The 69,938-nt window shown below is 51.0% G+C and overlaps 2 protein-coding genes across 3 annotated transcripts in view; one reads left to right on the top strand and one right to left on the bottom strand.

Moving 5' to 3' along the window:
• Positions 1-13,195: 13,195 nt before the first annotated feature.
• Positions 13,196-44,336, bottom strand: FHOD1 (formin homology 2 domain containing 1). Of its 2 annotated transcripts, XM_081962877.1 has the most exons (24): positions 43,695-44,336; positions 40,097-40,203; positions 39,090-39,154; positions 33,233-33,300; positions 33,020-33,125; positions 32,103-32,197; positions 31,433-31,544; positions 31,050-31,144; positions 30,816-30,959; positions 30,494-30,720; positions 30,208-30,318; positions 29,523-29,546; positions 28,935-28,988; positions 22,482-22,597; positions 21,477-22,369; positions 20,203-20,355; positions 19,885-20,067; positions 19,387-19,506; positions 18,434-18,595; positions 18,136-18,326; positions 16,436-16,628; positions 16,087-16,249; positions 15,050-15,226; positions 13,196-14,834 (listed from the first exon to the last, which is right to left on the bottom strand). In XM_081962877.1, the coding sequence occupies exons 1-24, from the start codon at positions 43,866-43,868 to the stop codon at positions 14,752-14,754; spliced, it is 3,816 nt and encodes a 1,271-aa protein (XP_081819003.1). In that variant the 5' UTR covers positions 43,869-44,336; the 3' UTR covers positions 13,196-14,751. The 2 variants fall into 2 exon arrangements, with proteins under 2 accessions (XP_081819003.1, XP_081819004.1); XM_081962878.1 differs by lacking the exons at positions 28,935-28,988; positions 29,523-29,546 and having other exon boundaries at positions 43,695-44,335.
• A 21,337-nt stretch (positions 44,337-65,673) lies between these two features.
• Positions 65,674-69,938, top strand: part of PLEKHG4 (pleckstrin homology and RhoGEF domain containing G4) — a 43,612-nt gene continuing 39,347 nt past the window's right edge. The window contains exons 1-2 of the mRNA XM_081962876.1: positions 65,674-65,736; positions 67,574-69,513. Coding sequence (XP_081819002.1) covers positions 67,959-69,513 — 1,555 coding nt within the window. The 5' untranslated portion in view covers positions 65,674-65,736; positions 67,574-67,958. The remainder of the gene's footprint in view (positions 65,737-67,573; positions 69,514-69,938) is intronic.

Below are 69,938 nucleotides of genomic sequence, written 5' to 3'. Positions count from 1 at the left end.
TCTGTATTAAGTAATGAAATAGCTCTATAGTTTTTTGGCTGAGTGTGGTCCTGATCTTCTTTTGGAATCAGGGAAATAAAGGCTGTTCTCCAAGATGGCGGTACCCTTCCTTCCATTTGAATTTTATTAAATAATTCCTTAAGAGGATCTATCATTTCTAATTGTAACTTTTTGTAATAAACCGCTGTCAATCCATCTGTACCTGGGGCCTTCCCAATTTTTAATTGCTTAATTGCCAGGAGAATTTGCTCTGTGGTTACAAGTTGATTCAGTCTTTCCCTTTGTTCATCTGTAACTATAGGTATTTTCTCTTTCTCCAGATATCTATCTATATTGTATTGTATTTTATCACCAGCGTAGAATCTAGTATAATATTCTGAGAAAGCCTTTTTAATCATATCCTGTTGATAAACTTCTTTGCCTTTGTATTCTACTTTCTCTATAGTATGAGATTTTGTTTTTTCCTTAACATGTATGCTAGCCATCTACCTGGTTTATTTGCATTACAAAAAGTATTATGTTTAGCATATATCAGATTAGTGGCTGCTTGATCTGACATCAACATATTGAACTGCCCTCGCAGTAAAGTAATTGCTTCTCTTGTCTTCTTATCATCTGGGTTAGATATTAACGCCTGCTCTTTCTTTTTTATCTCTTCTTCTAATTCCCTTTGTTTTCCCCCCCTGTCTACGCCTATATAGATTGTTCAAATTTATTAAGACACCTCTCATGTAAACTTTGCTTGCATCCCAAACCATTTCCATCGATGTCCCCTTATGCATGTTAAAAGCAAAATATTCTTTCAATAGTTTTTTACATTCTATAACATTTCTCTCATATCTAAATAAATTTTCATTTAACCTCCAGGACCTCCTAGATCCCTCTCTATATTCCAATTCCATCCAAACCGGATTATGATCTGTTAGAGTTCTCGGGCATATCTTCGTCTTCTTCACCCTAGAAAGTAAATCATTTGTAATTAGTATGAAGTCAATTCTGGAAAAGGATTGATACCTATCGGAAAAAAATGTAAAGTCCCGTTCTTTAATATTCCGTTCTCTCCAAATGTCTCTCAGTTCCATATCATCCATCAACTCAAAAAAGGATTTAGGGAGTTTTGTTCGTGTTTGACTATTTTGCAGTAGTCTCTTGTCTTTGATGGTGTTCAGTACTCCATTCCAGTCACCCAATAGTATACACGATCTATAATCCCATTTTGTTAATTTAGTATGAAGCAACTTGTAAAAATTTTCTTGTTGTTGATTGGGAGCATATCCTCCTGTTAAGAGTGTTTTCTTTCCTTCTATTAGTAGTTTGATTGCAATATATCTTCCTTGAGGATCTGCTTCGATTAATTCAGCCTTTAAATCTTTTCTTAAGTATATAACTATACCATTTTTCTTCTCTGGAGCAGATGCCACAAAGTATGGTTCCAATCTTGCGTTCGTCAAGTATTTCTGATCCTGTGTTCTAATATGTGTTTCTTGCAAACAAATTACATCATTTTTAAATTGTTTCAGATAGTGAAATATTTTTTTCCTTTTTTGTGGTGAATTTTAACCATTAACGTTCCAGGTTAGAAATTTAATTGTCATCTTCAGCTCCCTGAAGCTTTCTAAGAGCTGCCTGGAAATCTTGCTGGGATTTCACCTTCGGTCTTGCTCCCCCCACAGCTTCTGTGTTCGTATTTGTAATTTCTTGGATTATTGTCTGGGCTTGCTGCATCTTTAATTCTTGCTCTTTGCGTTTAGTGGCTGCTCGAGTTTGTCTTTGTTCCATAATTTCTTCTGTCTCCTCAGGTAAGTACAGAGCTTGAGCAGCTCCCGCTTGTACCTGAATATCTTGCTGTCTGGTCTCACCTGTTTCTTTTCTTCCTCTAGATCCTGGGGATGGAGGGTATGCAGCCTTTAATACATTGCTATAGAAATCTCTTGCTTTCCAAACTGAGTTAAAATGATATCTTTCACCTTGGTAATTCACCACCAATCCGGCGGGGGCCTCCCATCTATATTGTATCTGGCGATTTCTAAATTCGTCCACTAAAAATACGTAATCCTTTCTGGATCTCAACACTTTTGGAGGGATTTCCTTCAATACTACCATGTCTTGTCCTGCCACTTGTAACTTATTTTTGTAAATTGCTTGCAGTATTTCATTCCTAGCTTTCCTGGTGACAAAATAAATTACAATATCTCTTGGTAGTTGTCTCTGTCTGGCAATCCATGAATTGACACGGTAAATTTTATCAATCTGCCAGGCACACTCTACCTTTGGTTCACCAGTTAATTGAGTGAAAGCTTCAGCAAAAATATATCTCAGATCTTCTTGGTTATGTTCTTTCAGACTTCTTATTCTTAAGGCAAATTCCATTGTTCTGTATTGTATCATTGTAATTCTGCCTCTGATTTATCGATTTTGCTTTGTGCCTCCTCAACTTTATTCTCCAACTTGATATTAGACTGATTAATTTCTTCCACCTTCTCATCCAGAGACGTTACATAACCAAGTAAACCCTTAAATGCATCTACAATATCTTCCCTAATCTGTTGATTACGGGTTTGGATTAAATCCTTAATTCCAGACATTTCCTCAGACATGTCTTTAAAAGCATTTGAAATCTTTTCCTCCAAAACAACGGCTTGGTCCTTTAATGCATTTTGGAGAAATGGAGAGCCTCAAGTGTCAGAGTTTGTGTTTCTACTGGGGGTAATAAAGATTGTAATTTCTGTGTCTGGGCTGGGGAACTTCCAGCACTCTTGGAAACGCTTAGTTTTGTTTGTTTTGAAGCCATTTCCAGATATTCAAACAAACTTTTCAACAGCCAGTTTATTGAGTCCAAAAAGTCCACCTATTCCCCCAGATTTGTTAACTAATACTGTTTTCTTTGATCTTAAACTCTTGAGTCTTTTAACATCGTTAGCAGGCAGTTAACAAGTGCTGTTCCTTTTAAGTTTTACTTTCGACACACCCTTTGTTATTCAATTGCCATCTTCCTTTTAAGTCCCTTTGTCTTCACAGAGGGAAGTACATTACAAGTACAACTAAGAGTTGTACTTACAATTATATTCACTCCTGTTTTGCTCTGCCTGCGTATCATTCAAATATAGATTTAAACATTGACAGCAGGGGTGGTTATGACGTTTCGTTTCTGCAAAAGCAGAAGCGTCCCGGAAGAGGAGCTATGTCGGGCTTCTGGGGAGCTCTCACCCTTCGTGCCCCAGAATTTCTCCTGGGGATCCCGGGGAGCTCTACCCTTGCCCGTCTGCTCGTCCCCCCCTCTTTTCCCGAGGGGAGCGTTTTCAAGCTGCTAGACAGCTGATTTACGCTGTTCTAGCAGCTTAACTCAGTCACGGGGCTGGTGTTCCCTAGGGAGCGTCTTCCAACGCCGACAGTGCCACCGGAAGTCCCTAAGCAGTTGCCATTCTCCATGGTCCATTGTCGCTCGGCTGAGCCAGTCAGCTTGCAGGTTGTCCACTCCCGAGATGTGCTCCGCCCTCAGCGACAGGATATGACATTCCGCCCGATTCCCCAACTTCGCAGCCTCGCTCCGAAGGGCCTTCAAGTGGGTGCCCCCCTACTTGTTGATGTGTGCTTTCATGGTGATGTTGTCTGTCGGCACCAGCAGGTGCTTCCCCTCGACCTTCTCCTTGAAATGACGGAGGGCTAGGGGGATTGCCCTGAGCTCCAGCCAGGTAATGTTTTGACGCAAGTCGGAGGCCGACCAATGTCCCTGGGCCAGCTGGGAGTAAAGATGCGCCCCCCCCCAACCAATGAGATTCACGTTGGTCATCAACACTAACCTGTCTGGCTCTCTGAATAGAGCCCCTTTGTCCATGGCGGGAAACGTCCACCAGTGCAGAGATAGCCGGACTTGGGGCGGAATGGGAATCTGGAACATCGCGTCGCTGGCACCGTCCCTCTGGTACGGAAGCAGCAGCCATTGCAGCTCTCTGGAGTGAAGTCGAGCCCACGGGACAATCGCTATGCAGGAGATGCACTTCCCCAGCAGACACGAGAGCAACACTATGGGGACAGAGTGTGCCCTACGGATCTGCTGGACCAGCTGGCAGATACTGTCTCTACAATCTTGTGAAAGGTACACCCTACTCTCCACCTTGTCAATGACCGCCCCCAGGTGTTGCAAGCGTGTAGAGGGCTCTAAATGGCTCTTCTCGAAATTTACGGAGAAGCCCAAGGACTGCAAGGTCCTAATGGTGAACTGAAGGTCCTTCTTCGCAGTCCCAGGACTGCGCCCCTGAACTAGGACATCATATAAATAAATTCAAATTCGAATCGGGACAGATCTGAGGTAACCCGCGACCACCGCCAACACCTTAGTGAAGGTACTGGGGGCCGAAGCCAGACCAAAGGGAATGGCCCTGTACTGATAATGGACCTCCCCATATGAAAATCTAAGGAACCTCCTATGGTCTGGTGCAATCAGGATATAGAGATAGGCCTCCGTAAGATCGATGGAGACCAGGAAATCCCCAACCCTGATCCCTTCGAGGATAGACTTCAAGGAAGCCATTTTAAACTTCCGGTAAACCAGCCTGGAGTTATTTATTCCTGCAGTAGGAACCCCCACTCCCCCCTCGAAAGGGCTGCTTGTTGGGCTTGTTGGGCTGCTGGTATCAATTCCTATCTCTATAATATGCCTATCCCCTTGGGGAGGGTACCTAGGGGGAGGGTACCTCTGTTGCTGCTGGTAGTCCTGCTCTGCAGGCCTCCTCTGGTAGGTCATCGACCTTTGCTCTGCCCGCTTGGAAGAAGAAGGAAGGATCTTACGTTTGTTCTTGTCCTTGCCCAGCAGTGGGTCCAGGGATGCTCCAAATAGCTTGTCACTGGAATACTCTGCTGCCGCTAAGGTCCACTTGGATCGGACGTCCCTCTACCAACTACAAAGCCAAAACAGTCTCCTGGATGCCACCGACGTGGCGAGCGCTTTGGACGCGTACTTGACTGCATCACGTGTGGCATCCGCTGAGAACTGGGCAGCCGCAGTGAGCTTTGCAATGTCCTGCAAGAGACGTACCTCCGTAGCCTCAATCCTCTCCTGCATCTGGGTCAGCCAGAGAAGGGTAGACCTATTGAAAAAGAAGGCTGCAGCCGCTGCCTTGATTGCCCACGTGGCCGCCTGGAAGTTCTTGCGCAGAGTCAGTTCAGCTCTCCTATCTTTCGCCTTAAGGTTGTTGCCGATGTCGCCAGCCACCAGAGAGGAGGACGCCAAAGCCACCACAGGTGGGTCCACTGTTGGAATCTGTAAAGCCTGAGAGAAACTAGGATCAAGGTTATAAAACCGACGATCGTTGCCGCCTGGGGTAGGAAAGGCCGAGGGCTTCGCCCACTGGGATTTGAGAACCTCCATGAACATAGGGCGGGATGTAAGTAGGGATCTTCTCCATTTCTACTGGGGGCTTGTGGAATGGTCCCATTTTTGTGCCTGGAGCCGGAGTAGCCGGAGTGCCCCCAGCAGCGGGAACCACCTCCAAATCCACAATAGCCTTAGCCTTTCGCAGAAGGGAACCAAATTGGGAGGGGGGAAATAAACCAGTGAACACGGAAGCCTCTGGAACAGGTTCTTCATCATCAGAGAAACCAACCTCCTTCTGACCCCCTTCATCTAACAGAGAATCCTCACTAGCTACAGAGGGGGAGCTCTGCCTATGCTCACAAGCAGAAGAAGTTGCGGGTTCGTTTGGATGACCTCCTGGTGTCCCACGAGAAGAACTCCTCCTAGAGGATCTAGATTTTTTTCTGCATGCCTGTGGCAATACTTTCAGAAATTGCCTGGGCATTAATCTGCTGAAACCTCTCTGGAAGCTCAGAAAATGCTGGGGAAAGAGTGGGAGGCCCCAAAACCGGCTCTGCCTCAGCAGATTGAGGAGCCAGCCTAGGTCTGCCCAGCCCAGCAACAGGCCTGCCGAAAGGATCCCCTCTCTGGGCCCCAGGGTGCTCAGGGGTGATGGGGGGGACATGGAAACACCCTCCTGGAAGATCCCCAGGATCTAGGGGGTGATTCAGCCACAGGTGTGAGCCTAAGGGGAGAATGGGACTTAGAGGAGGAAGGGCTAATGCAACCCTGGCTCTTCGAGAGGAAGCCCTGGTGGCAACTCCCTCATGCCCCCTGAGAGAGCCCCCTGCTGTGGCAGACTAAGTTGTGGGCCTCTTGCCCGTGGCCCTCTCTCTGGATGTGGAGGGCCTCTGGAGGTTTCCTTCCCAGAAGCCGTCAGGGATCCAAGATGGCGGCCGCCGACCTGATTCCTCCTGGAGCTCTGCCTCAACAGTGCCACCCATAGGCCTGGAGGAGCTCCAGCAGCCCCCGATGGGGTGGAAATGCAGTTCTCCTTCTGACCTCCTGGAGGCCGGCTTCGGAGGCTCCCCAGAGACTGCAAGCAATCTTGGAGTCTGAGGCGCTCCGGCAAAGTCCAGCTATTGCCCAGCGCAGCCACAATCACTCAGAGAAGACAAGAGAGGAGGTGGGGAAGCAAGGATGGAAAATTCTCACACCAAATTGAATAAAGTCAGGAGGCAAGAAAAAAGTCTCCTATTTGGCTGAAAGACTGAGATTAACTGGGAGCCAGGAAGTGAGGCAGAGGGGAGTGGCCTCAATTTAACCTCAGTCTCAAGGCAAATGGGGTCTGAGAATATCCCACCAATGACTCCTCCCACAGGATCACTTAGGAGAGAGACAGCAGGAGTAGAGCTGGAGAGAAAGGCTTCGCAAGCAGCGTCCCTCCACCCAAGAGTTACTGGCTGGAACAAGCAAGCCAATGAAGGCAGGTGAGGAAGTGAAAATCTCTTTGATCAACCAGAAATGGCGTTAAATGCACCGATGAATTCTCCTTTTACAGTGAAAATAGATTTGGCAATTTGTTCCTAAAGAATGGCTCCCTTGAGGTTTTTCATTTTTCATACTGCATTGTCCAGGGTGGAGGAGGGCGGACCTTCCTTCAGGCTGCAGTAGCTTTGGGGATGCCCCACCTAGAGAGCAGGTCTCTGTGCCAAGAGGGCAGCCGGAATGGAAGCCTTGCCTGGCACAGGACCGCCACGGGTCCTGCAAATTCCTGCGGCCTGGATCACGGCTGAACAGGGTTGGCTTTTTTCCTGAGCTCCGAGTGAAACGGAGACTCATTGTTTTGTGTCCTGCCTTCCCAAAGCAGTGTAAACAATTCTGCCCTGCCTGGCACAGGATTTGCCCTTCAGAGGCCTGGGAACATCAAACAGCTCCCTCCGAGTAAACAGGCCCAGAACTTCCCTCTCTTCCTCTTAGCTTTTTCCCTCCCAGACTCTTTCTCATCTTGGTTGCTCTCCTTTGGGCACATTCCAGGTGATCCATGGGGTGCCCAAAACAGGGCATGGCAACCTAGGGGCGGCCTGATCAAAGTGCAGTTTTGTTTGAACACTTTACTTGTGTTGATGCAGACCCAAATTGCATTTGCTTTTTTTTTTCTTTTCCTTTCTTGCAGCTGCATCAGACGTTTGGCCCGAGTTTCTCTTACAATCCATCAATCGCCACGGATACCTTCACAGGTAGAGCTGCTCTGCACTTGTTCCCCCACATCCATTTGAACTTATCCCCACTGAAGTTTGCGTTGCTGGTTCTAATATCGATTCAACTTATCAAGGTGAACATTGAAACTCTCATCTAAGGAGTGCACGATCACCCCCCTCTATGAAAGGTTGATAATTGTATTTTCCAATCCCTCGTTCAAGTCATGTATAACAACATGAAACGGCGCAAGGCCTATAGTGGAGCTCTGCATTGACGCTTGCCTCTAACTTCAAGTGGGATTAACAACCATTCAACCAGCTCCATATCAATCTAATGGTGGTCCAATCTAGTTCATGTATTGCCATCTTTGCCTTGAATTTCAAGGGCGACTCTGCTGAATGAAGAATCAACCTGATCTTCTTCACTCAACAGAGCCAACCTTGAAATTCAAGGTAAAGATGCCAATACATGCATTAGATCAGACTATCATTCGATTTGATATCTTGAGAAACCCTGCTGGTTCATTCTTTTTTAATGGTTTGCAAACTGATTGCTTAACCGTTTGCTCCAGGAGTTTGCCTAGCTGATCCCTCAAACTGACCTAGCCCCTCCTGTTTTGGAGGGTGGGTGCTCTCCAGTTTTATGGCATGATGCCTAATTTCTGAAACAACCATGAAAGGGGCTTCAGTATAACATTTGCAGGCTCCTGGAAAACCCTTAGATGTGGGTTGGGCTTCTCCTGGCAACAACATCAACTTCTCCTCCTCCTCCTCCTCCTCCTCCTCCTCCTCCTCCTGTCCCAACTGGGGTTCAGTCTTCAGCCCAAGGGAGAAAGCGTCATGAAGAATCCCCAGGGGGCTGAAGCATGTATGAGAGAAAGAGAGGCAGGGAACAGCTCTTTCCTCGGAATGTGCTCAAATCTCCAGAGCAAAATCACATGCAAACGGAAAAGAACAAAGAAGTTGATAGTCCCGGTCAAAGTATTTCATTGGAAAATCCTGGGAAATGGGAGAAGCAGAGATTGAGTGCCTGAAGATTTGGAAAGTGGGGAAAGGAGGATGCTAAGCTGAGCTCCATCAAGCAACCTAAGAAGAGTCTAGAGCAGATTGTCAACAGATCGGCCTGTGAGCACAAGAAGCCAGAAGAAGGTTTGTCAAGAACAAGTCTTGCCAGGTTAATTGCTGGACTGGATTACTTCCTAGAGGGATTGTGGAGAAGCCGCAGTCATAAAATCTCCTGATTTAGCAAAGCATTTGACAAAAGTTCCTCATCATTTGCTGATTAGCTAGCAGGATGAATGAGAATTAAGTGGACATTTTGTTGGCTCTCATAGCAACTTATCACAAATTGCAAATCAGGTTGGAGAAGGCTAGTGAGGAGGTATCACCAGTCCAGTCCTTTAGCCTAAGGTCATTGCTAACGAAATGAAGGGAACACTTCACCCTAGAGAAAAGGGTGGCCGCAGTCTCAGGAAGAGGAGGCTGCAGGTGTGCCCAGAGGAGGGTGCCCACTTGTGCCCCGGAGGGGAGAAAAGCCGTGATGCTGCCTATCTCCAGGAAAGGCCCCAGCAAGGTCAGCCAGAAGCCCATCAAGGGCCGGGGGGGGGGGGAGGAAACCAGACTTCAGATATCTGAAAAAAAAAATCCCAAAGGGTTGCAGTAGAGACGACTACTTCCTAGGTCCCACATGACATGCAGGTGGGCAGAAACGGAAGGAAAGAGATGGTCCCTCAGAAATTTATTTATTCGAGAAAATTTATATAGCCGCTCAACTCAACTCTCGGTGACTCTGGGATAAAGGATAAAATCCCATTACAAAAAACATCCCTCTGGTGACAACAATCAAGCAAGTCACTCGTTCTGGGGTCCCCAGGCCTGTTGGAAGAACCAGATCTTCGGGGCCTTGCAAGAGAGTCAAAGTGTGGGTCAATCTATCTCCATGGGGATGATGTTCCAGAGAAGCCTCTTCTTCTTGGTCCCGCCTTCGATGTCCTTAGGAGAGGAAAGCCACAGCATTCCCTGCCTCTTCTAAGAGGGTCCCTCAAATTACCTGGTCCCTAGCCAAATTGACTTGGACCCCAAAGCCAATGCAGAGTGCATAGCAGCAGTAACCCCAGGCCACAACACGGAGCACCATTACTATCCACAGGGCTGCAGGGATGGTGTGAGCATTAACAGACACAAATACTAGGCAACGTTATGAGAAAGATGATTAAACAGTTGGTTGTGGACCTTGACAGGGCCCAGTAGGGGATTATCAAGAGTGGGTCATGTCAAATCAACCTGATCTATTGTCTTGATATAGAGACAAGTTTGGTTGACCACAGAAATGCCTTGGACATAAAGTACTTTGCCTTCACCATTTAATAGAGCCTCCCCTGAGATCCCAGACCAGAACATGCGCTGGACTCTGTACCATTAGATAAACACAGGGCTGGTTGAATCCCTGTACCCACCACCAAGCGTACATTAATGGCTCTGCTGTTGAATGAAGTCCAGGTCCTCTCAGTTTGAGTTCCTGTGCAGTTCCAGGGTGATCATTCGTCTCCATTATGCATTGGCAAGACCACACATAAAATATTGCGTTCAACTCTGAGCACCACATTTCAAGGAGGACAATTGGCAGAATGGGGTTTGTCCAGAGGAGAGCAACCAAATTGACCAGGGGCCTAGATGGAAGTTCACAGGAAGAACAGCTGGAGATATTTCATATACTTCGCTATAGTTTAGATGACGGTGGGGAAATGTGACTTTCTGTGTGTCTGAAGGGCTCTCAGAAGATAGGGAAGGAATGTTTAAAGTTGGTTCAACAATCGGGGCAAGGAAGGGTAGCCCCAGATGACAAGGGATTCATTCCTGTCGGACACCAGGAAGTTTTCCCTAACAATCCCGTCTCTTCGGCAATAGAACCGCCTGCCTCAGGAGAGGGCGGCCACCTGCTGAAGAAGCTACACAGGACAGAGGGTTGACCTGAGTTGCCTTTAAGATCTCCTTTCAGCTTTAGCATTTTATGATTCTGGATCACACGGAAGTTCATTATTTCAAAGGGCCCATCACAGTAACAGCTTTAAATCACAGAAAGGCAAATTTTGACTGAATGTGACGGAAACAGCCAACAATGGCAAAACGATGGTGGACTCTTCCTCCTTGGATAAGGTGAAGCAGAGCCTTGATAGCTTGTTAGAAGGGTGTCGTGTGGAGGGGAGATCTTCATGGCCCCAGAGACTCTTCTAGGATTCTAAGGGTTGGCATACGCACCTGTTTCAGAAAACAATCTGGGGCCAATGAGGGAAGCATCTATGTTGGCAGAACCTGACTCCCTTGCCCACTTAAGCCGAGTGCCTCTCATGCGCCAAGCAAGGCCTCAAAGGCTGCGAGGAGATCCTGGGACATCAGCCAGGCTGGTCACCTTCAGATGCCCTTCTGTTCCAGGTGGCTGCCTTGTTCCAGCCGGCCACCGTGCTCCCTTAAGAAGCTGTTGACAAAACATGGGGGTGGGGTGGGGTGGAGGGAGAGAACAACTCAAAACCAGTTAGTCTTAGTAAAATGCTTAAGGGGAAAATGCCAGTTCAGGCCATTCCTCTTTCAAGGTCAGAGTCTTCCATGTCCTCAGGTGCTGCACATACAACACTCTAAACAACCTGTACTTTCACTTTAGACACACACACCCCCATTACTGCATTTCAATCCAAGTTCACGTAACTGGAGAACAAGCAGGCCTGCTGGACACAGGTCTCTCCCTTGCCCCCCCTCCCACCGCCCCCGTGCGCCTCAGCCTTAGGAGCTTTCCAGGACCCCTCAGCCTCCTTGTCTCCAGACAAAGCTCCAGTGGGCATCCATAGCATGCCGGTTTGGCAATGTGGGCAATGCGCAAAGAAAAGCTGATGCCCTATAGGAGACCTTGTCATAAGGCAGGGACCTTTGGAAACCTCAGAGGGAGAGAGGGGGTCGGCCAGGCAATAGCAGGAGCCTTTAGACTTCTATACCCCTCCACCATGCCTTCCAGCCCTCTCTGAGAGCCAGCCGCTGGCCCCAACAATCTGGGTCCTCCTTTTACCAACCTCGAAAGGCTGGAAGGCTCAGTCAACATTCTGCTGGTCAGGATCGAACTGTTGGCAGGCAGCAGAAATAACTTGTAGTACTGCATTCTAAGGACTATTCACCCCATTTTCCACTTTCTAGTTCAGTAGAAGCTGCATCCAATCCAAAATGGGGGGGGAGCTTCTTCTGCTGCTACCACCGGCCCTCCCTCCCCACCATTGGTTGGGTAAGGAGGAGACTGGAGGAATAAAGAGAGGCCTTGCAGGTGGCTTCTCATCCGGAAGTGGGGGCCTCAATCCCACAAAGGGCTGAGCCTGGCTGAGGGGCTGTCGGGGGCTGCCAGGTTCTCTTTACAGCCGAGTCAGGAAGAGGCTTCAGCCAAAGGGGGAGGGAAGCTTTAGGCAACCGAGGGGAAGCCTTGCTGAGCCGGGGTGGGTGGGTGGGGGGGTCTGGCACTGTGGTTGCACCCTGCTTTCCCCCTTTTGCTCCCTGACTTTATGTCCTCGTGAGGTCAGCCATGCATGCAGACAGCAACGAAGCCAAGCAAGGCAGGGCCAACAGACTTTTACAACCCCGTGACGGATGAAGTTCACTTCCCATTTACCTGCGTGATCCTCCGGCCCTGTCAAGCCAGGTCCCACCCTGGGGAGAAACGGTGGGAACCGAAGGCTTGTGGAAGACACGGAGAGCTCCGTGCATGGAAAGAACCACTCCGACTGCGCCTTGCAACCAGGCAGCAGGAAGACCTCAACCCCCTTGGATGGAAGGCCTCAGCCATCCTTCAGCCTGGGTGCTTCCCGGCCAGCCTTAGATTCCTTAGAGGGGCTCTTTCTGCTCCTTCATCTCTTGGGGGGAGCCCCTCCCATGCCATTGGTGGGACATTTGCCCTTGCAGCCCACCTGACCACATGGTGACTGAGGGGCCCTTCTCCCCCGCTGGCCTCGTGCAAGAAGGCGCCTGTAACCCATCTGGGAGCAAGAGGGGAAATGAAAGGACCTGGGGGAGACTTCTCTGCGGTCCAGCACCAAAGCAATAGTGGGGAATGAAGGCGAAGGCTCTGCAGGAGGAGCATGGAGATCTGGCTACGGAATACTTTGCCAGTCCTGAAGCCAACAGTGCCACAAAGAGTTACTCATTAACAGATCAACTCCAGACCCACACAAACCCTCCCCCCCCCCATCACAGGGTGGGACCAGCCATCCCTGTAATGCTGAAGCTGTACAGAAAAGCTGCAGAAACTCCAGTGCCTCTTGGGACTTTCTGACCCTAACACTATGTTGCACCAGCTCCATCAGATTCCCAGAGCTTCAACTCTTCCCATCTCATAAAAGGAAGATGAATCATGGACTCTTTCTCAGGAAAAGATTTGGAGGCCGGTTGCTGAATGTAGCAATAGTGGTACGTGGTGTAAGTAAAGCATGGGGATATGAATCCAATGGCTGCTGAAGTTCAGATCTGAGCATGGTGACTTTGGGGTTGTTTCTTGCATTTAAAAGTCAGCTGTATCAGGAATACCTGAGGCACTTCAAGTGTGTTGCACTGGGGACATAAGTACGTGTGTACTTTTGCATGCAGACGAACTCTGTGGTCAACTGACAATCCAAATGATATCAGACAAATTATATGGTGTAGCAAGGAATATGGATTTAAAAACTAATGATTAACAACCAAGGTAGCTTTATTTAATAGGCAGAAAGGAAGGAACAATTTCTACACAATTGGTGAAAAACAAGATGAATGTGTATGTCCCTGAAGGGCGTTTAATGAAGGCAGGAAGACGGATGGAGGAGCGGAGACCTGAGATGTTGGTGAAGATGGTGAGCAGCAGGAGGGACCCTGGCCAAAAGGTCCAAAAATGACTTTGTACCCTTTTGTCCTTCTGCTCACTTCATTATACTACAAGGAGGTGGAAGTTAAGAAATAATTAATTTATCATGAAATGTCTTCTCTCGGAAACAAAGGATGGGGTTGAATGGAGTTGGAACGAGTCCTTAAAAGCGTGTGCGTGTGTGTGCCTGCGAGCATGCAGGCACACAATAACAGAAGAGACTAGATTGAAGGTGGGATGAAGGCAGACCCAATACAAAGGAAGCCCCCAGCCCAAGAGGAGCCATGGGAGAATCCAGGTGCAAAACCAACACGGGGAGGGAGAAGAGCCAGCAAAAAGAGGCATTTCTTGGAGGGGTTTCAGAAACAGAACATGGGGACTTTAAAGAACAAAAGGCAGCTGCCCAGGCGGCTGACCAAGAACAAGAGAAGTAAAAAGGGAGGGGGGGAGGGAGAGGGAAGCTTTCCCATCTTATTGCAAGTTATTTACTTTCTTTGACTGCTTTCCACTCCTCCTCTTCCCACCCAAGGAGGCGTCTCTCTCTCCCTCTCTCTCTCTGTAGAATCTCTCTTCCTGAACCTCTCCCAAAGGCCCTGGGTGCCAATGGCTCCGGAGACTAGGGCGAGGGCAGAGCAGGGTTCTGGATCCTCCTGGCCTGAGAGCTGGGACCCTAAAGGCCACCAGAGAAAGGGACCCCAGGAAGCAGGCAAAGCCCCCTTCAGCTCTTGCTACCTCTTCTTCTCTGGAGTCTCCTCAGGGGCTGCTGGGCCCCAAAGCTCAGATGGTGGGGGGGAATGCTGTTGAGGAAGGTGGGGGGGCCTGGGGGGGGTTAGCCAACAGCCGGTTTCTGTTCTAGGGGGGGGAGGATTTCCACACAGCTCAGTTTTCAAACCCCTTCATGAACAAAGACGGAGGACATAACAGACAGGAGGGGAAAAGAGGAAGTCGGCTGCCTGGCGAGATTTGCAAGAGCGACTTTTACTTCTCGTTCCTGAGGCTGAACTCCAGGAAGGGCCAAGGAGGTTCCTCCTGAGGCAGAGGCTGCGGCAGTGGAGGGGATGGGCATGGAGAGCCCTTCCTTTGGAGTGCCCAGCTACCTTCCCTCCAGCCTCTTCTCCATTAAGCCTGCCCATCCCCACTGCAAGACATGGGCGGGGAAGGAGACAGCAGCCACCCTCCCTCTGGAACAGAGGCCTCAGCGCCCCAGCCCTGAGCGGGAGCCTCCACACAGGCACACAGGCCAACACGCTGGCCAAGCGAAGCTTGCTCCTCAAGGCACAAAGGGCCAAGCGGGAAACGCCCCCCTCTCCCCCAGCCTCTCTGGGCGAAGGGAGGCAGCCTCCAAAAGGAAGAGCCTCTCCAGTTCGGGCACGGCCGTGGGGGGCTCCTCACACGCTCATGCTGGCCGACTGAGCCAGGCCCAGGGCCTGCACCAGCTCCTCACTCAGGCCGCTCTTCAGGGTGCGCCTCACTGCAAGGAAGCAAAGAGCAGGAGGGGGAGGGATCAGGGAGACGCAGAGGCCCCTCTGGCAGCAGGACCGGAGCCACCCTAGTGGGGTTGGTGCCTGCTTTGAGGGGGGGGGGATAGACCTCTCCTCCCACTCCTCTCTTCCAGATCAATCGCCCCCTCCAAGGGGGACGTGCACAGAAGCCGTGTATGGTCTCCACCCAAGAGGCAACACTCACAGGACTTCCTGTTCCCACGTGACCGCCGGCGTTCTTTGGCTGGGCCTGAGCGGGCCGGAGACCTCTGGGTCACGGACTTGACCAGGCGGTTCATGATCTCCTCAGAAGCGTCCTCGGGAGAGCCAGCCGCTTCCTCCTGGGGGCTGGGCCCTCCGGCGGGACTCTGCTTCCCAACACCTAAATGGAAAAACTCCTGAGGGGCGGAGGGAATTGCTGACATGCGTGTGTGTGTGGGGGGGGAGTTGAGCTAGCTTACATCGTCTCCATGTAACTGCAGTGCACTTTTCAGCCCCCCCCCTCCCCCAATTAACTTTAAACTTTCCCAGAACCCTAAGTGGGTCTCTTTGGCCTCATCCTTCCTCTGCCCTGGGATGCCTCCTTCCTCTGCCTGCTGATGTGCCAGGGATGTGCCATCATCTAAAGAGAAGCCATGTGCGGCAACCAATTGGGAGAAGGGTTCGAGCAATCCTCCCTGGGCCCAATTCTGTTGTGAGAAAGAGGCTCCCCTTAAATAAGAGCCCAAACATCTGGAAAAAGAGAAAGCAGCCTCGTATGATGGGCAGAAGATCACTGGCCAAAGGAAGGCCACAGAAGCTACAAGCGCATCCTTGGTTGGCTGCTCTGCAGAAAGCTGGAAAAAGAACGTGGGAACGAGCTCCCTGCGGCCTTTGGCCCCAGGAGGCTTCTCTGCCCTCTGAGAAGAGCAGCACAGTCTCCCTTGGGCTTCGTCTCCTTTCACGCCGCTCAATTCGCCTCTTCCTGTCACCCCTCCGGGCTGAGAGCACGGAGCTCTTACTAATTCAGCTCACGGGACTTAAGACTTGCCTGGATCCGACCCCCACAGGGGATGGAGGGTAGCAGGGGAATGCAGAAGGACCTTTAGCAATGCTGTGGAGGGAGGGGGGAACCGGAGGCTTCCAGAAGGACCTGGAAGGAGGACAGGGATTGTTTCCTGCCAGAAAGCTAAGAAAGGGAGCCCTGCTCAGGAGGAGGCCCAGGCCAGATCCCATGCCAGCCACCCCTGGGCTAGGTCCTACCTCTGCTGGCGCGAGGGCGGTGGCCAGGGCCTTCTGCTGGGGAGACCAGCAAACTGGTCATGTCTTTATGGCTGGCTTCGTCCTTTTGCTCCGGGCTGGCTGATAGCACAGCAGGAGAGGCACAGTCGTCTTCGGTCTTGCTGGCTGCAGCAAACTTCTCCATCTGCAAAGGGAGAAGATACCCAAGGATGCAATCCCCTCCCCCCCCCCGTGGGTCTTCCTCTTCCCTCTCTTCTTGGCAACTGCAAGGCCTCCCAGAGGGGGGGGGGGAGGATGCAGACGGGTCCCCTCTTTTTGTGTGGCCTGTTGGACTCAAACAAAACCTTTTGAGCAACCTTGGATGGCTCACCTCAGTAATCATCTTGCCCCGGGTCTTGTTCCTCTCCCGATAGGCTGCCCGCTTCTTCTGCTGCTGCAGGACGCGCTCTCGGCACGTGTGGTACTCCAGGGCAAACTCCCGCAGGAGCCGGCAGAAGCTGGTAACCCGCACGTTCTGCGCCGACGGTGCGTCGTAACCCAGGAACAGGAGAAAGGAGAGGAACCTTGAGAGAGAGAGGGAGAGAGAGGGAGAGAGAGGGAGAATCATGAGCCTCGGTGGTGCAGTGGTTAGAATCCAGTACTGCAGGCTACTTCGGCTGATTGCTGGCAGTTCAAGTCTCACCAGCTCAAGGTTGACTCAGCCTTCTGTCCTTTCGAGGTCGGTAAAATGAGGATTGTTGGGGGCAACAGGCTGACTGTAAACTGCTTAGCGAGGGCAGTAAAGCCCTGTGAAATGGTATATAAGTCTAAGTGCTATTGCTATGCTTGGGTCCAAGGTGGCACTGCCAGAGAGACCGGCCTGTGGCCTTCAAGACAAATTGTAGCTGGCACTGCAGGAATCTGCTCAAGTGTGTCCACCCATCCTCTTCCCTCGGAAGGACCTCCAGGGACCCCGAAAAGTTTGAATGATGTTGATCCCAGACGGGGCCCTAAGGCCTCCAGAAGGGGCTGAAGGGTGCTTGGAGCAGCAGAAAAGCAAAAATGCCGCCTCCCCCTCGGAGAGGAAGACTGCAGCACTTGGGCAGAAAATCCCTCCAGGGACAGCCTGTTTGGCCTCTCATCCTTCCAGACACTAAATTCCCATCTCATTTTTCAGCTTTCAAGCATGGTAAAGGTCTTGTTAAAATCAAATATTCAGCAATTTAACATTAAAGGAGCAATCACGACAAAATAAGGAAATGACCAAATTGAACTAACGCACCAAGGAAAATGGGGGGAGGGGGGAGGGGGCTGACAGCACTTGGGCACCTGAGAAGGGAAAGCAAGCAGTGTGGCTGCCTTTGTAAGGCCACGGCTTCTACTGGCCCCACGCTCTCTCGAGGCAAAGTCCTTGGCTTCCCCTGGGCTTCCTCTGGGGGCGCCCCAGATTCCATCCAGATAGAGCCCTGATCTGACCTTGACCAGCTGTTGCAAGACCCTCCAAGGTGGCGAGATCCGTGCTGTGGCCAGCAGGCAAGGCAAGGACCTCAAGGCTCCCCTTTGTACCCAGACCCTGAAGCGCTTGCTCAAATTCTAGTGGGGGGAGGGGGCTGTTTTCTGGATGGGATAGTTTCACCTCAGGACGTCTATTTATTGATTTATTTTACGGGCATTTATTCTCCCCAGGATGTTCCAGTCTGGGAGTTCCACGGGAGGGTTCCAGCCTTCCCAGAATGAATCTCCCAGGACAGGAAAGGGCCTGCCACACGGTCCGGCCCCACAAGTGGGAGAAGAGCGGAGTGTGTGAGGAGCTTTGCCTCCCCCCTGGCCGATCCTGCCCTTAATGTTAGATGCCTTGGGGTGCCGTCATCTTGCCGTGATGTGGCCAATCCAGGGATCAGTTCTGCTTAAAAGAAGCTCAGCCTTCACCTGGTCGCCTGTGACCATTTCTCTTGCGGGAAACTGCATCTGACGTTAAGCGGAACACTGCTCTGTTTGTGGCCATGCACCCAACAGATGCCCTTCTTGACGGGCAAGAGGGGTCCGGCCATTACTCGGCCGGCAGCAGTCAGACCATCTAGAGCCACTGACCTGTTCATCACCCGCCGGTGGACGATCTTAAGGAGACTCATCTTCTCTGTGCTGGCCTGCAGGAAGTCCAGAAGCTTGCTCTTGAGGGCTGGCTTGCAATCGTGCTTTGCGATGGCCTTCAGGTGCTCCCAGGAGGCTTTGCACCGCCGTTCCAGCTGCAGGAGACTTTCTGCCAGCTCCTCAAAATCCACCTGAGGAGATAATACGACAGCTGTCAATGTGTCGCCCTGTGGGATTTGGGCTGGATACCCAAACTCAGCCTTCCGGGTGCAAAACGAGGGAAGGAAATCCCCCTCACCTTGGCACAGCGAGTGAGGGCAGCGATCTCTGAGTAGAGGTCTGTGGTGGCTGGGAACGCCACTACCACAAATTGGCACAGGTGGTACAGGAGGCTCTGCCGGTGAACGGTGTCTTTTACCTCTGACACTTTGGCCAGGTAGCTGAGCTCAAACCCTCGACTCTGAAATGTAGAACCTTGTAAGTGCAGGAAGAGAGGAGGTTCTTTCCTCCTGTGGTGGAGGAGAAGCCGGTCCAGAGACCGTCAACAAAGAGCGGAGGTTCTGTCCTGGGGGCCCCTCAGATGACCCTATTTAGATCCTGGACGTCTTAAAAGGACCTTTTAAAGGGCTCCAAGGAGCGGGCTACAGAAGAGGCATCCGGGCAAGCTTTGGCCTACGTCCCATCTGAGAAACCAGCCCCCAATCCCAGAAGCTTCCCTAGAGCAGAGCAGGGGAAAAGGCAGGAAAAGCTGTGCCTTGGTCACTTCAGATACATCCTGATCCAATGCACTGGCTTGGGCAGGGCCAGCTGGCGCTCTGCCATCAATCGGAGAAGGGAGGGGGGCACAAATGGGCAATAAAGCTGTATACCTTTATGATGGGAGATTGGGAGAGGGAACTGACGTGCGAGGAAGAGCAGAGCAGTTTGGAATCTGGTTCATGCTAGTGCTGACGTCCTCAAGGCTGAATACCCTGAGAGTGGAATTTCACCAGCACAAATACCTCCGCGTTTCCCAAAACATCTCAGCGGTGCCAAATTGGCTACACATGGGCAGATCGTGTGGGGGAGGGTTAGGGGAAGCTAGGGAGTCAGATTTTAGATTCGGCTTGACTTTACTGCAATCGGTGTCTCTTAGTAAAAGTTCCTTTCACTTCAACTGAATGGAGTCGAGAGCTTTACTTTCCTAGGAGATCAGACTGGGGCAGGTCTGACACCAAGCACCAGACTTTCCTAAGTCATGCCATGCTTCACCTGGGAGCCGTTCAGGAGGTTGCCCATGGCTAGAAGGGTGGACAGAATACACCTGAAGGTCTGGTTCTTGGCTAGTTGCTCCATGCCCAGCTTCAGATCGAACAGAGGCTCTACAATTTCCTGAAGAGAAGAAAATAAAGAAGGTTCCGCTCAGAGTTGTCTGAACCTCAGGGTGGGCAGCAAATAAACTTGATCAATAAAATAAATTCCTCCCGGAATGGGAAACACTGAAAAGGGAAGGAGAGGGAAGGTTCAGAAGAGAACCGTCTGGTCAGACACTCAAGGCCTGGAGTGACATCCCTGTCTCTAAACCTACCAAGTATGGCAGACAGCAATGCTGCACGAGTGCCTCATATTAATAGGGATGCTCGGTTGCCAGATTGACACCTGGACTTGCCCTTCCTTGATAGCCAGCAGATTCTTCACGCAAGCGAGCAGGGAGGGTCACCCTGAAGTCACCCCTTTCCTCCTGGTCAATCCAGGTCTTGCACAAAGTACCTTCTCCAGGGCTTCATAGTCCAGCTTGAAAGCCCACAACTGCAGGCGAGCCGGGAGCTCTGTGATGGAGGAGAGCGTGAGAAGAAATTGCTCGGCTGACCCCAGAGGGAGATTCGGGTTTGCCAGTTGGGCCTCCTGGATCTTCTGCTTCTCCTCCTCTGTGGGAACCATGGTCAATATTTTCTGTTAAATAAGAAAGTCAGAGGGACTAAAAACCTCCTTCAGTTCCATCAGAGGCTCCTGATGTTTTCCTGCCTAAGAAGCTTTCTGAAGCACTGAGGACCCCCACCCAAAGGTACCCCAGGAATCCCTTCTCACCTCAATCCCTTCCTTATTGATTGCAAACTCATCAAAGTTGAGAATAGCCGTCTTGATGACATGGATGGGAGGCAACACCGTCAAACCAATATTGATGGCATTGCTCCTCTTGGGATCCAGGATCACAATCAGCTTCCTTCCATCCACAGCTTTCTAAAAGGGGAACAGCAGGATTGGAAGAGAATAAACACAGGATCCGGGGGCATCTTTGCCCATATTTGCTTTGATAAGTCCCCTGTGGGAAAGAGAACCCAGATACATTTTTGCAAACTCCACCATTATAAGCCAAGAAACGCAGAGGCCCCTGAGGATGCGGAGCTGAAGTCTGAAAGCACCTGCCAGGCTGAGGCACAAGTCACCGTGTGCTTCGGCTGCTCTACTTCTTTATCAACCCCACCATTTATGCCCAAAGGCCTGGAGCAAGAGAAAGAAACCTTTCCACGGCCTGACCTAAACAAGGACCAGCTAGATTGGAAGAGGTTGGTCTACCAGCAGCTCAAAAGCTCAGCGCCCCAAAAGATCTGCAAATATCTCTACACAGAACCCCTGCGGGCAGTGAGCCCATGGACTGGTGGGAAGCTGCTGTGCCAGAGCAGTTTCTTTTGCTCTTGCATTTTGAGCCCATGGAATGGCCATAGGAGAGCTTGAAGATGAGGAGCAGCCCACATCTCCAAGCCGGGAAGTGATGTCAGGACAGCTGCTGTTCCCAAGTTTCTGTCTTAGCCCCAGTGCTCTTCAACGTTTTCATAAACGATCCAGATTAGGGGAGGGGAGGTGAACTCACCCAATTTGCAGACACCACCAACTCTTGGGGAATAGTCAACTCTTTAAAAGATAGCACTGGGCACTATCCCACAAGATAAGCCTAGTCCAACAAAGAGAAAGATTGCGGCCACATGGTCCTAGTCCTCTAATATTTGAGGGACTGTCACTGAGAAGAGGAGGCCAATCTATTATCCAAAGCACCAGAAGGCAAGACAAGCAAAGAATGGAAAATGATCAAGGAGAGATCCAACCTAGAGCTAAGGAGAGATTTCCGGACAGTGAGAGCACTTGATCAGTGAAACGACTTGCCTCCAGAAGTTGTGGGTGCTCCATCACTGGAGGCTTTCACCAAGAGATTGGACAACCATTTGTCCAAAAGGGTATGGGGTCTCCTGCTTGAGCAGGGGGTTGGGCTGGAAGACCTCCAACTGTCATTTTATGTTCTATGTTCTCCTCCAGCCAGAGAAGAGTTTTGATATGCCAAACTGCAGCCTCATGCAGCCACTTACCTTGGAACTTGGAGCCTCCTTTGCCCTGGACTCAAAGAGATGTTCCAGCTTAGTGGAGTCAATCTCAACCTTCTCCAGGGATGCCCACAGAGTGGCCTGCCCAAAGCGACTTTCCCGGGCAGGGCCATCTAGGTCTTTCAGCTCCCTCCAGAAGAGCTTGACAGTCTTCTTTTTCTTGGCAAGGGAGCTGGCTTCTCCCCCAGGAAGGGGGCTGCTGAATGGAGGGGGAGGAGGGGGACCAGGTATGCCAGCTGGGGGGGGAGGAGGAGGAGGCGGAGGTGGTGGAGCACAGCCGGGAATGAGAGGAGGAGCCAGGTCCTCACCTGCTCCCAAAGCCACGTGGGGCAAGGCCGTCTTGGCCACCTTTGCTTCCTGTGCATCAAAATCTTCCTCCTCACACAGGTCTGAGAAGTCCAGATCCTGGATCTTCAGAGGCTGAGAACCAAGCCCCAGTGGGCCTCCCCTTCCCTGGGCCCTGTCCAGCCTCTTCAGACTGGTTTCCGCTTCAATGCTGAACTGGCTTTTCAAGGGAAGGGCCCGAGATTTGTTCTGCTGCCCCATCCTCTCCTGGCTCTCCTCTTCCCGAGGCCCCATCGTCCCCGTCTCTTCCATGCATTGATCTGTGAGCAGCGTTCTCTCCGGGCTCTTATTAGCAAACAGCATGTCGAGCATCTGTTTTCTCTTCGCAGAAGCATTGCTACTCTCGAGAGCCCCATTGATGCCACCCGGGGCACATACTGGGTCCGGGCCCAAGATGCAGGCGGTGTCAATGAGGTGGCTTAGAGAGGCATCTTTGGGGGACACGTTCTCCCTGCCCTCCGCGTGCTCCAAATCAGGCTCTGAGCTGGGCCCTTTCCAGCTGGCGCTTCCGTTTTGTCCTTCGCTCCACCACCCTGTGGCAGAAAGGGGCACTTAAAGGGGGAAAGGCCAAGCAGGAGAGAACGGAACCAAGGAAGGGAAAAGCTGTGCCACAAAGGAGGTTCCCCCTGCACCCCGGCACGCTACCTGGAGCCACTTGCTCAGTGCTCGAAACAGCTTCAGCCAGAACATCTGCTCGTCCACGGGTGATGGCACTGATCTTCTCTTTCTGGGAGGCAGCCAGGTTTTCCAAAAAACGGGCTCTGCAAGAGAAGAGGACACTCCATACCACTGCATTGGGGACACCATCCGTCAGCCTTGTGTCCAGCGGACTGGGCCAAACATGAGCTCTCTTACTAGGCATACGTTCAGTCACCGAGAGAGAGAGAGAGAGAGAGAGACCCAACCCTGCCAGCCCCCCTTGGCTTTCTATGAAAATTTGCAAAGCTTGCATGGACAAAGGAGTACCCTCCAAAGGCAGATGCTGCAGAACAGGAGCTTGCTTTGAGGAGCAAGGCTTCCCTGTTTTTCCAAGGGATGACCATTGCTGGGCGTTTCTGGAACTCAAAGGCCAAGCCAAGGCCAACCTATTCCCCAAGACAAAGGAATCTCTCTCCTGGAGCTGCTTATACTAAGACAGGTGTGACCCCTGGAGTTACGCCACAGCGTCAAAAGAGCCCTCTGCTGGGACGGGATCATCACCCAGCACTTCAGAGACCTCTGGGTATCTTGGAGGAGGGGAATTGGTCAGGAGAAAAAGCAAGAATAGGTTTGAAAATGTTGCAAGACTTCCCAAAAAGAGGGGACTTTGGGCTGCCATATTTGGAATTGTACTGCCAGGCCTCGGTGCTTACATGGGTGAAAGAATGGATCCGTATGAGGCATAAAAGACGGACACAACTTTCAACTAGGTAGGAATGCTTTTTTGATGGTATGGGATGAATAAGATACATAGCTACTTTCAAAGATGTTAGAAATGCACTGTTATCAGTATGGCTTAAAATTAAAGAACAACACTACTTGACAAAACCAGCCTGGCTTTCCACAGTGGAAGCATTGATACATCCAAATGTTATTGGGATGTATTACTAGGCCCTGCCCACCCTAGTGCTGGCCTCAGCTGTCTCAGAGTGCAACGGGGAAGAAACAGAAGCCCCAGCGCTGCCTCCGGAGGTGGGATGATCTGCCATTATGACTAACGGGGAGAATTGAAAGGCTCAAGCTCACGTTCAAATATCAGAGTGAATACGCTGCTACGAATAGCGAAGCTGGCACAATCTGCTGAGATCGAAGACAATCGCATATGCCGAAGTGGAGTAGCAGCGCACCGACCTCCTCAAGCACAGATAAAACCGTTGGTGTACCACCGCAATTCAGGCACGAACTGCAAGGCACCTTCCGGCCGCTTTTTTGGCGCAAAAACAAATGGCTCCCAAAATGGCAACCGCCAGCTAGAACGGCGCGAAATTCAAATCCAGCTCCAAAATGGCCACCGCTCCCGCCAGAGTCCTCCAGCAATCCTGTTATTGTGGCACCAACCTAGCGGCAATGAGAACGTGGCAGCAGCAATGAGAGCGTGGCAGCGGCAAAGCGACGAAACCGCTGTCGGACAGATCACGCTAGAACAAGTGGATTGCGCCCACCCTAACCAGCGCGAGAGTGGCGAACCGACTCTCAACCGCAACACAAATGCAAGTCAAGCCGCGCGGCTGTGACCCTCTGCAGGCGATAAGTCCCCCAGCCGCGAGAGCCACAAGGGGCTTGCTAGAGGTGCCGAGTGGAGTCAAGGTTAAAAGTAAACTGCCGCTCGCCAAATCAGCCAGACAACGCGAACTGTACTTCGCCAATTTTCACAAGTAAACAGTCAAAGTAATGAGGAATCCTGAAGAAATGAGTTAATTTTGTCTATTATCCTAGAGCAAATTATTTTATGTCTCTTTAGGCTGGACTGAATTAAAAAACCGAACTCTTCCAGTCAGAGGAGGCGTGGTCAACAATTACATAACTCAGTCTCTAGGCTAATGGACAAAGTTAACCCATGCTTGAGATTCTCCAAGCAGCGCACAGGAGAACAGCATATAGACATGAAACCAGAAATATATTTATTAGGTATTCTGCTGGAAAAATCTAATAAAAGGACTATATATTTGATTTTACATGTATTCAGCTAGAATTGTATATGCTCAACAATGGAAGCGTGACGAGATCCCGACAGATGAGAGTGTAATTAAGAAAATATTAGAATATGCAGAAATGGATAGACTAATGCTTACTATTAAGGACAAAGAAGAAACTGAATACTTTTTGACATGGGACTTATTTTACCAATGGTTAGACAATAAAAACAGAAGTTAGAAATGCAGGGACATAAAAACGATAAATGTTAAAATGGAAATTTGATAAAATAGACTCGCTAAATATTATTGTTATTATAGTATCAATAATGTTATTGTGATGAATGTTATTGTAAGCATTTTGATTACAATTGCCTAAAAGCAACCGTACCCAGACAACACATGGAATTGTTACATTATTCAAATAAAGTAAATAAACTTTTTTTTTAAAAAGGACTTGAACGAGAGAGTCAAGGAGACCGCAAAGTCTGCCCAGCGTTCAAAGCAGAGTGGGTGGGTAACTCTGCAGGGAGATGGATGTTTAAAGGTTCAAAACAGAGGTCCGGTTTGGCCAATAGGTAGCAACTCTGACGGACATGTAACCGTACCGGTTTGAGGATCAGTGGCACCATCTTGATTTTCTGTTCTCCACATGCGCAGAACAATCTTCATTTTAAAAATGTAATTTTCATTAATTTTTTAATGTTGTGCACATGCACAGAATGTTTAAATGAAAATGTGCACATGCGTGGAGCAATTTTTTTCTACTACCGAACTGTAGGTAATGGCGGCCGGAACCCACCCCCGGTTCCAAAAGATCCGAACAGGCTTGAGTAGGGGTGAAACTGATAGGATGGGATGTAATGGGAACAATATAAAATCCTCCACCTGGGGAGGAGAAACGTCAGGCCCAAGATCAGGAGAGACCTGCCTTGAGAGAAATGCAGCTAAAAGGGCTCTGGGTGTCTCTGGTGAGCCCAAGTCAAGCAGAGGCCAGCAGCACCTTGTAGCTGCGAAAGAGGCAAGCGCCACCTAGGGATCATGATCAGGAGTGCTATGTCCAGTTGTGGGCATAAGGACAACGACTAGCAAAGTGAGTCCAGAAGAGGCCACCATGATGCTTTCACGTCCCAAGAAGACCATAGGAAGGATATTGCTACTTTGAACTGTAGAGAAGACAGCAGGGAGGAGGTACCGTGTTTCCCCCAAGATAAAGAAAGGGTCTTATTTTCTTTTGACCACTGAATTAAGTGCTTGGCCTTATTTTCAGGGAGGTCTTGTTATTTTTGAGGTTCAGGAGCGGCGAGCGTGGTCACCTCGTGGCTGCTGCTGTGTTGCAATATTTTCGAAGAGGGCTTATTTTCAGGGAAAGAGGGCAGTAGGAGAAGAGAGTATGTTTGTGGCACCAAAGGGAGAGTGGATGTATTTTCTCTTGTCCCAGAGGACCGGACCAGAGCCGTGGGGTGAAAGCTGTGAGGAATGAGGTCCATCCTGGACATCAGGAGAACTGCCGGAATTCACAAGTTGTCTAGCAGTGGAACAGACGGCCACATGATATGGTCTGGCTCTCCTGGGACATTCGCTTTCAGACAAAGGCCAGGCGGCCATCTGTCAGAGTTGCTGCAGTATACTTTGCATTCAGCTGGGGGCTGGACTGGATAACCTTTATAGTCCCTTATAAGTTTATGATAATATGAAAACACATAGAAGAACTCAGCTGGCTTCCATATACAATGAACGTTACCTATAAAGGTTAGCAGTAACAATTAAGTTGTAAGCTAAGATACAGAAAAGAGTATCAAGGATCTGACAGATTCTCTGTTTCAGATGCAATTCCTGTCTTAGGGAATCCAGCTGTCCTGCTCGCCTTCATGTAAGGACACCTGAGTGTCCTCCCACAGTGAGGCAGCCAAAGGATGACACAAGGTGCTGCACTCCAAAGCTGGGCTGCTCCAGTGTCCCACCTGAAGACACAGGTGGGCCACGGGAGGTGTGCTGCTTCCATTGGGGCTGTCATCGCCATGGGGGGGGGGCTCCAGCTGATTTTTGGGTTTGTTGTGGGGCTGCCTGTCCTGCCCAGATCTCTTGACCTGCCCTCCATCCTCTCCTGGCTGCAGTGGGGACTGGCAGCCTTGCCTTCCTTTGGAAAGAGGACTACTCCAACCGACTGCCCCCCAGGGTTGAATTCCGCTTCCCCTTCTGGCTTCAGGCCTCCGAGATGCTTGCTGATCTTTCAGGGACAGCCGGAAGTTCCTGCACTGCTGAGAGGCTCAGTGTGACTGGGGCCAAAAGAGCTTGTGGGTCTACTAAGGCCGTGAGTGGGGAGTGCCAGGGAAAGAGAGAGGGGAGCCCCGCCTGGTCCCACCAGGCCCCCTCTGCCTCTGGGCACAAAGAACGGGCGCCCACAGGCCTGCTGAAGGGGGCGCCACTGGTCGAGGCTGCTCAGAAGAGGCTCTTGGCATTTCCCCACAGCCAGAGGTGGGTGGGGGTCCCTTGAAGAGGGGTCTTCCTCAGAGGGCTTCCTCCCCCTTGAGGCGCAGAGGCCGGCAGCTGCCCCGCACTGAACGCCTCAGGGCCGATGGGGAGGCCGAGGGCAGCAAGAGGCCCACCATCTTCTTCACGTCAGCTTTTCTTGCCCTTTCCTTCACAGAGTCTCCCTCCCAAGGGCAGCTTCTTCTCTTCTCCGATTCTGCCTGAAGCAGAGAAAGGGAGCTCCTAACATCCAGCGACCTCCCCTTTGGGCAGGCGCTGCTTCTCCCTCGCCTCAGGCCATTTGCCTTCTGACCTGCATCTGTCTTGCTCACCTCAGACCGGCCCTCCTGGCCCTTCGCATGGCAGCCCTACCCGAAGCCCACCTGCTCATCCCTCAACCCGGCCCATCAGGCGCCATCCCTGGTCTGGGTTCCCGAAGCGAAGAGGACACACAAGGCGCCCCGCGCACAGGCGTTCCCCCAGACGCTCCCCACAGCCTTTTGAGTCAGCTGCCTGGGAGCCTCCCTGAGGGCCCTCCTTTAACGCTCCAGCCCTGAAAGGCGCCTGCTGGGCCAGCCAAACCTCCACATCCTCCTCAGAGCTCTGCCCCAGAATAACCATCACTAAGCCGGAGGGGAGCCAGGATTCCAATCTAGAGCCCCAGATCTCCAAGGGCGGCTGAAGGAGGAGACTCCGAGGGAAGCCAGAACTAGCAGCAGCTGACTCCTTTCTCCAGAAATGCCTGCTTTACTTATTTATTTATCAACTGTACGTGGCCTTGTATAATATACGTAACTCTGCCAGAAGCCCTGTGGGGCCATGCCGGGCCTCCCCCCCTCTGGGGACACTGCCTGGGGAGGCCCCAGCCACACTCATTCCAGAGGCTGATCCCCACGTCCCCAGCTTGTTCTAGGATCAATCCACTTGTGCACAACAAACAAAGCCCGTCGTTTTAATATCTGCACCACTGCATGAACCTGAAAGGGCAACGGGGCAGGGGCAGGGAATGTATTTTGGCCACAGGCTCCCACCTTCCCTGAAATCCAGAAAAAGGACCCTTTCAGATTGAGCCCGTCTTCTGGCTCAGGACTTAGAGGAGGCTACACCCGCTGTGGGTTACCACCTATGCCCTGGCATTAAGGGGGCCTTGCCAAGCTCTTGGCAGCCAAGGGCACCCAAGCAAAATGCTCCCCGATTTCTTTAACTGAGATCCATGAAAAGGCTGCAAGAAAATCAGCCTCTGGACTGCTTGCTTTCACTTTCCAAGTGAATTTCAACCCTGGTTTGTTAAGGCACTATTCTCCAGGTGTTTTTTTAAAATTAAGAATCTCCCTGTGAACAGGCAGGGGGCATTTGCCAGATAGTTGAGGAGTTTATGATGGGCAGGATTTGAGTCGGGGGGGGGGGAGATGATGGGCAAATGGCCCATGCGCAGCCCATGTGCAGGAGGAAAGGAGGAGAGAAGCATTATGCACCAGCCTGGCCCCGAAAACTATGTAACAGCAGTCCAGATCCCAAATAAAATGCAACGGTGGGTCTCAGAATCAGATCAAATGTTTCCATTTTATGCCCACCTATTTCTTATCAGATCATCCTGCCTAAGTAAGCACTGGTAGATCAGTGACCTCTCACCTGGCCGGCCAGTGGCCTGTTTGCACAGCCCTCTGCGCAAGGCCATGGAGAAGGAAAGGCCATCTGGCCCAAACGGTTTTGGCTTCCAGCTCTTGCTGCCAGCTGTACGGAAGCCTCTTTTCTAGGCATGCATCAAGCCAGCCTCAAGACAAGTGGCAGGGAGTGCCCAGGTCTCCCAAGGGCTCTTTCTGCATACAGCGGGAGGGAGGGGACCGGGGGGGGGTGTCAGGCTGGCAGGTGGCAGCATTAACAAAATGTGAGCTGGAAATGGATCCCAGCCAAGCCCCTCCTCCTGGACCCAGAACCAGGCAGGGGAGAGGAGCCTCCGTCTCCATCCAGAGCCTCAGCCTGGCCAGGGGTGCACACGCCACTCCATACTTACTCAAAGTGCCTCAGAATGGGCTTGTCCCCACATACCGGGGGGGCTTCCTCTCCCCTGGGAGAAAAAGGGAGTTAGTGCCAGTGGGCCTCCACATCATGCTGCAAGCTGGGCCAAGCCAGCCCCAAAGGCAAGAGAGTCATGCGGGGGGGGGGGGGGGCAGGGGAGCTTACCACAGTCCCCATGGCCATCGTGCCAAGGAACCCACCGCCTGGACCCTGCCACAAAGGCAGCTCGAAGCAGGGACGGAGGTCTTCCCCGACAAAAGCAGAGGCAGAGCCCCCTTGTGGAACAGAGAGGACACGGGGACCCCCTTTCCATCTCATTCTGAGGGGTGGAAGCCGATGCCCCCGAGACACAAGCCCAGCCAAGCAGCTGCCTCGGGCTCCTGGCAGCCGGAGAGCAGCTGAGCAAAAAGCGTCCCCAAAGCCCAACCAGGGAATTCCTTGCCAAGAAACTGGCACTGCTGGCAGGGAGGGCGGCCCCACACTGCCCACCACACCCCACTCTGCTTCTCGAGCAGAGGCAGCCGTGACACGCAAGCCCTCACTGACGGACACCACCGCACACCACACACAGGCCATCACTTACCACGCGGGGGCTGCTTGGTGAAGTCTGGAAGAGGAAATAGCATTTAAGCCGGGCAGGTGCTGGAGAGAGCGAGAGAGCTGGGAGAAGCCCAGAGCAGCTAGAAAGAGAACAGAAACAGCTCCCCCCACCCAGCCACCTGCTTCTCAACCCACCCTGAAGGTCCTGGGCCCACAGCCCTCCGGCCCACCCAGAGAAGAGGGAAGCAGCCCAATAGAAGCAGAGCGGTGCCTGGGAAAGAGGGGGGCGACTCTGGGGCCGCCTCTGCATCACACGCCATCCTCCTCGACCCTTGGAGCCTTGTCCCCTCTCCTTCCCCAAGGAGCAGAAAGGGCCTGGGGGGCCCCTGGGAGCCTCATCAGATTAGCCACCGGGGGCCATGCTCTGCCAGCTGCCAGAGCGCAGCCTCTTCCTCTCCCACCCGGGGCTCTGCCACCGACCTGCAACTGGAGGCCACGGCTGCCACGGCACCACCTGCTTGAGAAGAGGGAGCCCAGGCAGAGAGGCTCCGTGTGCACCCTAAACCTTCCATCTGCTGGCAAGGACTAATTGCAGAGAGGGCTCCCTGCCCAGGAAAGACCCAGGAAGGAGGCTCTGGGCAAACCTCCCACACCCACAAGCCCCCCCCCCCGTCCCCTCCCCAAGAGGCTTCCTCCACAGGCCTCTTGGCCGCCCAGCCGGGACCTACTTGAAAACGCTCCTCTCGCCCAGGCCAGCCAGCGGCTCCCCCTCCACGGGGGCCTGCAGCGCAGAGAGTTTCACACAGGAGGTGCTGCTGTAGGAGTCCTTGGAGCTGGGCCTGGAAGGGAGAGGGGGCAAGAGCTGCAGCTGATTGGCCCCTGGCTTTGTGGGTCCCCAACAAGAGCCAGATCAGGGGTTCTATTGGCTAGCATGGCAGCCTGAGGAGGACATATGGGATGGGAGTCCGGTGGCCAAGACAGGTGGAGTGGGGCCCCCATTCGTGCCCCACTCACGGCTGCTCACAGCTCTCTCCCTCCAGGCCCGGCGTCTGTGGAGCGCTGGGGAAGGCATCCGCAGCAGCAGCAGCAGCAGCAGCAGGGACTTCTCTGTTCTCCTCCTGGGCCATAACATTGGGGAAGGAGCGCCGGGCCCCCTGCCGGCCCTCGTCCCCTCTCCGCCGCTCCTTGGCTCGGGTGCCCAGCAGAGGCTCTTCTGCCCCGTCCTCCTCCTTTAAGGCATTCTGAGGATCAGAGAGACCATCAGCTAGCAAGCAGGCACAGGCAGGCAGTTGCCAGGCGCAACTCGGGCCGAGGGCTTCCCTCCGTGCGCCCCCACCTCATAGAGGGAAAGTTGTTGCCTCAGGTCTGGGTCGGTGCCCTTGCTGGCCAGGTGTGCCTGGACAAGCCGCTCCATGCCCTGCTGCTCCAGACAATCTGTCACGTCGTAGAAGGAGTCCTGGTCAGGGAGGGCAGCCAACGTCTGCAAGCCCCAACAGGACACAACCATTAGCCGGGCACAAGCATTAGCCCACCCCAGGAGGTGCCCCCTGCCCGCCCTGCCCCCCCTCACCTTGTTGATGAGTGTCATTGCAAACACCTGCAGTTCAGTATCAGCCCCGCTCTTCTGCTCCAGGATGGCCACGAGGCGAGACCACGGAAAGCCACCTGGAAGGCAGCAAGTAAGGAACAGAGGAAGATGCCTCCCCCCCCCCCCCCCGGCCTGGCTGCTCCCATCGCCACCTAAGGCAGAACGTCTTCCGTTCCAAGAGACGTGCCAGGACCCTCTTCTTTCCCCTGCCCAGTCTCAGCCTGCACTTCGCGGTCCTTGGGGGCCACCAAAAATGGTTTGTTTGATGAGACTAGAAGGTGGCCCTTTCCAAGGAGAAACCAAGAAGCTCCGGGCTCAACTCGGCTCAGCCACCCGCCAAGTCAGCCACTGGGCTCTGCGCTCACCTCTGACCTGCTCCACAGTCCCCACCGCCTGGATCAGCCGCTGGGCGTTGGACTCGGTGAACTCCACGAAGACCAGGAGCAGCTTCAGGGCCGTCTTCACCACCAGGCGGTACTAGGGGAAGGCGAGGGAAACCGCATGTGCCAAACGAGCCGGCCTCCTCCGGCAAATAGCCAAGCGGGGGCTGTGGAGATGGGCACCTTCAAGCGCGCCAACCACGCCCATGGCTGGGGTGAGCAGGAGGGCTACACGCCCAGCTCTCCAAGCAGGTGAAGAGACCTTTCCCTGAGGCCTCCTTGGAGCTCACTCCTCTGAGCCTCCGCTCCCAACTGCCCTGGGGGCTGGGATTCTGCCTGGAGGCTCTGAAGGCCTGACTGATCCTGAGGGCCCCCGGGAATGGTCTTGTGGGGGAAACGTCCTTGCCCCCAGGACAACGTCCTCTGAGGGGCCGACCACGGAAGGGCAGGTGCTCTTGGCTCTCCAGCCGCTCAGACAGCAGGCAGGATGGGTTGAGCTGCCCTTATTTCTTTGCCCTCTTCACCTCCCAGAGGTGCTGGCGAGGGGATCGCGCGAGGAGATCCCGAGGGAAGGATCGGAAGCCAGGTGGAAGGAAGGACATTCACGAGACAGCTAAGGACAACCCGAACACCCTCGGCCGGCATCTTCACTCACCAGGCTGCCCGTCAGGGTGTAGAGCCATTGCACCGTCTCCGGGTGCTGGATCACCCCCATCATTCCGTCCACAAACAGCATGATCTGGCTGAGAGCTGCGGGGGGAGGAGAAGAGCGGCCCTGTGGGAGCCCCAGCGGCATTTGGGGGAGGAGGGGCTGGACCCGGCTGCTCAACTGCTGGGGGGGGGGGGAACTTCTGCAGAACACGCAGCCTCCTTATCCCCGCCCCCCCCAAATCGGACAGGTTCATCCAAGTGAAAAAAGGGCTAGTTTCCAAAGCAAAGGTGAAAGCCTCGGGGCCTTTGGTTCTGGGAGGGGGCCCTCACTGGCCATGGAGTGGAGCCCCGTCTTCTGCAAAGGCATAGCTTGGCGGGGTACGACCAAGGAAGCCACCACGGATGCTTGCAGGGAAGCGCAGAGGAGCCCCTGGGGCAAGATGGAGCATCCCACACTTGGGACCACGGGAGGGGGGATTGGACAGCCCCCTCCCCCCACTGCTCAATCAGGCACCTAGAGTCTACTTTGGCTCTTCCTGCTTTGTTACTGCACCCAAAAGAGGGTGTGGGGGGGAGCAGGAGGGGGCACATGCCGAGGAAACACTGAAAGCGGCAAAGAGCCAGCAGCCTTTCTCAGAACGGGAGGCAGAAATAGCAGGGGGTCCTCCCCACTGGATTGAGGCTCTTCCCCCCCACCCCGAACTCTCGAATGGCCTGTTGTTCACTCAGTTCTCCACCAGGGGCAACCAAGAGACATTGCTGGAAGAGAACTGTAGCCCGTATCCATGGGAGGCAGGGAGGTAGAAAGAGGAGCGAAGGATGCCCAGCCCATGTAAGGCAGCACTCCCTCTCCTCCCTGGCCTGCCCCCCACCCACTCACCCACCCACCCTGGACCAGTTCAGCTGCTCAGTCGGACTCACCCCGCAAGATGTAGTTCTGGTAGTTCTGGTCAGCTTCAGCTCCCACTGAGACGAGACACGTCAGCCCTTCGGAGTTGACAAACTCGGGCACCAGGTCCTTGTCATCCTGCAGCCAATATGAGGAGCCTGAGAGATTCCCCTGAGGCCCCCAGAAGCCCTCCCTCCGTCCCTTGGCATCTCCCGCCAAGGCCCCAGCCGGGCAGGGATGCTCACCTGGAAAAGCTGCTTGAGGGAGAAGAGGGAACGCCTCAGCTCCGGACCCTTGGAACAGTAGAGCTTCTCTGGAGAAGAGAAAGGGCTCAGCCTCTGGAATGGGGCTCACCTCACACACACACACACACACACACACAGAGAGAATCCCAGGGATCCCTGGCCAGGGGGGCTGGGGGGGAGGGAGTCTTGGGGAGGCTTTTCAGGCCCTTCCTCTGAAGAGTCAGCATTTCCTCCAGCAGGAGAGCCCGCTGGTCTTCAGCTGCTTCCCCCCTTGGAACTACAAGGAGACCTGGGGCAAAAGCTAGAGCTGACTTTAGGCTAACAGAGACCCAGCCAGCACAATTCCCTTTGGTGCCCTCGGCCGTTCTGGAGACTTGGGAGCCTCGGTTTCTACCCCAAGACAAGCCAGCCAAGACCCAGGTTTCATTCTTTGCGTCTGGAGGTTTTGGAAGCTGCTCCTTCAGGGCTGGTGGAAAAGGGCCCCCACTGTTCTTCCTTGGGGGTAACGTGGCTCAAGGAGGTCATGAAAGAGGGATTTGGCCACTTCCTTGAACAGAAGCCCTTGCAATGATCTGCCCAAAGCCACAATTTTTTCTTTAAAAGGCAGAGGGAGCCTTTGACTTGCGACCACAACTGGGCCCAGAATGTGCACCCCATTTTATGATCCAGCCGCCCTCACTGGCTCCGCCTTGCCGGAAGCCTCCTGGGGAGATTGTAAACGGGGACCCCGTAACCCCAGGACACGACCATGGCCATGGAGTGCAGCTGCATGAGGGGGCATTAGTGCCTGGGGTCTGTTATGCTGAGATCGTGGGTGAAGCATGATGGGCCCGGGATCCCCCACTGCCCCAGAATTAGGGGGCAGCAGAACCACTGGAGGGCTTAGGGCAAGCAGTTACAGTGGGAGGGGACGAAACAGCCCCTCAGGCCCAGCTGCTCTCGCCCCAGGCGGGAAGGACTTCTGGGTGACCTGCCTGGTATTGTTCTGAACCAACCCCTCCCCACCCCCAAACCCCATTACTTGGAGCGGTAGTCAGATCTAGAAGCCATCCTTTACTTTTGGGATTTCAGGCCTGCCACACTTTCTACTGTGGGAAAATGGGAGGGGGGAATATGCAGAGTATGGGTGACGTGTAGCAACATTCTTTCACAGAACGTCATTCTTTCACAGAACGTCAAGGTCGCTTTATCCCTGCACCTGGGCGGATGTGGATGGGAGGAATCTTTCTTTGTGGCAATGAAGAATTGGACCATGTGATGAACATGTGGGTGTTGGGTGGCAGGAAAGTCTTGAACTTTCAACTGGGTGGGAAAACCTGGAAGCTTTCAGATTCGGGTTTTCCCAGATGTGCCAATATGAAATCTCTAATAAAATGGAACTTTGAGGAAACTCAAACCTCGGAGTCTTCGTTCCTTACGGGTGTTACTTGGAGCCCTGAAAGGAGGCACTTAGGCTTGGCATCCCAACCAACGAGATCCATTAAAAAACCAGGATGAAATCCAGCAGGTTCTGAAGAACCGGTAGCGGAAAGTTTGAGTAGTTCGGAGAACCGGCAAATGCCACCTCTGGCTGGCTCCAGAGTGGGGAGGGAATGGGGATTTTGTGATATCCTTCCCCTGCCATGCCCACACAACCGGTAGTATAAAAATTTGAATTTCACCACTGATACAAACCAATTCTTAAGGCTTCCTCAACAAATCACAGAACCTGCCTACCTCATACAAGGCTCTAGACTGCTCACAGTAATACACAAAACGCAAGTTAAAGCCAACCCTTCCCCACTCAGGTGCCAGACCAAACAGCACCCCCTGCAGCTCAAGACCCTCCTGGCCCACTATGGGGGGGAAGAGTTGGGTCTTCGCAGCCCCCTGGAGGGCTGGGGGGGGCTCAATCTGCAGCGACAGGCTGCTCCAAAGGGCTCAGCTGGTCACAGGATGTCAGGGGCCTGGGGGGCAACATTTATGGGAGGGGGCCTGGAGCTCACCCAGCTGGGGTGGGGGGGAAGGTGGGTACCCTGAGGGAGAGGCAACAGTCTGCTGCAGGCCAGGTGGGGCTTCAAATCTTGAGGAGCAGCCTGGAGAGCAACTGGGGATTGGTGGAGCTCAGGCGGCAGGAGGGGTCCTGGGTGAGGGAGGACGGGGTGCTGCCACTGGGCCGGCTGCAGCTTCAGGGTGGCCTCCAAGGGCAACTCCACCTCCGGCATGTTGCAGTAACCCAAACAGGAGATGACTCAGCACAAACAACCCGGATGCTCCTTCTCGGCAGGGGGAGGGGGGGGAGACGCTGTAACTCCCTTTTCCCTGCCGGGCGAGGAGAGGTCCGTCATGGGACCATTTATCTCCCGGAAACTCAAGAGCCAAACTGGGGTGCAAAAGACGAGCAGAAAATAGCTCAAATGCCAGCCCTGCTTTGATCCTCACAATCTTGTGTTGTCACCCACCCAGTGGGATCTGAGGAGATGCGCGGTCCCCTTTGAGCAGGAAAAGCACCTGCCTGTCCCCTGGCCTCAGCAGTCGAGTCCTGGCCTTGCACAAGCACAGCAGCCCAGGTGAAGCCCTTCCAGGTGCAGGAGAGGCCAAGATGTGGGATGGAGGAAGGGCAGCACCCCCTCAAGGTTCGCCTCGCCCCCTAAAAGCTGGTGGGGCAGCTCTGCAGGAGATCCCTCGACAGGCAGACAGCTTCGCTCCGTTCACCTGAGGCAGACCCCAAAGGACATAGGGGGTACAGCACAGCTGAAGGGTCCCAAAAGGGGTCACCGAGTGGATTTCCTCTCCCTGGAGCAGTGCCCGCACTCCATGCGTGAATTGATTGTGGCCCCCAAGGAGCTGCTTTTGAGGGACTCCTGCCCAAAGAAGAATGGCCGGGCCCTTTCCTGCTCATGCAAGGGCCCCCTGGCTTGGCCTCTCCAGAAGGGCCCCCGGCCACTGAAGGGAGGAGGAGCCAGAAGGCCTGTGGGGCTCCCTCTGCCACCCTTTGCCCCTTGGCGCACCCCCTTTCCTGATCCCCCAATAGCCACGGACCCCCCAGCCCCACCTCGAAGCTGAGGAATTAAAAGGCTGGCAAGGAGGAGCTAAGGGCAAAGGTCCCAAGAGAAGCAGCCCAGCTGTTCCCCCCAATGCTCGCACAACACGCAAACCCATCCCTTCCAGAGTGGCTCTCCAGGGGAGTCTGGAAGGGGCAGCATAAACTGTCTTGAAGAAATTGCACACACACACACACACACACACACACACACAATCACACACACACACACACACACACACACAATCACAGACACAGAATTGCAGAAGCTTTTATGAGCTAAGATTCTTTCTATCAAGATGTGAAGGCAAAGAAGTCAGTGTTTTGCTGCCATTAAACCCCAACATTTGCACTGGGCTCCCCACTTTTCTTCTTCTTCCCGCAGCCCCCTTTTCCCAGAGTGACCTGGGTCCCGAATCCACAATTACTCACAGAAAGGGCTTGCCTGTGGGGCAGCTCCCCAGGGAGTGCGGGGCCCAGCCGCTCTGCTCCCTTTGGCCCTCTGGGACCAGCCTGCCCTGAGTGCAGAGTGAGAGTGGGGGCCCACCTGGGGGCCTAGGGCTGAGAATGGCTCCTCTGGGTAGGGGGAAGCAGCCCATTCCGCCTCTCTTCTTCCCTGGAGGTTATTCATTTTCCCCATTTACGTTCTTTATTTAGTTAACTTCTTCAAATGTGGCTCCAGATAACACATTCTGCAACTAATAAGCTAAAAATAGCCCCAGCTGCCCAGCGTTGAGAGATCCGCCAGCGGCCGCTGCCTTGGTGCTTCCTGGCCAGTGGGCACCAAGCCCTCCGGGGCATTGGGGGGGGGCTCCTCCCAGTCCAGACTGCAGACCCCAAGGTCTCCCCCAGCTGCTTCAGCCAGTCCTCCCAACTGTGGGGGTCAGCTCAGGAAGTCCCCCTGTGTGGCTTCCTTTCCTCCCTGTGCAGGGCCATCCGGTCTCCTGCTGGGACCAGCAGGGCTGGGGTCGTTCTCGGAATACGGGGCTGACCCTCAGCATTTCTGCTGCTCTGCGCCTGACCCTCAGCAGTTTCCAATTTCTTAGGAAATTGACTTAAGAGGTTGCCATGTGGGTCCAGGCCCCCAAACAGAATGTGGCCGAAGGCCAGGCCTGCACCGGCTGACTCCTAAGGAAGGCACCTCAGCTGGGCTGGAGGGAGGCACGGAGGAGCTGCCCCATAGGAGCCCTCCGCGGGGCAGGGATGTGGCTCTGCTGACACCGGCACTGCGTCTGAAGACCCCCACCCCTTTTCAAGGACAGAAACCGCAGGGCAAACCCAGAGCAAGAGGAAGAGCTGAACTTGGAAGGGGTCCGAAGCAGCAGGAAGACAGCTTCCCTTTCATCAAGCATTTATGGGTGAAACCATAGAATAACAATACAGACTTAAGAGGAAGAAAAAGCCACCCCAATCATCAACCTGCCCATCCCAGGGGCTCCCTCACATAATCCAGCCCCTAAAGCTGCTAACACAGCAGGACCTCAAGGCCGGCAATGCTAATCCCAGGGATCTTCCAAACAGAAGCCCCTCCCAAAAACAGCTCTCTTCCTGGGACCCCATCCTCCCAGGGCAGCTGCATGTGGAGAAAGGCTCTGTGGTCATGACCAGGCCTGGAACTAACCCAGAGGCCCACCAGGCAGCGGTCCAGCTGTCAGAGGAGACGGGGAGGATGGCTCTGAGCTGCCCAAGGCAAAGCTGCGCATAAACCCTCCTGGCCACGGCTGCCACCCGTTCCTCAAGCGAGAGCCACCATCCCGGGAGGACTCTCAGGTCGCGCTCTGCCTTACCTGTTCAGAGGTAAGGATGGCAGATCCCTGAGCTGGAAACCCAGAGCCCCCCTGCCCCCCCCTGCAGTGACACTGATTCCTCCCAGTCCAGAGCCTACAACCTGCCGAGTGGGCCTCCAGCGCATCTCCAGGGCAGAGATGGGTCTCATCTGCACACTGACTGGTAGATCCTCCAAGCATTTATGCTAGCCTCAATTGTCAGCTACGGCTTCACTTTATAAGGTGCTTCTCTTTTAAAATGTTGCTCGGTTCAGCCGGGAAGAAAGGTGGACAAGAAATTATTCTGTCTCATACTACAGCGGGCAGAAGGAGATCCCACCCCCGGCACTGGCCAGACCAACGGGGCCTCAGCTGCTCCAAGCAACCAGTTTGAGAAGACAACTGGGGCCCCTCCCTCATTCACACCAAGATGAAGCGGGGCCACATTCGGACTTGCAAAAGGCTGCTCTTAGAGCCTCACAATGAGATAACCTTCTTAGCCTGGTCTGCCTCCTGGACCTCCTCCCAAGCCAGGAATCTCTTCCTCCTGCAGCTGATGCTCCAGAAGCCCAAACCCCCCGAGGTTGCCTGGTCTCCTCATCACCCCCAAGGGCAGCAGGCTGCCTGGTGCAGAGAGGCCCTTTTGGGGGGCTCCTGGATCGTCCATGAAGAAATCCGAATCCAAACCCAAGCGAGGGAGGGAGGGAGGGGAGCTTCATTCCGCTGCCTCTCTCACTGCTTCCCACTCTGCCTCTACTTTTCCCTCACCCACCACATCTCCCCACCCCTGTGGTAGAGTCCTGTTGGTCGCTCGCTCGCCCTCCAGGTGGTTTCCTCCTCCCATTCTCCTCCCATGCCACCATTCCTCACCCCAGGTGAGCTCTTCCTGTACCACTTTTTGCCAATTCCTTCCCTGTTAATTTCAAGCCTTTCACACAGCAGCTGTCACGGGGCGCACATTTCCACCGAGGTCACCAGCAGGACTGAAAGGTGGGGCAACGGCCGGCCTTATCAGGGGGGCCTGGGGAGCCCTCCAGAGCAGCCCTTCCACAGCCCAGAGGGGACTCACCGATGATGGCATGCACTCGGACCGAGAGATGCGTGCGCAGGAGCAGGATTGGCCGCCTCCCTTTGCTGCAACAAGAAGAGACCAAGTGAGGAAGCCAGTCAGGACCAAGAACGCCCGGCTGATTCAAGGACACCCCCACCCCCCCACGTTGGGCCTTCCATCTGCTGACACAAAAGGCAGCATCCAGAAAACATGGCATGTGACTCCTCTGCTGGGCGGGTGCCAGTCTGCCAGTCTGCCTCCGGGTCCAATTCAAGGTGTTGGCTGTGGCCTATATGGGCCCAGATGGTATGGGGCCAGGCTACCTATAGAACCAGCTTCATCTCATCACATCAGTCCATCTCACCTGGTCAAGGAGGAAAGTTCAGACCCCACCAGCCAAAGGATTTGGACTGATGAGGGTCCAGGAAGAGGGCCGTCTCGGCCATCTGCCCCCCCCCCCCGAGGCAGCCCCCCCCCCTCCTGAAAGGAGAGAAAAGGTGGCTTTGAGGTCTGCAGCCCAGCGGAGCCCACAGCTGTGGGGCTGGTTAGCCCATTGAAAAGCCCTTGCCTCCTTTTCATTCATTTTTAACATGATTCTTAATTTATTCTTGCCTTAAATTTTTAAACACTGTTTTTACATTTTAATATTTTATTTGTGCATTACCCAGAGTCCCTCTGTGAAGAAGACAAGCAGTTTAAACTTTTAATTAACAAACCACCAAAGTAAAAATCGAAGGCTGCCCGGCAAGGCCTTCCCCTGCAGCCGGCACCTGGGGCCAGGGAGGAGAAAGGAGCGGCAGGCGTGGGCACCACGCATGATGAACTGAGCCTCCTCATAGATCGGTAAGCGCATCGCGTTTGGGTCTGCCTGGTTGCCTCGTACACATCGAGCGCAACTTCTGACACCCCCAAATGGAGATTTCCTTCTCCTTGCAGATTAAAAGCGCCAGATGTGCTGGCATGAGATGCACAAGAGGGAAGTTTGCAAGTGGAAAAGGCGGTAAAATGCCCCAGCAGGGATTCACCTGATGTCTTCGTAAAATGCTTCCAGATCGTCCTTCTGCTCCAGCAGCGAAAGTTCTAGGTCCAAGTAGTATCCAGAAGGCAGCACTTGCAAGGCGCAGTCCTCCAGCTGCAAAAGAGGCACATCTGTATATTAGCCCAGCACAGAGCATCTCCTCTGTGATTCCTCCTGGCCCCTTGCCCAGCACGGGAAAGGAGATGCCTGCGTTGCCACCTAACCCTGGCTCCTTTGGGAGGCAGGGCCAGATCCTGCCCTCAACTCCACCTGTTCAGGCGCTGGACCAACCCCAGGCCATCAGATGTCCTCTAAGGTGGGTGAGAGCCCCCTGCCCATCCAGCTGGAGCTGCTCAGAAGGGAGGATCCAGGATCCAGAGACCCGCACCTCAGCCCCCACCCCCACCCCCCGATCCCCAGGTCCAGTCTGGCTTCCCCCTGCTTTTGTCTCCATTTCAGAAAAACAACCATAGGATTCGAAGGAGAATTTCTTCCCAGCACTGAAGAAAAAAGAATCGGGGCCTGCAAGCAGGGAGGTGGGAGTTTGCAGGCAGCCTTCCAGACTCCAGGAAAAGCCCCCAGCTCAGGCAGGTTCTGAGAGGGTGGATCTGCCCCCAGCTCTTACTGGAGCCCTAAAAGCCTACGTGGCCCCTAAGAACCTCCTGGTCTGGCCACAAAAAGGCCAAAGGGGGCAAAGCGAATCCCATGCCAATCGGGAAAGGGAAGGGCAGCCCACTCAGTCAGGGCCACACCAGGCACCGCCTGGCATCGAGGAGGCAAACAGGGAGGAGGTGAGTCAGCAAGTCGCCCATCTGGAGAAGAAGGCCAGTTAGGAGGGACGAGCAATGAAAGGAGTAGCTTGCACTGCCTGCCTTACGTGAAAGAAAAGCTGAGGAAGTGTGTGTGTGGGGGGGTGTTCTTAAAAGGAGGGGAAACCCCAGACTTCCAAAGAGGAAAAGAGTCTTCAGAATAAATCCTATGGCAGACAAGCGAAGTCACAGGTGGAAAACCCTGGGCACCAAGAAGAAGGGGCAACTCAGCCTGACTTCCACAGGCAAGCGGGACGACGACGGCGACGGACGATGACAAGAAGGGAAATAGAGATCAAATGGAAATTTACAACCAAAGGACGAATCCTGGAGGGTGAACACAGAAGAGCCAAAAAAGACAAAGTTAAAAGTTGGAAAGATTGCTCTGAAATCTGCCCCCTCTGTAGAAAGAGAAGGGAGGGAGGGAGGCAACAGGCACCTGCCAGATAGCAAAGCATGAAGTAGCCCCAGGACCTTCCCACTGAGCGGCTGGACTGTTACCTCTTTTCCTCCTGCTGAGATCCAGCAAGATCCCAGAATCCGGGTCCTGCACAGCAGACGTTTATTAGTTGATCAGTTTAGTAATCCAGCTTTTAAGTACTTCAGAGGCCGTGTAGCATTTTAATATTCCCATTCATTCCGTATTTTTCTTTAACTAGTTCTAGTTCCCTGGGGTAAGATGGGCAGCCAATAAATTTGATAAAATATGTGATTCATTTAGAAATATTTTTTTTCAGTTTTTCCTGGTCTGTATTTCTGATATGAATATATAAAATTTTGATATAATAAGTGATATAATAAAGTAGTTTTGTCGGTGCAGATAAAGTACACACGGAACTGAATGGTGATGATGAGACAGTTAAAGTGCTAACAGATCTACGTCAACAAGCCTGGAGAAGTCTGGCCTCGGGAAACGTTTACGGAGAAGTGCAAGCTGAGGTAGGGCTGACAATTCATCTGTCTCCCAATGACAACACACAAGACTTGGTGTGCAAATCATGGCAGAATGTGAAATACATTGGAATGAGCTGGTATAACCAGACCCCTCGATTGCTCTTCTGGAGACCTTTAAGAGAACAAACCTGCTTAACTGTATCAAATTTAGAGACAGGGTCAGCCGGAAGAGAAGGACAAAGAAGGGACATAAATGGGTGCTCCCCCCCCCCCTCGTCTCATATACCATAAATATATTACTGTATAATAACTCAGAACTGGAGATGTCAGGAAGCTAAAAACTGAAAACTTGAAAGCCACTTAGTTGACAGAAAGGAAATAAGACTTGTGAAAGTAAAAAATGGGAAGTAGAACAAGTCAAGTTAATGTAAAATATTTTTTAAAAATAGAGGTAAATATCAACAGGCATTTAATTATCTCTAAGTTTATGGGAGAGATGGAAACGGCACACAACCTGCATAAAAAGGAATAGAAAATGTGGTAGAAAAATAAAGAAGAGATTAATTTTAGGGAAAAACCTATGCAGAATCATGGATGTTTCATTCATACGTTCAGTTTTGATTATATACAATATTTTGTCCAAGTTTCAATAAAGACTGAAGTATCTGAATGCAACTGAGACTAAAGCAATGATCTTTCCAATATAATACCTGCTTCTGAAAGCCCAACTATGAAAATGGGGCACTAAGAATGACCAAAAGAAAGGCACTAAGATGCTTCCAAATTATTCATTTTTTCCCATGTTTTTTATTATTATTCATTTTGTGGCAGCTACTAAGAACCTGGGATCTGCAAGCAGTTTGTTGGTCTTCCATCAAATGCCCTGGCTGCTCTCGCAGAGGGCCAAGCACGCAAAAGCTCACACATGTTGAGCAGTGGACGATGGGCTAGGAGAAAAACAATTACACTTGGCAAGATTGAGGAAAGTTGGAAGGGATGTCAATGAATAAGTCAGATGGTCAGCATCCAAGATTAATGGAAGGGCTCAAGTTTGAATGAAGAGATGCCATGTAGCCACAAGGAGCTCAGCCCAACTGGGAGCAGCTGACTGGCTAACCAAGCCTGCCTGCTAGGGTCTTCTTATGTGTCGGCTAACCTTTTAGGTTAAACCCAAAACAAGTAAATGCAGCCAACAGGTGTGCAGCACAGCCTTAGGAGATGCCTCGGATTTCCTTGCCTGCATTCTTAGCTCCATCTTGTGCGTTTGGTGAGGCCAGAAAAACGGCCACTCAGCCCGCATCTGGCCGGGACTCCTCTGCCCCGGGGCCTCCCCAAATCTCTCCCCGTCTCACGGAAGCTCCGGGCAGGCTGTTGGGGCTCGGTCCCCCTCTCAAGGGGTCAACATTTCTTCCGCCGGCAGGCGGCCCTTCGAAGCGCTTCGGCCGGCCCTTCCGCGGCTTCCGCGGCCCAAAGCCAGCGGGCAGAGATAAGAGCCGCTCTGGGGCCCCGCGGCAGAAAAGGCCTTTCCTGTTTGTTCCCGGCTGTTTTTAGCAACAGGCGCAAAAGATCGGAGCGCGTCACCCGAGCCGCTCAGAATAGCAGCCGCCCAGCCGCCCAGCCAACCCGGGGCCGTTGCAGGGAAGGCGGCGGGGGCGGCTTCGCGGCTCCTTTGGGGCGAAGGCCCGCCGAGGGCGCCCGGGCATTACCCAAGCCAGGCCGGGGCGCCACGACTGGCCTCCCTCGACCTGCTCCGCTCGGGGTCGCTCAGCTTAGGGACCCCGGGAGGCAGCTGCGCGGGGCCGGCGGAAGCGCCGGGCAGCGTCTGCCAGAGGGCACCCCGGGCCGCCTTCCCACGCAGGGCGGCTCCCCCCCCCAGCCCCCGCCGCTCCCCGAGGCGCTCACCCGCAACGGCGCGCCCAGCAGGCGGAGGAAGGCGGGCACTTGGGCGGCCAGCGGCAGCGCCTCGGCCACGGGCGAGGTGGGCGGGCGGCGCGGCTCGGGGAAGGCGGCGCAGCAGAAGGGGTCCGCGTCCTCCAGGAACTGCAGGCGGCACTGCACGGCGCCCGGCTCGGCCATGGTGCGGCGGCGGCGGATCTGCCGCGTCCTCCCCGGGCGGGCAGGGCTGCGCCGGAGGAGCAAAAGGCGCCGGTCTGGGATTGGCGAGGCGGAGCTTCCAGGGCGGGGACCCGCGGAGACCCCCAGCGGCCGCCCTCCGCCCTCCCCCCTGCCTGGGCCGGTGTCCCTGGCGCGCGGCTGGCGAGAAGCGGCCGCCGATCTGGGAGCGCTTTCGCCGCCCCTCAGCCGCGTTGGAGTGGGCTCTTCCCGGCAGGGCTGGGGAGAAGGGCAGCTCTTCGGCCGGATCTCAGAAGCGCCGGCCGACGCTCCCCCTGGAGGAAAGGCGAAGCTCTGGGCAGCCGCCCCGGGCAGACAGCCGCACTTATTCTGCCGGAGCCGCCGAGGGCTGCGCAGCTCAGGGGTCGGCCGGCGCGTCTCCCTGGGCGGACGGTGCACTTGAGGGATGCGAGCGTGTTGAGCCGGCGGAGAAAGGCTTTCCGCGCCTTGGGCAAGAAACGCTCCCCGCCCCGCTCCTCCGTTGACGCCCTGCGCGCTTCCTTTCTGCAAGGCCCTGGAGGGGCCCCGCTTCGCCCCCTCCGGCCCCGCACACGAAGCCGCCCTCGGGGACCGGGACGGCCAACGCGGCCCCTTGGTAGCGGGTGGCGCTGGCCCAGAATGCGGAGTAATGGGAGGAGGAGGAGGAGGCAGGACTTCCAGATCCGTCCCCAGGCCAAGAACGGAGCTCCCGTTCGGCCAAGGGGTATCAGTCCGTTTACCGGCTTCCGGCTGCTCAGATGGGCCGCTTCAACTGGTGGTTTATTTTTGGAAGCCACATCAGAAAGTGCCCGTTTTAGCAGAAGCAAAAAAGAGTTACAAGGAAAAAACGATCACTTGGCCTTTGATACCTCCTTTAGGCCACGTTTTGTACCTTTTCTCCTACTGCACATTAGCCCCCCCCCCCAATAAATTAGGGGTGGCTATTTTTTATTTTTTTAAATATTTTGAAATTAAAAGTTCTCCAAGACAGTACAAGAATCACTCCAGCTTCAGAGGAAGCAGCCTGGTCTAGTGGTTAAGACCCCGTGGTTCCCAATTTCACTCTCAACCTGATGCCAAAACCAATGATGAACACCAGAGAGGAGGTGCAGCTTTTCTATTGAAGCGCCCCAAGAAAAGGCTCCTGGCCAAAAATGCCAAGGAACCTCGAACAACAGAACCAAGAAAGCTTCATATATTTTCACTAAAGTGGAAGGCAGGCTATATAAAACAAACCAGTGATGATCTAATAATTGACCTAATGGTCTCTAGCCGTCCCTATTCCTAAGCCTTGGCTAATGAATGTTTCCGTTGTCTAAAATACATATTCTATTTGCTCCAAGTCATCTATATTCCTAATTTCCAGCTGAGGTCTGCAAGATGCCTAATCCTTTGTTACTGTTATCAGTCCTCTAAGCACCTACAATTGGCACAATTGGCACACCGTGCATGTTCTCTGTGAATAAACATTCTTTGTTCTTGCCAGATAGACTCCACAATTTCAGGCGGCCCAGTGCTCTTTCAAGGGCACATGCCACAGCCTTGCTTCGTTTTAGCAACCCGTCCGACCAGCTGGGAAACCGAGTTGGTTGGGACAGAGACTGAGGTGGAGTCCAGCCCTGGGCATGAAACTTGGCTGATTGTCTTTGGACCAATCGCTCTCTCAGGCCAGCCCAAATAGGAGGACGAGGGAATGTTAGGTACATTCAGTGCCTTATTTCTAAAAATAATAAAGGATAGGATAAAAATAAAATAATAAAAATAAAAGGTACCAAGTATTTAAAACACGAATTTGTTGCTCACTCAGGCAGGGTGTGAAGTCCTACCAGAAAGATGCAGGACAGGATGGACTCAGTTGCACCAAAGGAAACCAGGTGCTCCTCTGGGGAGTAGAAGTGGGGGGGGGGCATAGAAGATGTGCTCTTCAGAGACACACACCCTCCATGTCACTGCATTAAATTGTTTGCTAGCTTGAACTGAATAATTACTGAAAGAGTTACTGCGCAGGTCAAAAGTTCTTATCTGACAATGATTTACTGCGCATGCTTAACATGTTTATTACTTCACACATTCCAGAGAGTTCTCTTCCCTTTTGATCTTTGTCCCTCTGCCAGGAAACTGGGAGACAAGCTGTTCTTGCCAAAATGTAATAATTAGTTAGATTTGTTTTATTTCCTATTTCTTATTTTTGTATTAAAAGTTTTGTTTTTCATTAGAATATGTTTCTCCAGAATTTTTATTTCCTTTCTTCGCACCTTAAAGATAATGCAGTTTGGAAACGCCGCGGTCTAAGCCTCATCTAGTTCAGGGTGAAAATCTTCCCCTGACACTCCAGTCGCTACCAAGCAGAACGACAAGCCACTTCCCTCCTCACAGGGACGCTGCTCTCGCAGACTCCCACGCTCTCGCATGACTCCAAGGTGTTTCTGGCTTCAAGGCTCCACATCAGTTGGAATCTGATCTGGGGGGTTACAAGAGCCAGACCCTCTGCAGCTTCCCTTTGGTGCCCACAGGATCTGTCAGTCATGGGGCTCATCTTGCTGCCTGGCTGGAAGTGGAGGGACTTCTGAAAGAGGCTGTGTGAGGGCCCCCAGTCCCTGAAGATGCAGCCTGAGGAAGGCTTTCGGGAAGCAGATAGATCCCCCTTGTAGCATGGCAGAATCTGAGCTCCAGGGGGTTCAGGGGCCACCTTTTCCACTTGGACAGGCAGAGAGACGACAGCCAGAGAGCTTCTGTGGACACTTCCATGCCATCTAGTGTACAATGATTGCACCAACTTGACCAGATGTGCTTGTAGCCCCAGGTCTTGCAGGGCTCTCTGTAGCATCTCATGAAACCACACAATTGAAGGCTTTCGTGTAATCAATGAAGCACATGTAAATGATCATTAGATATTCACAAGATTTTTCCATGACCAGCACAATTTGCAATATGGTAACAGGTGCCACGACCCCTTCAGAAGCCAGCCTGGACATCTGGTAATTCCCTTTCCATAGCTGGTGCCAGATATTGTACAATTTTAAGCAGAACCTTGCTGATGTGTGAGGGATGAGAGCAATTGTGCGATATGTGGAGCAATCTTTACCCTTTTTTGGCAGTGGAATAAACACTGGGCATTTCCAATCCTGTGGCCACGTGTTGGTTTCCCAGATTTTCTGGCATAGATCTCTCATTACTGTGAGTGGTGCAGGTCTCAGTAATTCTGCAGCAATGGTGTCAACCCCTGGAGTCTTGTCATTTGGCAGTCAGTTCATCATGATCTCTTCCTCAAGGATGGCCGGTTCCTAGGTCTCTATTTCTACAAGGAGGCAGCAGAAGCGAGGGGAATGGATGCCAGCCTCCTCCCAGCCTCACAGGGCAGAGCAGGGACAGGCCTTCCTCTCTCTGCTAGGAAGAACTTTCTCCCTGCCGGAACTGGGTGTGCCTGTGGAGACACTGACACGTACGTGGACTCCGGACTGCCAGTAACTCTGTTTGGACGCGGGGACTTGTGGGCCGTGAGCTGGCTGCTCCTCTCCCTTCTTTGGGTTCTGGCCTTTGGAGCTACCCAGGGATGGGACTTTGATACTCTCGGAGTGCTTTTGCCCTACCTGCCCCTGATAGGACACATCTCTCTCCCCACACCTCACCAGAGTGTCCAATAAATCCAATAAACAAACAAAGGGGTGGTATTCAGCCAGTTCTGACAGATTCTGGAGAATTTCCGGTAGCCGAAATTTTAAGTTGTTGGGCAAACTGGCAAATAGGCTGGCCCCGCCCCCACCAGTTCCCAGCTGAACAGGAAAACGGAGCTGGAAAGCAGGTTAGTGGGATGAGGAGGGAATGGGGATTTTGCAGTAACCTTCCCCTGCTATGCCAACAAAGCCACGCCCACAAAGCCACGCCCGCAGAACTGGTAGTAATTTTTTTAAATCCCACCACTGCCCCCCCCTCTCTCTCACACACACACACTGATGAAGCAGCCTGGAGAAAGGAGCACCACCAAGCCTCCATGCCTTTTCCTCCAGTCCCCTAAGCTGCTCCAGAAGGTCAGTGGTGTCAAAAGTCACAGAAATGAAAAAGGGCCATGAACAGGAACCCCACCCCCTATCTTGAGCCTGCCATGAGTCACCCAGAAGTCTGGCAGTGGTATAAATGCCACATTATAATGAACTTGTATAAATCAATGATGCAACTATACCTGTGGATGATTGTGTGGAATTTGAGATCACATCTCCAGAAGGATGGAAAATTGCTAGGGAAGATTCAGAGGAAGGCAAGTCAAATGGTCAAGGGGCTGGAAAAGTTTACGGCAGGAGAGTCAAACTCACATTGTCACAGTGTCATCGTGTGATGTATCACGACTTTTCCCCCTTTGCTAAACTGGGCGTGGGCATGGCCGGGCGAGTGATGTATCCGGCCTGCAGGCCTCGAGTTCCACACCCCTGGTTTAGGAAATGAGGTGGCATTGAGGGCTTTTTAGTGTGGAAAGGATGTCAATAAGAAGGGATATGATTTGAGATATACAAAATTATGCACCGAATGGATGAAGCAGACAAGGAGAAATTATTTTCCCTTCCCAAAATACTAGAAACACAAATTAACCAAAGAAACGGAGACACGAAAGAATCTGAATAAAGGGATGGCTTTTAACAGAATGTTAATTCTATTTTGGAATTCACTGCTGTGTGAAACGTGGTGCTGGCTGTGAAAAGGGACTGGAGCAACCGTGGGAGTCCTGGGGAAGAAGGGCGGTTGGCTGGCTGGAAGACTGGGGGGTTTCCTGGGACAGCTGCTTGGCTTCTGGAGTGAATGGGGCAGAAGAGCCCAGCTTTGGTTCCTTTTGGTGCCTTAGGCCCGGTTCCCCAGAGAGGGAGGAGAGTATATGAATAATTACAATAATGTCAACAAAAGTTGCAGCCTAGAATTTGGCCTTCATAGGACTTTCCCCAAAACATGGGATGAAACAATCCTCGCCTGCAGCTGGTGGGGGTTCTGGCAGTTCTTGGTCCTTCTTTCCTCTCTTCTTGCCTATTTTCAAGGGCTTGGAAGCTGATGGGACCCGGCTGCATCTCCATGGGCAGAAGGAGCCTCGTGCTCACCAGGGCTTCTCCTGGCATTCCTCTTTGGGACAATCCGGCATGAGGCTCTGGGCATCTATTTGCAGCCGGACGATGCACGGCAGGTCTTCAGCCTGGTGAATGAGCACCTTTGCTCCCTTTGCTCCTGGGACCTGTGAGTCACCCCCTGAAATGCCAGCTGCATTTGAGTTGATTTTCCTTGGGGAAAAAAAGATTCCAAGCTTATGAGGAAAGCCCCGGGCAGATTTGTGTGGTTTCCATAGGAAGTCACAGGAAGTCATAGGAAGCCAAACTATAATCACAGAATTCCTTGTCAACATTTCCAGCACAACCGAAGGAGGAAACGACACAGTGCTCGTCCGTCCTTCTGGGAAATCTGGGGGAGGGGGAGGGCTATTGGATCATGGCTGGTTTCCCAAGCATGGCACTTCCGGAAGTGCCCTGGGCATTGCAACAATGGCCTGCCAGGAGACTTGCATCCTGGAGCCCAGAGGCTTCTCCATCAGCAGCCTTCCAACCAAACCAATCATTCATTGTGCAGCCGTGAGGGAGGAAAGTGCCACTTGGGTGGGGTTTCTGGGGCTCTGTTACAGATTCCCCGTCTGATGCCCATCCCAGCCTTGGTGAGCCCCAATTTGTTTCTGCATAAAACAGAATGCTTCAAAACCAGAAAGCATCATCCCTGCTTCCTTTGTATTTGATCCGATGTTGCATTTTTTCCGGTTTCTATTACTCCTTCAAGTCCTACAGCAACCTTCCTTCCTTTTTTCCCTTCTTCCTTCCTTCCCTCCCTCCCTCCCTCCCTCCCTCCCTCCCTTCCTAATTCCCTCTCTGCCTGCCTGCCTGCGAAGTGCAGGATCCAGTCAAAGGATTCTGTCCCTATTTCTCTTTAGCCTTTGCTAAATGCACGCACCACATCTCTGGCTGAGTCCCTGGTTGAACTGCTACTTCACAGGTGGGTGACGTTTATCCTGAATTTCCACTGGAATCGGCTCTCAGCCCTTCCTGGGTTTTCTGTACAGCCTGGCAGCCTCTGCAACTGCTCTTGCCCTCTGCAGCTTCTTCCATCATTTTTTCTCTTACCATAAAATATCAACTAAGCAGAAGATGGCAGGTGCCACAAGGCCTCTTGGGGATGCCCCTCCTGCTTTGTCCCAGGAGAGCCCTTTTCGGGAATGCTGGTGGGGCTGGTCACTGGGAGGCTCTCTTCCAACCTCCTCACTGTCCGAATCTGCTGCCAGCTCTGCTGGCTGCTCACAACACTGGCTAGAGAAAACTGCAAAGTTCTGGTGGGAGTTTTTGACGTTGATCGGTTCCTCCCAGGGGATTAGTCCAAGGTCCTATCTGAGCACTAATGGGGCAGCTGAACGAGCCAACGGAATAGTCAAGCAATATTTACATTGCTATGGGAACTATCAGCAAACGAACTGGGCGGAACTTTTGCCATTTGCAGAGGTAGCCTATAACAACTCCGTTCATCGCAGCTGTCAGTGCTGCCAATAGCTGCACTGGGTTTACCCCATTCAAAGTGGCTACAGGGATGGATTTTGTGCCCATGCCTGAATTCCCAAGGGAGCTCCCTTCTCAGTAACATGAACGGAGTGGATGGCTATCCTAAGAAACACTCTGGCAAATGTGTCGAAAGCTCTAATCACAAAAGCTCTAGGGAGTCACAAAAGAAACAAGCAGATTGGAAGACCCCCCCCCCAAGTGAGTTTAAGATCAGGGATAAAGTATATTTATCTGCAAAGTACTTGAAATTAAGACAATCCTGTAAAAAACTGGGCCCCAAGTACATAGGTCCTTTCCCAGCTGTACACATGATAAACCCAGTCATGGTGAAGTTAAAATTGCCGAATATACCAGAGAAAATCCACCCGGACTTCCACTGCAGTTTGTTGAAGTCTGTTCAAGGCTCCAACTTGAGACCAGTTGAAAGGAACCTGCTATCTTCTATCTGGGCACCAGGAGAGGGACACTATGAAATTAGTAGAATTTTAGATTTGAGGTGCCAAAAAGGGAAATCGCCATGCCTGGTACAATGGACTACTAGGTACTCGATGTCAGAAGCAGAATGGGTGAAAGATGTTAACACTGATAGTTAGTGAGAAGATTCCATGCTCAGCACCCAAGATGCTGAATGAAAACTAAAGCAACATGAATAATGATATTGATCTATGCTTGAGATCCAGATCTCCCTTTTTCCCAGGAGGTCGGCATGTCAAAGTTGAACTGCTTTTGAAACATTTGGGTCTTATCACTATTCAACCTGCCAAAGAACTGAGAGGAGGAGAGGGTGAGAAAGAATGCAGACGCTTCAGAGACAGACGTGAGAGCCAAGATCCCACCAAGGCCACTGATGCAGGTGTCCGACAAAAAAGTGAACTATTCTCTAAACAAAAGGACGATTCATAATTGGACAATGTGACCGACCAATCTGAATATTCTCAAAACAAAATGAATACAAGTGATTGTTGGACAATGAACCGTGGGGAGGTCCAGGGGATAAAGGGGATTTTACTTATGCTTTTACCTATGTGAAATTATCAGTAAAGTTATACTCTTAGTAAAATAATGTCCCAGGAGTTTCTTTTGCTACATTTACCAATGGAAGGGTTGACACAAGGAAAATCAAACGTACAGGTACAGATAGGTAAAACGTGACTCAATAGCAATAACAGTGACAGGGATTTTGGAGTCCTAGTGGACAATCACTTAAATACTATATTAACCAGCAGTGTGCGGCAGCAGTAAACAAAGACAACGCAGTCCTAGGTTGCATTAACAGAGGGATAGAATCAAAATCATGTGAAGTATTAGTACTGCATTATAAAGCCTTAATACTGTATTTAGGTTTGGTCACCACAATATAAAAAAGATGCAGAGATTCTGGAAAGAGTGCAGAAAAGAGCAACTAAGATGAACAACAAAGGCTAAAACATATGAAAAATGGCTCCAGGAATTGGATTTGTCTAGTCTAGTAAAAGAAAGTCTAGGGAAGACATGATAGCAGTGTTCCAATATTTATGGGGCTTCCTTATAAGGAAAGAGGGGGTCAAACTATTTCCCAAAGCACCAGAAGGCAAGACAATGGATGGAAAATAATCAAGGAGAGAAACAACCTAGAATTAAGGAGAAATTTCCTAACAGTAAAAACTATCCGTGAAATTCAGAAGTTGTGGGTGCTTCATCACTGGAGGTTTTAAAGAAGAGACTGGAGAGCCACTGGACAGTCTGAAATAGTAGAGGGCCTCCTGCTCAAGCAGGGGGGTTAGACGAGAAGAGCTGTTAGTGTGTTATTTGTTCTGTTAATTCAATCTGAACCCTATAGCAACATAAATGTCTCATCACCTTTATCACAAAAACGTGTCACAAAGACTTTTGGAAACTAAATAGCAGACCCAGATCTTGGGTCCATTCTTTAAAATCAAGATGTCCATCACCACTTGCACCAAAGTAGCTCTCTTAGAGTAATGATAGACCTTGCTTCATTCAGTGCTCGTTCAGTGGCCATTTGAAGTCACAGCATGAAACAAGGGCACACGTGACCATTTCTGGAGGTTGCAGCTGTTGTAACATTGCTGCAGTCAGGTGATCAGGATGCAGGGACTGGGCGGTTGGCTTGCAATCACAAGTTCACAGCGGCCCACAACCCCCCGATTGTCATTTGGGACTTTCACCCCTGGCTTCCAACAAGCTAAGCCAATGGAGAAATTTGGCAAATGGTGATCAAGGTGGTCGTGTGACTTTGCAACTTCTGAGCACGTTGCTTAGTGGCTTAAGAGTTTCTGGGATTTTCAGAACTGAGGGAAAAAACAGGGAGATGATCTAAGGACCAAGACTGATGAGCTCTTAGGATAAACCAAACCTGGGCATTTTATGTCCCGTGGGCCACCTCCAGCCTTTTATCTGTCCCTGAACAGCCAGCTATGGTGACACGGGAAGGGGGGGCTCCACAACAGTCCCAGTTTCTTACGTGGTCCCTTGGGAAAACCAGTGGCCCAACCCTAGGCTAAACAGGGCTGTTTTGTATATACTGATGAGGGACAGGAAGAATTTGAAGTGTTGGAAGAAATGTCCTTCTGGGTTCGGCTCCAAGTGGGGAAAAAGACACTGGAGACATGGAGGCTGCTTGGAAAGATGGTTTTAATGGTGGACAGGACCACATGGCTTGAGTCCTGAACAGAAAAGGTGATCCCATGCTTCAATGTTGGTGGAGAAGAAGGGAAGGGAAGAGAAGGACTGAAGAAGGGCTTGCAGGGATTTTTATAATCTGTTCGGCCCCACCTATCTGTTTCCTGTTCCTGTGTAAGAAATGTATTCTGATTGGTTGCCAGACTCCCATGGGCCCGGGCAAGGGCAACCCTCTAGGCTGAGTTTTGAATCCAGGTTTGGTTGAGTTCTCAGATGCCATCTGGGGAGTTGGGTAAAGGGCCAATATTATTAAAGTGGAGTAAAATATGGATTAAAAATATAAGAATGAAGACGTGGCATAAAAGGGACAGTTGGAAACTTGCTTAAAGGGACAGGGAAATGTCATCAGCCCTCAACCACAACATGTTCCAGTAAAAGTCCCTATGTCAAAAGTCCAAAACCACAAGGTTCAAATAAAGTTCGTTAATGACACGTAGCCCTTACCTGTAACAAAAGGAGAAGTAAGACCCCCATCTCCTTATAGGGCTTTTTCCCCAAGGTAACCAATAAGAAATAAGTTAAGTGTTTCTGTGTTACACTGTCTTTGAGAATGTATAAGAATGCGTGCATCAATAATAAAGATTGTTCAGAATTTCCAATGCTAGCTATGTGCTAGCTTTCTGAACCTGGCTGCCAAATAAACTTTTCCTGTATCCTGAGAAGTCTAAGCCTGTCATTTTCTGCAACAATTCTGGCGACCGCGGCAGGACTTAGAGCGATATTTCGCTGAGGACGGAACGGACCGACCGGTGCCCCATCGAGGCCATCTCACCCTTCTTCAGGCGCCACAGAGATCTTTCTCTGGAAGGGGGCTGATGACCCCTCTTGGGCATCCGGAGGACACCACCGATCCAAGGATCTGACCAGGATCAGGACAAGTTAATAAAATTTACGCCGGCTGAGAAAGAAGACGCCTGCAGGCAAGTATTAAAAGAATTGTGGACCCACTCGGTTAGGAGTGGAAGAGGGGGCCTGATCACCTCCCTGAGCCCAGGATAGCGTCCGTTCCAAACGGAACCGGCGTATCCTAATGAGGCTCGTGGTTTGTGTGGGTGGTTAAGTCATCGCAGTTCCTGAAGGCGACCGTGGTATTCCGGCACCCCAGGTCGGTGACAGTGTCTTAGAAATAGAACATGGGAAGGTGGGGAGCATTCCTCGAACGCCTCTCCAATGCATGTTGAGGAAAAAAAGCCTCAAGGAGGAAAGAAAAAAAAAAGCTTTGAGAGAGTCTCAACGAAACATTTAGTTCCTGCCTTGATGATGTGTTTAAGTGTTTTTTTTGTTTTGTTAAAAAGAAAGAACAAATGGTCCCATTAGGTGGGGCCAGGAGAAAGAAAACCAAAAAAAGGTTATTGAAGGGATAGATCAAGTGGACCACAAACCTGGTCCAAGGGAGCAGTTGAGATAAAAACTCAAATTGCCCTAAGGGAATTTTATTGCCAGAAGCTGAGGGGGAGCTACGTAAGGTCTGGATATATGCTCCATTCTCAATGGCTGATTTATGTAATTGGAAAAATAAAATTCCTGCTTATAGAGAAAATCCAGATGAGATGCATGTCCTTTTTGCATCCATTTTTCTGAACTCACCAGTCTGCTTGGGCTGACATAAAAAGTCTGATGGAAATTTTATTAACCAAAGAGTAAAGAATAAGTCTTTTGAAAAGCCTTTGCAGAAGGATCATGGGGAAAAAAATCCAGACTGGACATGGTTACTGAAGGAACCAGATTAGGAACCTAGTACATTCAGCTGCAAAACTATTGGACCTTAGTTTTGTTAGGATTCAAACAAAAGTTAGGAATTTAGGGAAGGTCTATTAAATTCAACAGAAACAGGATGAAAATCCAGGGGAATTCCTAGAATGCATTTATCAAACCTTCAGGCAATATACCACATTAGATCCTGAGGTTGAAGAAAATAAGAGAATGATCAATATGATCTCCAGAAGATAGGCTAAAGATACAGAAGGATCTTGACAAACTTGAACATTGAGCACTATCTAATAAAATGAAATTCAATGGTGAAAAGAGTAAGATTCTACATTTAGGCAACAAAAATGAAATGCACAAGTACCTTGCTCAACATTAGTAACTATGAAAGAAATCTTGGAGTCCTAGTGGACAACCATTTAAATATGAGCCAGCAGTGTGCAGCAGCTGCCAAAAAAAGCCAACACATTTCTAGGCTGCATAAACAGAGGGATAGAATAAAGATCACTTGGAATACTGCATTCAGTTTTGGTCACCACGATGTAGAAAAGATGTGGAGACTCTAGAAAGAGTGCAGAAAAGAGCAACAAAGAAGAGGGAGTCAAAAACTATTTTCCAAGGCACCTGAGGGTAGAACAAGAAGCAATGGGTGGAAACTAATCAAAGAGAGAAGCAACTTAGAACTGAGGAGAAAACTTCCTGACAGTTAGAATAATTAATCAGTGGAACAACCTGCCTCCAGAAGTTGTGAATGCCCCAACACTGGAAGTCTTTAAGAAGATGTTGGATAGTCATTTGTCTGAAACGGTATAGGCAGGGGGTTGGACTAGAAGACCTCCAAGGTCCCTTCCAACTCTGCTATTGTATTGTATTGTACCTTCATTGGTCACTCTGCAGATGACATTAGGAAAAAAAAGGGGGGGGTCAGGAAAGGCATCTCTGAACTTGTGGAATGAGCATACAAGGGCTCGAAACCTCAGATAAGAAGGAACTTCAAAAGGCAAGAGGAAACACATTTTTTTCTCGCCAAGGCTCTTAGATAGAGTGGGAGGCAAGGGGACCTGCCGGAAGAATTGTCGAGGAGGTTGTTGCGGGGATCGGTAGTTAGAGGCACACATGCTGTTAATCAGATTGCTGCAGCCTGTCTCTGCTGTGACAAAACAACCCAAAGACAGGATGGAAACTTCCTTTGGAAGTCCTTGTACAGGGCTCCCGGGTGCTGTGTGGCAAATAGATGTCCCCACAATTTTCCCAGAAAGTGAGATTTAGAGATCTCTTGGTTTTGTGTGTACTAAAAGACATTGTGCCAAGATTTGGAGTGCCTTTGAATAGGGCCTCAGATTCTGGCCACCATCAGATGAATCAAGAGCCCCACCCAGATGCAAACGATGTGTTAATGAAAGTCTCCATATATCTGGATCTTTAAAAATATGCCAGCGCTGCTGGGAGATCCAACCTAGAACCCTGGCTGAATGCAAACAATGTATGGACAAACATCTCTATACATTGTCTCTATACATCTTGATCTTTAAAAATATGCCAGCGCAGCTGGGAGATCAAGATAGAAAACGGAACACCCCAGGGCAGAGACAGGTATTAACCATCTAGTGCTTAAGGAGATAGAACAAACGGGCATAACTTCGAGCAAAAGTAAGAAATTTAGCAGGTTATAAAAAGGTAAAGCCTATTGAATAGGAAGATCTAGGTAATTGGACTTGATTAATTTGATGTAATTCTTAGGTGTGTATCTATACTAATAACATGTAGAATTGAATGGTGTTCAATTGATTTTGATATGTTTGACCAGCGGGCAAAATAAGTAAGCTTCTCAGCTTGGACTTGGAAGTTATGGGGAACAGTGGGATTTAAAGTTTTAATCTCTAAGTTTTCCCATGCTTGGAGAATAACCCACATGTTTCCCAAGGAAAGAAAAATTGGAGATTAAAAGGGAGAGACTCTTCCCCTGTCTGAAATTGTTGTTTCAGACTATTTGTGCATGTAGGTCTGTGTGGATTGAATAAAATGTAAATTGCATGAAAGGTCTTTGTGAAAAGTAAAAGAGAGAAAGAGAGATGACAGGATGCAAAGTAAAGCTGAATTGCTGACAGTTGCATTGTCAAATAATTCCAAAGCCCAAAGCACAGGTCGATGTAATTGGTGTAAGAAAAAAAAGGGGGGGCACTGGCTACAAGAATGTCCCAAGACATGCTTGAATGCCCAGTTCCTCTTTTGGGTCATGATATCCTATGCAAAATGGGAGCTACACTGTCCTTTGAGGAAGATAAAATGGCTCTAATTATGAGGCACTCCCCCAGATGAGATATGGCAATGGTGGTTCAAGAATCCACCAGGCCATGCATATCATCATGCACCAATAATTATACAAGTAAAGCCTCTAGCCATGCCTGTTTGCCTATGCCTTCTTCACCATCTCAAATACATAGAAACAACTAAAAACTGTTTGCTTTTGAGTAGGAAAAGTAACAGGTCAAAAGAGGCTGTTTGCTCTTGAAGACTAGGTTTCTCCAAGGATTAAAAATTTTACCTACCTTTTTGGTTAAGTCTTTGCCTCAGGCCTAGAAAATTTCCAGCCTTGCGAAGATGGAAATATGTAGATAATATCCCAGTAACCAAACAGACGAAGGAGAATTGTTGAAAAAAATACCAATCAATCAATTGCTTCATCTGTTAATGGACAAGGCAAAAAGCTGGAAGGCAGGGACAAAAAGCCCCAAGTTAAATACTTAAGATGCCAAATTGTGAACCCATGAACAGCAGGATATTGCAGAATGAGGATTTCAAATTTCGTGCTTTTAGCCAAACCTCCTTACGCATCTACGAAGGGGGGTGGAAAAAAGGAAGAACCCTTGCTTGCAGAAACGGGCCTTTGAAACCCTAAAGTCAGAATTATCTCAAGCTCTGATAAGAAAAAGGAAGTTGACAACAACTTATCTATCTAAACAACTGGACTGTTGCAAAAGGCTGGCTACATTGCTTAAAATTCTAGCGCCACAGCTCTCCTAATGGAGGAAGCTAATAAATTAACTTTTAGACAGCCTACAAATATCTACACTAGCCATGCAATTCAAGGAATTTTACAAATATCAGGCACTCCTGACTCAAAATCCACAAGTGACCTTGAAGCAAACAAATGCCCTGAACCCTGCCACCCTTTTGCCAATACCAGGACCCGAAATTGCGTATCATTGAGAATCAGTTTTCATGCAGACTATAGCTTGGATCAAGCTTCATTACTATGGGAGAACATTATGCAGTCTCCCTTGCCCAAGTCTTTGAGAGTGGACCTCTCCCAAAAGGCACCAGTGCCCAAGTGGCAGAATTGTGGGCTTTAATTTGTGCATTAGAAAGAACAAAGAATGAAAGGGTGAACATCTGAACTGACTCTGTATGCTTTCCTTACTTTGCATATCAATACTGCTGATTATAGGGAAAGAGGTCTTTTAACTGCCTCAGGAAAGAAATTAAGCAAATGTGTGAATTGCACTGTTAAGGAAAAGATAAGGTGTGTTTTGATGCCTTACCCTTAGCTCTCTGCTCTGTGAGATGTACTCCATGTAAAGAACTTAATTTATCTCCTTTTGAAATGATGTTTGGACGGCCACCAGTTATAAGCCATAATTTGAAAAATCATATAAGGGATCTAGAACGATTGGGGTCCTCATGGGTGAATCAAATGGTGGGAGAATTGAATAAGTAAATACAAGTAATCCAACAGTATTGTGTCTCCCTTACCCCCACCATTTTTAACAACTTCCAGTCATAATATTCAGGTGGGGGACAGAGTGTGGTAAAACACTGGAAAGGGAAGAATTTGAAACCTAGATGGAAGGGCCCATATACTGTGGTCATGTGTTCTCCACTTGCAGCAAAAGTGTTGGAATCCAAGCTTTGGATTCACTGGACTCAAGTTAAGCTAGCTGCTGATGAGTATTGGGAGCAGAGGAAGAAGCCCTTCCTCTAGTGATATGCTTAAAGAAACGCCTCCTATAAGCTTCCCTACCGGTAACGGGTAAGCTCTTACGGGTCAGAAGAAGCCCTACTGAAGTCACCCCCCTGGAAGCTGACTTCTCAACGTACGGCTGAAGATTTGGAGGAGGAAAACAATGTTTCATTTATTAGATATAAGATGTATTAGAAAGTGTGAGCACCTGTCAGGAAATGGCAAGCCAAGTATTCATAGTCATAACTGTATTATCTCTCGCTTTAGTGAATGTACTTATTTGTTGTATTGCATATTCATCCCTCAGGAATTGTCCCCTCCAGAGGAAGACAGTGCTGAGGCTAAGATCATTAATTGTAATCAAGAGGGAAATAAATCATCTGATGACACTTATGTTTGAGGAACCGTGGGAATGGGTTCTTTGCAGTATAATAGTTTTTGGATTGTGGGTGATATGTTTAGCAAGTAAGATTTGGTTTTGTGGATTGCCCAAAGCTGATATTGCCATTCCTCAACTATATATAATCCCTGCCTTCTCCCTGATGCGGTGATTCAGTGGGCTAAAAGAATTGTGTTAGGAGAAGTTTTGCGTGAGGGACAATTATGAGCCTTTTGTGGCTCTGGCTGTTATTGGCAATAAGCTTGTTATGTGATAATGTCTTGAATGTTGTGAAAATACCCGAGCAACCCCCCTTGCTCTTGAAGAAAGAACCGTGGATGCTATAAATCCCGAAGAACAGGGTGGAATCAAGTTACAGGATGTGGTACAGGTCTGCTTCCACCAACGATGCATCATTTATGCTTGGGGACAGAACCGTAAGCCAATCCCAACACCTAAAGTCAATTATTTGACAAACCCTGTAAGAAAAAGGGCAAAGCATAGGGAAAACAGACCCCTGCAACAATTGAGAAAAGGGGAACAGAAAAAAAGTGCTGGAATTAGGTCAAAGCTTAATCAATCAGTCTGATCCTGCCCTGGGTCAAAAATACTGGTTGTGTCTGTCTGCTGGATCTTTACCTTATCATGCTGTTTCAGTTGAGCAAGATCTTTGAAAACAACAACAACAACAAGAAGAAGAAAGCTTAAGATAGTTCTTGTACATCAAATGATATCAAGAACCTGACATTCCTGTGAGGTGACTATCAGAGGAACAATGCCCATCTGAAATGTACCTTGCCCCCAGGAAAACCCTTGTAGATGTGAAATTGACTCACAGCATGTCTCCCTCTGCTCACAAGCTCTTCCAACAGAGGGTCACTTTCTCGCTCCCACCTCCACTTGTTTTTAATCGATGGGAGGGGAATCTGACCACTGGAAGCTGCCCCAAGGCCATTCCAGCCACCCCGACTTCCCGTTTGGCTTTCAATACAATCCACCATGGGATTTTTGTGTTCATTTTCCCCTTGGAAACACCAGTTCTCACTATCTCTTTGAAGGACCAGTTCTCAGGGATAGGCAAATGGACCCTAACCAAGAAGTTCCATTACAGCCCCTGACTGGTATGTACTTGGCAGGAACCTTACAGGTCTGGACTAATGAAAAGAACCTCCGAGGCCATGCCTTTTCTATGAACATAGGAGTGTGTGTAGGGGAAAATGGAGTCTTCTTCTTATGTGAAAAAGCTTTCTGTTTTCATATGAATAGATCAGGGAAAGTCTGGGGGATGGTCCAAGAACTAGTTTGAGCTTCCTCCATTGGTCAAAAAAAGTACAAGGAACAGATGTGTGGTTCTCTTGGCTACCGGGAACAGGTTGGATCAAGCAAATGCTATTTCTTTTATTATGTGGAATCACAAGTTTAGCCTTCCTCCCCTGCATAATACCCTTGCTTAAACAACTATGAGGTCTGTAAAGGAAGCACAGGGTGAAAAGTAATTAATGTTAATGGAAAGCTTAATTCCACATACCCTCAAGGAAGATGAAGTCTCAGATACTAGTTCCTATATTCAAATTGCCCTCTTAGAAGTAGAGAAAGTGATTTTGGAAGATAAGCCCTAAGATGTGTATTCTTGTATCCTTGCTTTTTCTGCTATTCTGTATTCTGCATGCTTATATTGTTAATCTAACAGGCTAGACTCAATTGTGGGCCTTAATAGAGTCTAGAAGGGGGGAAATAAAGTGGAGTAAAATATGGATTAAAAATATAAGAATGAAGACGTGGCATAAAAGGGACAGTTGGAAACTTGCTTAAAGGGACAGGGAAATGTCATCAGCCCTCAACCACAACATGTTCCAGTAAAAGTCCCTATGTCAAAAGTCCAAAACCACAAGGTTCAAATAAAGTTCGTTAATGACACGTAGCCCTTACCTGTAACAAAAGGAGAAGTAAGACCCCCATCTCCTTATAGGGCTTTTTCCCCAAGGTAACCAATAAGAAATAAGTTAAGTGTTTCCGTGTTACACTGTCTTTGAGAATGTATAAGAATGCGTGCATCAATAATAAAGATTGTTCAGAATTTCCAATGCTAGCTATGTGCTAGCTTTCTGAACCTGGCTGCCAAATAAACTTTTCCTGTATCCTGAGAAGTCTAAGCCTGTCATTTTCTGCAACATTATCATGCCATAATCCCATCCCCCTGGAGCTGAAGGGGAGAACTCTTTATTATGTAAAGGGACTGCCTTGGCCTTCTTAAGGGCCCACTGACAAAGTGGGTGGGGGCAGGAAGCTGCATGGAGCTATTCTCTCTTTATAAAACATGTTTCTTCCTTTTCACATCCAGGGAAATATAATATTCTACCTTTTCAATATTTCCTAGGATATTTCACTTTTCTGGGAGAGGGCTGGGTGATAACTTCCTACGGAAGGAAGGAAGGAAGGATTCTAGATAGTCAAGATTTATTGCCATATCTAGTTTGAAATCTGGACAATGCAGGACTTTGCTATGAAAAGTGGTAAACTTGATAAAATGAAAGAAAATCATAGCTGAAGAGCAGGCAGGATGGAGTGGGGAGATCCACTTTAGAGTGCTGCTTCCTTGTCCAGGATTTTTAGAGAGAAAAAAGCAAACCCTGTGAACGGAAGTGCTCTGTATAAACACGGCAGGCCTTTGACACAGTCCCAGAGCACAGAATGTGGACGAGACTGGATGACCAAGTTATTTTTAAGCAAAAGGCCGGGACCATTGAGCGGCCAAGGGGGCTGACTCAGAGCCTGTTACTAGGCGTCTCTTGTGCAAGGATAGAAGGGAAGAAACCCACAAACCTCACCACTCCAGGATTACTAGGAGCCTCAGGCTTGGCTAGGTGGGAGGCTTTGCCAAGTGCCTGGCTGGAGGGGAGGTTTTTCAGACTTCTAGAAGATCCTGACCACTTGTCATGGAGCCTCTTCTTTTCTTTTCTTCTGCTACTTCTCTGGTTTACAAATCAATAGGCCTCTTAGGGCAATTTGGTGGAATGGGGGAAGGAGGGTAGCAGAAACACTTGGTTAATATAGAAACAATGTAATTTTATGAAATAACCGAAAAAGGAAGAACTCCCTTGTTTCTACAGATTAACTTGATCCTTCCAATGCTGCTCCCCTCCCTCAGGCGATTTCTAAGCCAGCCTCTTTATGGTGAGAGTGCATTCCAGTCTGGAAAGCTGGCTCTCCTGACCTCACAAGGTTTCCCTCCAATCTGAGGTGGATGCAGGTCCCTGAACAGCCCTTCTGAATTTCTGCAGGGGCGCAGCAGTGCTTGGAATGCAGCTGTGCAGGCTATCTTCAATTCTCATGAAAAAGTTCAAAACTCCGACCACGTGCCTCGAGCAGTGGAAAGAGTGAGCCACCACCATAATCTTGGCAGAACAGGATTGTCTCCATCGCATTCCCAGAAGGCAGCAGCGGAATCAAACTCTGTGGAAAGGCCACAAATGGGGAAGCACTAGGGAGCCTGCACTGCCCCCTTCCATTATGTCATTGGGGCTTGGAAAGGGGCCCCCAAGGCAAGCGTGAGACAGGAGCCCACAGGTGTGGCCACTAGGGCCTGGGTGATTGTGGCCAGGCCGCCTTCTTCCGAAATGGCTAGCATTGGAGGCCTTTGCCTGGCACAGGGAATTGCTGGGGAATACCAATTTAGGCTCGGAAGCCTTAATAAAAACTCCTCACACCATGGTGTTGTGTGTGCATGAGTGAGACAACACACTTGGGCTTCAAACAGCTGCACTGCTTTGGCAACTGAAATCTGCTCGCACTTCAGTTATGCAATTAAGAGGGTCAAAGGTTGGTGGTTATTTAGGATGCTTGGAGAACTGCTGGAAAAGGGGATCAGGCAGTGAGTTTGCAAGCGCTGAGAGACGAATGAGGCGATTACCAGTTTTGTTAAAAACAAATGTCATTGTTTTCTTTGGCAATGTGACCAGTTTAGTGGATCCAGGGAATGCCAAGGATGCCATGTACCTGGGCTCCAGTAAGGCATCGGATGAACCAGCCTCTTCCTTGGTAAACTGGAACAAAGCAGGGACATGCAGGGAAGCTTTGGTCACCCAGAGAGAGCTGTGAGAAATGGAGCCGCCAACTGAGGCAAAGACCAAGGAAGCGCAAGTAGACCGATTCCTTGGATCCTCTTTGGATGAGGGGAGGATGGGAGATTGCCCAAGAAGGCTGCTCCCTGCCAGGAGACGGCAGGACAGGTTTTCCATGGGTTTGAGCACCAGGTTATGGAATTTCCACCTTGCTTGCAACTTGTGCAGAGAATTTTAAGAGAATTAAGTCTGCAAGCCTCTCTTTTTAAATACTTCTGAAAATTGCTTCTTAATTATCTTAAAGCTATCACCAGTAGTCAATGTATGACCACAAACTGGAATCTCAGTGATTCAAATGGTTGTTAAGTGAGACATCACAATGCCAGCACTTCCAGCTGTTGTCCAGCCATTTCCTAAGTCATGACGTGTCCCAGGGAAGGAGTTCCCCCAGGGGATGGGGGAAGCCCCAGGCAGGCCCTGCGGGGGCTTGGGAGGGGAGCAAAGCGGCAGCACCCCAAGGAAGCCCCCCTCCCTCGGCCCAACAAGCAGAGCCCCCACTTCGGCCTTGGCTCTTTTTCTCCGGCCGCCGAGGAGAATTCCCGCCACTCTGAGGCCGAAAAGGTCCCGGCTGAAGTCCAGAGAGGGTTGCCAGGGAAGAAAGGGCTCCGCTGGGGTTTCGGCCCGGCCGCCTCCCCTGGCTTTCCCACCATCGCAGACGGAGCACCGGCCAAGACCCCGGATCCCAGCCGCTCCCCAGCCCGTCCATTCGGTGGCCTTGTAACCTCCGAGGCCAACGGGCGCCCCGGGGAGGACGGTCGGGAGACCTTCGGAAGAGCCGCGGAGGCCACATCAACCCCGAGGCTCCCGAAGAGGCGCCGGGTTCAACCGCAAGGGGGCGCCCGCCGCCAGGACCTCCTCTCAGCCCCCCCCGCCCCGCCGGCTCCGAGCGGCCCCGCGCAGCTGCGCCCCCTTCGGGCGGGGACGGCGGTTGGCGGGGGCGGCGCGGCGCGCGCACGGGTGGTTGATGTTGGCGCGGGGGCGGCTTGGCAGTCCGGGCATCTCCGGGGGCGCCTCCCTCCCTTCCCGCCCTTCTGCTCTCGGGGCTCCGCCGAAGTGGCCCGTCCACCCGCCCGGGGAGGCTCTGGGCCGGGGAAGGCGTCCTCGGAGGGCTCCGTGCGGCGTCGGGCTGCCCGAGGAGGCGGCGTGGGACCTCGGGGCAGCTGCAGGGCGCGGGCGGCTCCTGGCGGCTGCAGGCTGAGGTGCGCCCGGCTGCCTCTCCCTCCCCCCCGCCCCCCTTGCGCCAGATCCAGTCCGAAAAGGACCCGGAGCCCGCCGCCCTCCAGGGCCCCCCCCTGGCCCCTCCGCTCGACTGGGAGCAGCAGGGAGCGGCGGGGGCGGAAGGAAGGGGCCGAGGCTGCGCGAGTGCCGGGAGGAGAGGCGGCACAGATCAGCCTTCGGCGTCAAGGCCTGGAGCGGAGGCTGGGCGGGAAGGAGCCTCGCGCTTCGTTGCCCACCAGAACTGTGAATTGTGTGTGAGAAGCAAACCTGCTGACGGTGCACAATCCCGGTTCTCAGCCTTGGAACCGCAGCCGAAGGTTTTGCAAAGCAGGAGGAAAGCCGGGGAAATCCTTTCCCTCTGGCAGAGGAAGCGCCTCCCACGCCAGCCGCCTCTCGGGGCTCCTGCAAAGCCTGTGGGTTTGTTCAGAGGCCGCTTAGAGTCCCTGGCTGGGCCAAATGCTCTGGCCGAGAGAGACAAAGGCCAACGCTCTCTTTGTCCCTGCAAAATGCCGCCTCTCCTTAAGTCCATCTCCCTCTTGGTCTTTGCCTCTCACCGGTCATGTATTCCGGATCCTCTTGGGACATGACCTTAATGCAAAGGCAAATAATGCAATGTTCACACACACACACACACACTGTTTTATCTGCATAATACAATATACCCTGAATAAAGGGGATTGATATAGCCATAAAGAACTCTTGAACCCAACCTGAGTTTATTATCATGGATGATGTAGTGACTGGCAATGTGGTTTTGTGAGCCTTATAAGAACAAGAAAGACACATTCTGTCTGCTGCAGGCTCTTCTGCTCTTACTCTCGCATTCACAAGCACATGCCGTGTGTTCTCCCACATGCTACAATCATAATAGCTGAACAGCCACACCCTGCTCAGTCAGGAGAGTTTTTGCAGTGTAAGCTGTCTGCCGCCACTCTGTCGGGGCGAGGTGAGCCCTCTGCTCTGGCGCTGCAGGAACCGCCTTTGGGAGAGTTGGGGGTCCGGAGGAATTAAGGAGCCCCCCCCAGTTGCCCTTGGGGATTGCCAGCTGTGCTGACTCTCCTTCTCTTGGTAGGATTCTCAGCCCCTGGACGGCTGCTGCATCCAGAACATCCTCTCCGTGCTTTATCCTCCCTGGGAACTCAGGGGCTCTGCTGCCTCATCGACTGCCTGATTCCTGCCAAGCACGTCTTGCGGTGGGTCCAGCGGGAAGCCTGTGAGTATCCAAAGGAATGCTTGGAAGCTTTCTCCCAGCATCTTCTCTGGGAGGGAGGGAATCTAAGCAGCCGTGCTGGGTCTTCCGTGTGCCCAAGGCATTGCGATTCCTTGCCCCACTCCTTCCTAAGCAAACAGAGCAATACTGTGGAAGCTTTCAAGGGCCTGAATTGTCTGATTTTATCATATTAAACGTGTATAACTTGTATTTACCAAAATAATGTTTGTTCAGAGGACTCTTCAAAAGACTGCAAGTGTTAGAGAGCAGGTCTATGTCATCCGCTGCCATGCAACAAATGGCAGCAGCAGCAGCATTCTCTGGAACAGATGTGCCCGGACTCTTGAGCGCGTTTCTGGCAGATAAAGTTTCTATGCTGGCACTGCAAAGAGTTACTTACCAATGCTTTTATTTATTATTTTGTTTACTTATATTTTAAATGTATTTTTGAACTTTTAAGATAGGTGCTCATCTCACAGAAGTGACAATTTTTTTATTGAGAGAATGCCAAAGGATTCAGATCTCTTCAACTCCATATGCTCTGGGGCGGTCACAAGGCCAGCCAAGTTGAGGGTCTCTCCTGGGACAGTGAGGGGCTCGTTTTCCCTGCTTAAGTGTGACCACAGAACTTGGCCAAGATTGCAGCTTGAATCGGGCTCACTTCTTTCAGCCTCCCGGTAACGTTTTCCTTTCCATACGGCTCAGAGATTAAGAGGTCGGAATCCCTTGGCATTTGCTCAATAAAAAATTGTCACTTGGGTTAGCCTCCGGACCGGCCCCCTTTCTGGCTCCCTCTGCTGTCCTTCTCAGGGACCAGAGCCATGTGCAAAGGCAACCTGGAAAAAACATCATTTAAAGTATAAAACTGGATTGTTTTATTTGATTAGACTATTTTAGATGCACTCCTTCTGTATTGTGTGATGCCCAAAGTCCGTCTGAATTGGGATGGGTTACATTTTTTGTTACCCATCAGGATAAAACTGGATATCTGTACAAGAATGCCCCATCTCCACATTTTGTTGAGGAAACATTTCTTAATTAAAGCATTACCTTGACTTTTATTGGACGCAGTTATGCTTCCTAATAGTATTCACCTTAAATGCATATTTTGGGAAAGTTGTTTTCAAAAGAGTGTTATCAAACTGCCATATTCTGCTTGTCCCAGGTAACAGTCCAGGTGTTGTACTCACTTGATATTTCCAACTGGATTTCAGCATCTTAGTGTGTTTTATTCAAGCATGGAAGGTAACTTTCAGAATGAAGAATAATAATACTGTGCTCAAAATGATGACTACATGCTTCAAACTGATTTTGAAGAATTGCTTTAGCTTTGAATAAGGGTGAGCACAGTATCCCTTTTGCTACTAATTGAAGCAGGCCCATCTTTTGTCAGAGTTTTGCATGAGAGAGGAAAAAAGATGCACCTGCTTTAATGAGATAGCTCTTTATGTGACTTTTCTAACAATCACATCTTTTGTTAGCTTCACTTGGAAGCCTGAGCAAAGACGGGACAGGTTTATTCATAGAACATTGGTGTGATAGTCGCACAAAGTCTCCATCTTCTGAATAATTTTCTGCACAGCCCTTTTGAAAGTAGCAAGTTCAGGGAAACGCATGCGCTAGTTCTACCTTAGTTCACAAGTAAGGACAGCTTACTTCTTAGAATAAGGAATACATCATTGTGCTTAATAATATCTTTAAGCAACTCTGAATCTGAAATAGACTTTCCTCAATTATGGGATGCTTATAATGATGGCCTGGGGGGGTGGGGGATATTAGATTCTCCCTTGTTGAGAAGGGGGCCTGTAAACGATTCCCCTGCCTTTTCTTATTCCGCCAGGTTGCCCTCCCAGGAGGCAGTCTGGGCCCTTTGCGTTCAGGAGAAGATGGTCATCCAGCTGGCTTCCCTTGACTGGAGGATCTTGAGACTGGAGGACTTTTACCTGCAAGTGGTTCTGCACTAGAGAAAGTCTCCATGGATCACAATGAAATGCTTGGCCAAGGACAGACGTAACGTGGAAGAGTTTGTGGCATCTGCCGCCTTGTCTGCCTCTCTCCTCACTGTGGAATGGCTGAGCTCCGTCAGCAGGAAATGGTTGGGAAACTGCTTGTTAGCCACAGATGGTGAGATATTCTGAGTGCCTTGGGATGAAAGAGTCAAGCCAGAATTTATCAGTAAGTCCCAAACTATTGGAAAAAATAAAAAGAATGTGCATTTTGCCTCAATGACTGAGACGCCGTCTGCTCTGGACTTTCCAGTGGAGGAGCCCCCTAGCAGCTGTCTTTCGGGAGGACCCCACATCTTCCAGGAGGCCACTTCGTTTGCCCCCACCTTAATGGAGGAGCCTGCTGACCAGGCACGTGGGAGCCCAGAGCTCAGGAAGGCCTGTGGAAGTGACGGGGAAGGAGAAGAGGTGGACTTGGTAGGTGCCTCACTGCCCACCTCTGGCTGCCCCAAAGGATCTTCAACTCAGCCCACCTCTTTCTGTTGGCTGGAAGCCAAGGACAGCCAGCAGCACAGCCGTCGCTGGGGAAATTGTGCTGGTTCAGCTCTTGCATTGGTGCCATCTGGGCAGCTGAGGATTTCTGATGTGCCAGCTACTAATGTTGCATGTTCTGTAAATAATGAAACAGAGTGTGATAAATTGTTCCCGAAACATCCTGGCAATCCAGAGAATCGTCCAGTTTCTTTGAGTCCCACTTTTCCCTCTGTTCTCAAGGAGCCACGTTTCACCAAGACCTTATTGACACATCCAGAACAGGAGCTCGATTGGAGGCCGGCCACGTGCAGAGACAAGGTTGGAGAGGAGGCTGAAGGTCGGGCTGTGGGGACAGGCTCTTCCTCCATAGTGGGAGGCCACTCGGAGTTCCCCAAGCTGCCTGCATCCTGTCCTGATGTTTTGGGTGTAGACAGAATGGAAGACATTGTCCTGACAGAGCGGGACATCAGTGGCTGCGAGTGGGATTCTGGTAGCTCTCCAGAAAGGCTGGAGGAGGAGGGAAAGACAACTTCTCCAACCATAATCAAACCACCACAGGTGGGAATCTTCTCACGGAGGAGAATAGCTGATAAGCAGTCCTCACAGAAATGGTTGGTGGAAGTTAAAGGTCAATCTTCCGAATGGTTGGAACAGCTGCATCTCCTGGAGCACAAAGAAGGGACCCTAGTGGACCCATTGATGGAGTTGGGCAATAGACTAGGCATGGAAGGAGATCACCAATGGCAGACTAAGCGAAGCCCTCCTAAGAATGGGTGGCAACTTAATTCTGGAGACCCTTTCGTCCTGAAAAGCTCCCTTCCCCAGAAGGCAGGGCAAGAAAATGTGGATAGTTGTCAACAGCGAGCGGGAGACAATCCTTTGCTTCCCAGTTCTGAGGCTGAGCTGCAGAGCGCAAGAACAAAGCTGAAGGAAAATGGCCCCAGGCCTCTAGCAGGAGTCGCTGGACAGGCAGAGGCCCCCTGCCACAGCCTTCCCCAAGGCGGTGCTGCAGCACATTCTGTGGATCAGCCCGATCTCTCAAGCACACCACAAGCTGTGCAGACAGGTGTTTCCAAGAAGGTGGGAAGAGGACAGGGCAGCCAAGCCCCTTCCCCAGACAAGGAGTCGGGCACGGGGGCCTTCCTGGAAGGTGGACACCACTCAATCCATGAAGCTCCCTGCCAGTTTCAGCCTAGTGATCCAGAGATTAACTCCTTGGCCTCCCCCCTCCCACCACTGTTTCCACCTGTGACGTTGCCAGAGCGCACCAAGCCCACCCCAGAGGGGGATCAGGCCACAGGTAAGATGCATTTGCCACCTTCTTCCTTTCTCTGGGGAAATGGTCTCGTGGCAGATCGCGTGTGCAAGATAGAGCCTCTTTCAAGAACATGAGAATGGTAGGGAAGGGAATTCAAGTTTAGAATGTTACCGTGTTTAATTCCAGAGGCCAGCAGCCTTTCTGGCTAGTGGACATATTAAGGATTTTGAAAATATGTCCTGGGCTTGACACCTGTCGTATTGGAAATGGAGGGGCATTTAAATTGCCACAGCAAACTCCCCATAGCCCATGGACGCTGCCTAGGTTTTCTAGCTTTTTTTTTTTTTTAGTTTTTGCTGGACAAATTGGGCATGTTTAAAGAATAGCAGTGTTCATCCTAGGGTGTAGTGAGCGGATTTTTATTTTCTAAGTAAAATGCTCGTGGGTTATTGGCATTAATGGAAAAG

The sequence above is a fragment of the Natrix helvetica genome (genome assembly GCF_964273705.1).
Source record: "Natrix helvetica genome assembly, chromosome: 10".
In the NCBI taxonomy this organism is placed as follows: Eukaryota; Metazoa; Chordata; class Lepidosauria; order Squamata; family Natricidae; genus Natrix; species Natrix helvetica.
Note: the sequence above shows the minus strand (reverse complement) of the source record. Positions and strands in the feature narration are given on the sequence as shown.

Excerpts from the sequence above, each read along its gene's own strand:
- FHOD1 (XM_081962877.1), bottom strand. The coding sequence starts at position 43,868 with ATGGCCGAGCCGGGCGCCGTGCAGTGCCGCCTGCAGTTCCTGGAGGAC. Across the intron at positions 32,198-33,019 it reads CCAGAACTACATCTTGCGGG|CTCTCAGCCAGATCATGCTG; the intron begins GTGAGTCCGACT and ends CTCCCCCCGCAG. Across the intron at positions 18,596-19,386 it reads ACCTCCTGAACGGCTCCCAG|AGTCGAGGGTTTGAGCTCAG; the intron begins GTGAAGCATGGC and ends TCTACATTTCAG.